This window comes from Choristoneura fumiferana, chromosome 29 (assembly GCF_025370935.1).
Source record: "Choristoneura fumiferana chromosome 29, NRCan_CFum_1, whole genome shotgun sequence".
Taxonomy (NCBI): Eukaryota; Metazoa; Arthropoda; class Insecta; order Lepidoptera; family Tortricidae; genus Choristoneura; species Choristoneura fumiferana.
In genome coordinates this window covers 11,182,391-11,254,479 of record NC_133500.1, presented here as the reverse complement: position 1 = coordinate 11,254,479, position 72,089 = coordinate 11,182,391, and the positions used below count along the sequence as shown (strand labels likewise).

The window sequence follows — 72,089 nt, the reverse complement described above, 5'->3', positions numbered from 1 at the left end:
AATAGTTCTTACACTTTTGACCCTGTAACTCTAACAATCACTAACCATTTTCGGAAATTATTTGATGCCTTCAATGAATAAATCCTGAAAAACTTCCGGTTCCGGTAAACCAACCATGTACTGAATTATTCTGGGTTTATTTTAACACTATGAATTCCAGTTTTTTTTTTATTATGCATGAGGCATGAGCAATAAATAAAATGCCTTGACATTTCATAGTTGTCCGTCAAACAAATAATAATAATAATAATAAGATGTCAAAGAAATATAGTTTATATTTAATTGTAAGTTAATTTCAATAGATTTATTTATTAAGCTAAGTTGAGATACGAGTATATTTGTATTTAGAAATAAATACGTTGGTTAAGGTGTTTATTTTATTTTTTCCTTGTTTTCTTATTAAACGGAATTTATTGTACGACAAAAATATGTCAGTATACTTGTCTACAGATTTCGCCAAACCTGCGCAAATTATGGCTACAATAACAGTGAGAGACCATCCTCAGTGGTATCTATCCCTGTCAGACCCTTTATTTGTTTGCGGGGAAGTGGAACAGACAATGGAACACATCATCATGCGCTGCCCCTTACACTCCTACCCTGGACCCGCCGAAGACCTGGTTGCACTAACGCCTGTTGCAGTCGCGTGGCTTAGTAGTTTTAAGTGTTGTGAAACACGCAGTATAATTAAAATTGAACTGCACTTATTTTTACAAGCGTTAATTTAACTTGCCCTGTTAGTATGGATGGACCTGTGTGAAATTCCCAATCCGTACGCTGGACTCGCGTGGAAACTACAGCTCAGGCCCTCTCATTCTTATTGGAGACCTGTCTCCTTGAAGTGGGACATAAATAGGTCGAAATTATGTCAAAGAGATTAGATGAAAACTTTGAGGATGAAAATGCCGTTAGCCAAAAAATTGCATTAAAAAGAGGTGTACACATAGGGTAGTGAGTTTTATTTTAGAGCAGTTCTCCAGTTCGTCATACTATGGCCACAGCTATGGCTGTCCCGCAGAATAGAAAAAATAAGGGCTGTCCATCCAATAATAATTAGACACAATTGGAACTAATTTGACAATTACAAAGCTCAATTCGGACACATGAAACTGTGATGGGAAACAATAATGTACAACTCGGAATGTACGCGCAATAATGTACGACGTGATAATCCGAATCATTATTGCTTCCAAATACTTCCATGACGGCTATAATTTTTTGTCTCACTAGATGGCGCACTGTTGCGTGAGGTTTTTAGTATGGCTTTCAAAGTCTGTTATTACGGGCGTGAAAACAAAGTTTAGATTAAAATCATATTTAATACACCTTAAAACCGTACCGTACGAACCATAAAAATATCGAGCATGCCACAGTGTTGCATAGTCCCCGTTTTGTTCGGAAAAAAGGGAGGACAAAGGTTTCCGAAACACAAAACTGTCTCAAAACACAGACATTCATTGCCCCGGAACACATTATTTGCCATAATTAATTTCAGATATTGCAAAATATTCAGAAAATTATTCTTATTATAAATAAACCCGCGTAGCTCACCCAAAAACTATGAGATTTGACATTTCGGAGACCTCATGCTACACTAGCGCCTCTAGTGGCGAATTCATACGCGATAGCCCTCATTATCATGCCGTACATTATCATGATCGCGCATTATCAGGGCGTACAAAATATTGCGCGCGCTGTAAATGTACGACGTGCTAATCAGCAGGGCTACTCCGAAACTCGAAACTCGAAGTTCGTGTCGTGCGGTTCCCCTCGCTCTCGTATCAAACAGTGTAAGTGTCAGAGGGACCGCACGACACGAACTTCGAGTTTTGAGTTTCGGAGTAGCCCAGCTGAATCCAATTTTTTCGCCGCGGATCGAGCGAGCGCAGCGAGTGAGATCGATATGGTCGGAGCAGAACCGACCCGGCCGGGTTAGGTTGAAGGGCGAGGGCGTGCGAGCGAGGCTTAGCCTCGCTCGCCGCTCTCGCCCTTCGTTAGGTTTTTTTTATTTCAATCACGGAAATCGTAAGGCATGATTGATGCTTCGGATTATCACGTCGTACATTATTGGTTCCCTGCTAGTTCGGTACAGCAGGGCTACTCCGAAACTCGAAGTTCGTGTTGTGCGGTCCCTCTCGCTCTCGTATTAAATAGTATAAGTGTCAGAGGGACCGCACGACACGAACTTCGAGTTTCGGAGTAGCCCTGCAGTACGGGGTGATAATGCACGACTTGATAATTCTTGCACATAAGCACGGATTATCAGGCCGTGCATTAACAAGTCGTACATTAACTACACCCTTCCGAAGAGACAGCCAGCACTTCGCTGTTCGCTTCGATGACATTTAATCGCTTAATCGATATCCAAATTTCGTCTCAAGCAAAATAAACATTTCCTTTTCATGAATTAAACCACCATGAATCCGTTAATAAACCTTCATCTTAACAGAACATTAGGAGTGAGAAGAAAATGGCATCAAAATGTTATGAACTTGCTCCTCGGGAAGAGTATGTGTGGTTCATGCCTGCGTCTGGATGATGATCTTATCCAATGGGATGTGAATTTTGTGCTGCGATTGGATGGTTCAGAAGCGGAATGCACTTTGAAGAACATTATGCTATTCACTTTTGGTCCGAACGTAAGTAGATAGTTTTATAATCGTTCGATGGCGTATTTGTCATTGCTTGTTGTAAGTACTTGCGTGTTGCTAAGTATGTAATGACTGAATGCAGTATGTAAAGACTTATTCTCAATACAGCATTTTTATTTTACTTTGAGCCGTCATTTAATCTGCGTATTTTGACGGAATCTTGTTTTGTTTACTGCCTGTCAGACATAGGTACAGTCAAGTGCAAAGATATCGACACTGCTAAAGTTGCAAAAATATGTACACACGACTTTATGCACTTAACATTAAGGTTGTGTATACATATTTTTGAAACTTTGGGATTTTGAAGAAAATGCTTTTAAGTCAAACAAAACCTAGTCCAAAATTTCTACTGGGGATGTTGAGATTTGGGAGACTTGGACTGTCCGGGTTTGGTGTCCCAACTGGTGCGTCTGTTCATTCCCCCTGTGTCAAAATACGCCTTTCGGGAGCGAAAGTAGCCCTTGTTGGCGGTGCCAGCCTCGCGGACCGTGTCCCTCCGCAGATCGCCGCTGGTTTGCGCTCTGCGATGGGTGAATGCGTTTCCGGATGCATCTCCTGGTACCGATGTGCTTGCGTGTAGATGGGCGTTGGTAAGTGATGAATGTTTGAGGTTTTGCGTGAAGATGGATGAACGGCCTTCATCTGTGCATTAACGTTATTTACTAATTATTTTGTTTTTATTGTATGTATAGCTTAGACTAAAATTCAGTGCTTTAGTTTTACTGTCATACTGTGTAATTTCATTGAATAAATAAATAAAACTATTTATTATTATTTTTTAGTCTCTTTTGGATTTAAATAGTACCAACAATGTTTAAAATTTCTATCATTTTCAGTCACAATTAATACCACCGGGAATTTCAATCACAACTTAAATTGACATTATAAGCATAAACTTAATTCAGCAATGTATTCATGAATATTTTGATTTAGGAATTGGTCTGCTATTAATTATAGTTTAACATAATCCTTTAATTTCTCACTAGTCTGCTGAAACATAATATACTTTTTATTCTTTAAAAGTACAAAGTTTCCCAGGAAATATAAAATATATAAAATAATATTATGTAAGCAGAATTTTAGCCCTCCCCCTTATCAGCAAGAATAAGCATAGTAACACCTCTATGCTCATGTAAACAAATGTTTTTTTTTAATATAGTTATCCAAGTTTGTACATGCTATATAAATACCCTGTTTTTTAGCAAACTAATCTTTGTATATCCTAAGTAATCACCAAACAAATGCTGAAGCAAAGACCCTCCTTTGGTTCTTACATAATACTTGTATAACTCCAAAACCATGACAAACCTTCAGATAACATATTTCTTTGTATTTTGCCTTTAAATTAAAACACTTGTTTGTTTCGTTTTCAGATAATCAACATTGTTTCAACAGCGAAATTCTGTCAAAAATGCATTGATGTCACGCTTAAAGCTTACTTTCTAATTCACGAAATCCACCAAAATTATAAACACATACAAAAAAGATTGACAGAAATATCAGCACAAATGAAGTGGACTCAACACCTCGATGAGACTGGTTCTTTGAATGAATTTAAAATAAATGAATGTAGCAAAACCTCTGAAGCTGCTTCTGTGGAATCAAAAAAGAAAACAAACAGAATTATTTTAAACAATGAATCCCTCAAAACTAAATTGTTAAAAGATCCAGAAATGCATAAATTTTTATTCAGAAAAGAAACTGTCAAGGAACCTGTTTTGCCTGCTGGAATAACTGTGAAGAAGATGAATACAAACATAGATATGACAGACATGGCGCCACATGAATTGTTAGAGCTTAACTGGGCTGACGATACAGACTATGATTCAGTTATACCTAATACACATGTTTCTAAAAACCATCTGCATAGTAATGAGGCATTAATAATGGATCTTATGGAGAAGGCTAAAAAGCCAAATTCCAATTCAAAACTGGATGAATCTTTGACTGTTAACTTAATAGACACTCCAGAATCAATGGATGATCCTACTGATGATACAGGCCTTGTGCCTCAAGATTTACTCGAACTCAAATGGCCAGAAGAACAAGGATGTACTAAGAAGCAATTTATAAAGATCCCTGTCAAAAAACTGAAATTTGATGAAGGTCTAACAGTCAAGTTTATTTCAAAACACAAGCTATGCCAATTACAAGAAAGCATGAGTGATGTGGCACCCTATGAATTACTTGAATTGAATTGGAATGAGGAAGCAGAAAAAGCCGGGCTTGATAATAACATTACAGTAGACATAGAACAACAAAAACATAATATTGACCTTACAAAGTGGTTGGAGGACCAAGGAATGAGTACTATAAAAAGTAATAAATTTGATAATATTCATACACAAACTATACATATTCATGAAATCACGACAACTAAAAACGATATAAATACATCTATGGACAAAAAAGTAACTGACAACGAAAAGGTCGATCAAGATGATGTTAATAATACACATGTAATGGAACCAGACACTATTGTTGTGGAAGATGATAGGCAAAACAATACTGATGTTGATATCACAGCCGTAAATCAACAAAAAAATAAAATGTGTGTTTATGTGAGATGTGCACTTTGCAGTTCAATTTTTGATGATTTTACTGCATACACAAACCACTACAAAACACACAATATAATTGAATCTGCGAAATGCTTCTTATGCCCGATGCAATTCCCAGTAATAGAGTTACTATCAGAACATTTACTGTCAGTACATTTAGAAAATATAGCATATTGTAATGTGTGCTTTGCTATGTTAAGTCAAGATAAGTTAGCAGAACATATGTCCACTTACCATGCCAAGGTAGTAGAAATAATTAATTTACCTAACGATAATACTGAGACCAGTACAGTCTTAAGTTTAGCTGACTATTGCAAGAAATGCAAGCAGCCATTAAAAAATTCTTCATCAGACATTCATGTTTGTGTGGAAGCCAAATCAAGATGTAAAGACTGCAAACATGGCTGTATTCATGAAAAATACTTGGCATCATACCGTGACCAGCTGAGAGCTAAAGCTGAAATTTTCAAATGTCCTGATTGCCAATTTCTGTATAAGACTAGGCGTGAAATAATCCAGCACTCTAACAAAGCCCATTTAGAGCACAAACCACATTTATGTAAACAGTGCAACATTGGATTTTTACTAAAAACCTCATTGGCCAGACACAACAATTTATATCACGCGAGATGTGATACCTGCAGAAAAGTTTTTAAAGATACAGACGCTCTAAACAAACATAAATGTAATTCAGGAACGAAAAATGATTTTAAATGTGAACTGTGCGGACAGTCTTTTACTGAATCAAAGTACCAACAGCACAAACAAACTGCATTAGCAGCCCCTGATGAATGTGTCATCTGCCACCAAGCTATACCAGTCAAATGTAACATGTCGAGACATATGCAAGACTTGCACAACCTGAGCTTGAAGAAAACGTCCAACGCTACTATTTACGAATGCATAATATGCGAGGTTGATTTCAAGAATGTTGCAGAATTTTCTCAACATGCTTGGGTCCATACAGGAGTGCATGAGTGCCACGTTTGCGCGAAAAGATTTGGCTCCAAAGTGTTATATGATACTCACTACAAAATGCATTTAGCTATGCAGTGCGATTCAGCAAAACAGTTCAAGTGCACCATTTGCAAAGAGAAATTGGTTGACAAATATGCTTATGCACATCACATGCAAAGCCATGGTGATTATGGCAAGTGTCCGATATGCTCAAAGTTTATTAAAAATGATGAACTGAACAATCACATTGAGAATCATGAAGTTACCGATAGTAAATTTAAATGTCCACACTGTTCTTTAATCAGCAATAGTCACAGCCAATTCGAGGTACACGTGAACAGATTTCATTTGCAAAACCGTCCATATCAGTGTGACATTTGTAAAAAACGGTTTTACAGTAAACATTTGATGCGTACGCATATAAAGCGACATGTGGGAAATGAGAATTGTAGTTTATGTGATCGTAAGTTTACTAGGAAATGGCATTTGGATTTACATATGAGGGTGCATGAAAACACCGCGCTGTCTAGTTAGCTTGGAGTGGGGTCCAAGGTGGTTCACAGAAATTTTCTATCTCTGAACGCATTGTTCTTAGAAAAAGCGTTTATTGCAACTGGCTCCTTAAATGTTATAAAACAGTAGAAAACAGATGAGAAATAAAACTTCCATATGAAGTGCTCAAGCATTATACAAGTCATACTATTTCTAATTCCTACTGTTTTATATCACTAGAGCAAGTAAACTATGTTAAGTAAATTGTCGTAAAGTGGCAACAATTTTGAGTTTTGTAATCTTTATTATATTTTTAATTTGTGTGCAATAGGAGTTTATACGAACACACTTTCGCAGAAACGCTATTTATGAATGGTGCGTTCGAATAAATATTTTTCCGTAAACGCTTAGAATAACTTGAGCCTGTATTTGGGCGTTTTCAAAAAAAGTGTACCCTTTCGTTTTATTTGAAATTTTGGAAAAAAATTAGTTATTCCTACTCAGAATCAAGAGCACAATCGATTCCGATAGTTAAAAAAAAATCCCAAAAATAATGACAGTTTTGCGACGGTTTTTCATACACGCAGTATGGGCGTGACAAAGCAAAATTGACTCATAAAATTTTGTATGAAAAAATGGGGACATTTTTTTAAGATCGGAATCAATTGTGCTCTTGATCCTGTACAGGAAAAACTATATTTTATCCGAAATTTAAAAAAAAACAGAAAGGGTACAGTTTTTTTTAAAACGCCCATTTAGTGTAAGAACTTTATTCTATGTTAATTTAACGTTGTTATCACTATTTCGATAGGTATTAAGTATTTTTAAAGGCTCGTTTATATGTTAATAAATGTTTTGTCTAGTTATATTGTTTCGATTTCGCTTTTCCGTATTTATTAGTATCATCTTATAGTAGGTGTAGGTGCTAGCAGTAAAAAAGAAAAGTGCTTAGATTTCAACAGAAGTGTATCAACCATGAATATGCCGTAACAGTAAAATCGGTTTCGCTCTACAACGATCGCACCGAAAACTATAGATTGAAGCCGCACCCCTGTGGCTTTACGCGACAGAGGTGCCCTACCAAATTCGTAGTCTACCAACGACCACCGGGGAATCCGGCCAACCAACCGAAAATCTTAATGGCTTGCATACGTCTATAGTGGTGTGCTGCCATCTACAACTACCATAAGTCTTCGTGACCTTATATTTCGTTGACCAAACGTATTGCCTGTGGTATTGCTAATAAAAAACAATAGTAGATTGATAACCAAGGGTGGAAAGTGACCCATTTCACCTGAGATATTTCTGGCGCTCAAACGAAGTGAGAGCGCCAATAGTTCGAGGGGAAATGGGTAATTTCACCCGAGTTACACTCTACTTTTCATTTCGACTGTGAGGAAAGTAAATAGTACAAAAAAAAGAATATCATGAAATTGAATTTCAGTATTCAGTAAATTGAATTTACTTATATCCAACCTCCAACGGTACCTTTTGGACCTGGCCACTTGCCTCGGCCGAGTATAAAAAAAATCGAGTTGGTCACGACCAAGGAGTTTATATAGGTAGGTACCTACAAAACTGGTGGTTGAACGCCGAACGAAGAAGTTTGACCTTTATTACTTATTTATATATTCCATCTCTTTCTTTCACATTTCACGAATGACATCCATCTCTTTCTTAAATTAACTAAAGAAAGAGATGGAATATGTTCGTGACGTAATAAAGATCAAATTTCTTGTTTTTAACGGATGTTCGGCGTTCAACCTCCAGTGTTGTATATAAGCTCCTTGGTCACGACGTGCATCTAGATGGCCATGCCGAAACCTGAAAAAGTGTCATTGACGTAACTCAATTATCTTCGAATCCGTGGCTAATCGAAAAATTAAAAAAAAAAATACTTTCCACCCATGAAAATTAAACTTTCCGAACAGGAGAGATGAAAAATAAAATAATATTCAAATCCCAATTTTTATTGGTGCGTAGGTACCCCTCGTCCGTAACAAAGCTTGAGTTTTACATAATCTGTCCCCCATTTCAGCAAGTCCTGAAATTCAGGTGTAATGTAAATGTAATGTAATATGATTCGAACATTACACATAGGTATCCAAATTTCGACGGCCGCGGCTCAGCGATTCAGTTTTTATTTTCAAACGGTCTTTTTTCGCCCTAAGGGCCTCCACTCCTTCGTTGCCTTTGCCTTGAGGCTTCCAGACCAATAAATCCGGCCCTGATGTGATCTCCAGTGAAGTTCCAAGTAGCTGTGTAGGTAGGCCGAAAAGTATACACAACCGATGTCAATAAAACTACTGATTTGATAACATACATAGCTCAATAATTTATTGTTCATGATTATTATTATTATTATCTAGATTGGATTGATGTCCCATTGCTGGGCAATGCTCTTGTCCTCCATTTCTACCGATCCAAAGCAGCCTGAGGCCAGTCGTCGAGAAATAATGTCCAGGTCGTCCCGCCTACCCCGCCGTCGCCATCCGTCCAGTGGCAGTGGCACCCACTCAGTGGCATTTTTAGCCCACCGCAGTCGATGCATTCATTCAGTGACGTAGCTAGACGTGGGTGAAGAGGGCCCTCGCCCAAGGCCTCGTACTTAAAAGGGCCTCGCGAGGCCTCTTTAAATGCGATGCCACCAGACTTAAAATCTCCGTTTATTTATAAATTAAATAAAAATGTAAAATAGCATGTTTGGTAAGATAGATTTATTGGATAGATCTTGGGTACGATAGAAAAGGGGCCTCGCTGATACGACTTCGCCCACGTCTACATTAGTCCACGCTTCGCCACTGGATGCATTCGGCTGACGTGGCCGGCCCAGTCTCACTTCAATTTGGCAGTCTTTGCACCGACATCGACAAGGCGTGTTTTAAAACGCAGCACCATGTTCCGGATTCAGTCGATCCTTCCCACTCCAAGCATGCAGCGCTCCATAGCTCTTTGATAAACCTTCCGTTTGGTTTTCTGTGACTGTAAGTGACCATGATTGGGCACATTTATTATTATTATATTCTTCAACATTTTATTCATTTACTTCTTCGGTGATGATATTGCTGGCACTCTCTTCATCATCCAATCTTGGCCTCCTTCCATCTTCAAACAAATAGTAATACTCTCTGCCCAACCCCTCCACTTCTCTATGGTCAAACTTCCTGTCCTTATGCGCCCAGTGGTACTTCTTAAAATGCTGTCGCATCTCCACAGCAATGTAAAACATTCTGTTACAGAACGGGCAAGCTATAGATTTCTCTGAGTGTCTTTTAATTTTATGTGTCTTCAAAGCGCTTGCTGATATGAAGCTTTCAGCACAAACTTCACAATAATACGGTCTTTCACCTGTATGCAGTCTTAGATGCATCCGTAAGCAGATTTTGTTGGAAAACTTCTTTTGACAGATTTCGCAGTGAAGGCTTTTTGTTACATAATGAGTTTCTTGATGCCTACTGAGTTGCAGTTTACCGCAAAAGTCTTTATCACAAACGGTACAGATGTATGGCTTTACTTTTAAATGGTGACGATTGACATGAGCCTCTAGGATACTTGGATCAGAAGCGACGTATTCACATAGTTTACATTTGTATTTGCGTTTCATCTTTGCTCTCATTACTGGGTCATCTTTATACCCATGATATTTAATGTGCTTTTGCAAGCCTGCTGGTTTTATTAATTTGTTGCACTCTGGACAAGGTACGGGTTCCAAATGGCTCTGCTTGTGATATTTTAAATATACTTGGGAGGAGCAGATCTTCCCACAAATGTCACAAGAAAAAGATGGCGCTTCCCCAGACTCTACTGCGTGTCTTAACATGTGCTGCGCTAAACATACAGACTGAAGCTCTACATTACATACTTCGCACTGGACGCGCTCGCAATAAGATTTCACATGTTTTCTTCTGTGTACATGTAATTGCTTTAGAGTTTCAAATTCTATATTACAAGTTCTGCAAGGGAATGTAGCGTTTGGTCCATGAGTTTTGAGATGGCGTTTTAAGTCGCTTCTTGTATCAAATTTCTTCTCACAGATGACACAGTCAGTGAAGGACCTTCTGTTTCTGTTTTGTAAGCCGCTATGGACCTTGACTGTATGCTCTTTCAGTTTACCATCACTCAAAAACGTTTTAGTACACAAATTGCAAGGATAAATATCCTGTATATGTTTTCTCTTTCTGTGGTTGGTAAGAAATTTTAAGCTATCAAAAGATGCTGGACATTCATCACATTCAAATTCTCTTCTAACTTCAGCATTACATGATTTCTTGTGGTTTTCTAGCCCTGTGCTACCTTTGAACTCTTGATCACAATAGTCACAAGTGTACCTTTCCGTATGGAACTGATAAATGTGTCCTCGGAGGCCTACTTTGGAGTAAAAGCGTTGGCCACAAATGTCACAAGCAAAAGGAATATGATCTAAATGTTCCCGATTTGCGTGGCCAACTAAAAACTCTTTCTTGTGGCAGACATAATCACAATCAATGCATTTTATCTTAGAAGCCCTGGCTCTAACTTGGTCTCTGTAAGATAACAAGTACTTGTGATGGATACAGGGTGTTTCTGAGCATTCTGTACAGCCGAATTTGCATTTATGCTCTGTTAGTTGATTTCCTGTGAATCGTCTCAAGCACATTATGCATTGAGAATTGTTTTCTTCAGAACCCTCCTCATCAGGATGGCTTATTTTTAGGTGTGAATTCATTTCACTATTAGTGTAAAAGGAGAGGTTGCATATATGGCAAATTTGCTTTTCATCTTCATGATTCAACTTAAAATGTTCAGTTAAGTCTTCTTCAGGGACCAGCAATTGACAAATCTTACATTTCATCATGGCATGTGTCTTGTAATGTGTTTTAAGGCTTTGCTCACTACTTAGAACTTTGTTACAGATCTGACATTGGATTTGAGGTTTCTCATGAAAATCTCTCTCGTGCTGTTTCCACTCTTTAAATGTTTGTACTATAATGTTGCATTCAACGCAACGGTAACCAGCATGCTTTTTGTATGTTTTTACTCGTGATTTCTTCTTTTTCACAGTTACCATATCTTTTGTTACTTTAGTTTCTTTGATAACATGCTGAGGATAGTAAGTATCATTATTTTCTAATATTATAACAACCTCTGAGTTGTCATAGTTTTCTGTTGCCTGCAATTGTTCAATAGCATTGACAGTTTTGTAATTTAACTCATTTATGCAGTTGTTGATGATTTTGGATGTCTCTCTTGTGTTGAAGATAAAGATGTATGATTCTAAAACATGATCAATACACGAGTTGCACAAGTAGGCACTTGCCAAGATATCATGGACCTGAAAAATATAATTTTTAGTTAATTTTTTATTTAGTTGTTAGTGTTTTAATGAATTCATTTATGTACTTAGTAGGTAGGTGCTTTAGTGAGATGATCTATCTTTTACAGCTTAGAAGATACCTACCTACAGTAGGGTGGAGCGATTTTTTTTTAGGATTTTGAATGCTGAATAGTGCTAAAAAGTTGCGATTTGTTCAAAGGTTTATGAGAAAAATAAAAATATTCAAACCTACAGCCCTCTACTGTCATTCAGATTGAAAAAAAAAACTGTTATGTTAAATTCCGTAAAATATTGTGTTTTTACCTAAAAATATGTCATCTTATTCAAAATACCTATACCTTAGTTTAAGTAAAACGCCTTTGTAATGCACCAAATGTAAGTACCAAAATTATAAATGAAATAGACTGCCAAAACTATCAATACCACCAATTTTCGTTTAAGTTTATGGTGACTTGTATGTATTGATACAATTTTTGATTGAAGCTGATGTCCCGTCACTTTACAGCATAAAAAATATTTATTTATTTTTATGTGAAATTACGAAGTTTTCATACAAGAATCAAAATCTTCGAGGTAGAGGGCTAAAACATATGTCGAAAAAATAATATTAAAATATTTACATAGGAAAGTAGTTCATATGCAAGTTTTTAGAGGTATTCGAGACTGATTAAGCAACTTTTTTTTTTCTCCATACATGGACGCTCCACCCTAACCTACAGGCCTGCTATAGAAAGGCGGATAGGAAGCTTCAATAGGGTACTGTCTTGTTTGCATACTCTCTTGTTTTATATGAGTGTAAGTTTTTAAAACAAGCCATTTTTTGGATGCGCTAGACAGGAACAATATTACATTTTGTCAAGCAAACAAACTGCAGATAAAAACAAATGTGTGTGTGGTCTGAATTTTTTTCATTTAGACAGATATAATCCCAAATGCCAGATTTTGCATGGGATGAAGATTGTTACAAGACTCAGATTGTTATAAATACAAATTGTCCAGCAAGTGGTGTATAGGGCATGCACCCGGTCTTGCGAGTGCCTCAAGGAACCATAATACCCACTTTCTTTGAGGTATTTGTATGTATTCGTGGAACCGGGTGCAAGCCCTAGTGGTGTATAATAATACTTACTTGATTATTGAAGATATAACCAACAATGTCCTTCAAAGCTTTGACAACAGTGTTTCGATAAGTAACCACTTCAAATTCAACATCTATATCAAATAAATCTTCATTCCCTTTCAAACATATCCCACAGAACTGAGGCAAGTATAACACATGCTTCAGATTCTCTCTTATGTAATCGAAATCATCGTATTCCTTAAAAGTTATGGTTATTTCTGTTTCTTCTGCTATTTCTGGAACCTCCATGGTAAATTATCTCAACTGGAAATCAGATTTTTTTTGTAGGTAAGTATACGTGCATGATGAATTTACAATTATACAAATCAATATATTGTTGAGCATTATTAAAAGTTGCAAAATAGCAAAAAAAGTAAACACTTGCATTGCAGGTCTTCTATTTATTTTCGAAGTGATTTCTTATAAACAACTGACAATGAAACATCAGACCTTAACATTACAAATACCTAGTGGTCAATAATTTTTCTATTTGACCATATTTTACAATTTAACTGAAATTGCGCGCTAAAGTTGAAAAAAAAGTTGTTTTGTTTTACATTACACATTGCATTTGCATTACATTACAAAAAATAATGACAAATAAAAATTCATGTTGGTGCCAAGCGGACAAAATGGCGATCTAATAGTGCTAGGTCTTTTGCTTATCATTTCTGTAGTAAGTATCTAACGTACAATTAAAGTTATTTGCTTATGGATAAGTTATCTTTACTTACCATGTAATCAAAGGGAAAGTAATTAACATTATTATGATTATAATTCAATTGGTCTCGAAAATTTCCACAAAATAAAAACAATTAACGCAAAATGGCACTACGTAATCAAAGCGGGAACAGGTAAGTAAACAATAAACAAGATAACAAAATTGTCTCGCTTTCAAAACTAACAATACCAAAGCAAGAGTAGCAACCTAACTTGTATCTTGTAAGGTTGGTAAAGCGCATTTAGCTTAGAAACCCAGCAGAGCAAAACAATCTATATACAATATAAAAGCCTAATATTAAATTTTTTAACATTGAATAACGTACGTACGTTCTTACACTATTTATTTTCTCTATTATTTTATTTTTAATAAAAATTAACTTGACATTTTGACCCTAGCTTTTGCAATTTATTTCAGAAGTGTAGATTAAAAAAAACGTACCCGCTGTCATGTGTGTCAATAACGTCAAAAACGTCAATGTCAATCGGTCATCGGTGTTTTGTATGCTTTCGGTTCGGTTTTTGCTTTAATGAAATTTAAAAAAGACTGAATAGGGAATTTTATAATAAATCCACCACCACATAATAATAATACTTGAATACTGACACTATCTAGCACGATGTATACCAACCTATTGAATTTAATAATAAACCCGAGTGTTACAATACACACTTGCTTCTTATGTTTCAAACAGCATGAACAACTGCAAGATATTAATTTAGACATGGTTATTGTTGGCAGAGAGCTAGAATTTACCGTTTCTGTGCACAAAATGATGGCTGACTTATTCCCATATTATGTAAGTATGGTTAGGTACTGTAGGTAAATTAATTAAATTATCATAGTATCGATGGAGTAGGTACTTTCAAGAATTGAATTGAATTACTGTAGTTACATTAAACTGGACCCCATATTTTGCAACTATATCTTGCTTTGCCCTTTCGTAAAACTTTTCACATTATCTGACCCAGTATTGGTGCAAGTAAAATAAAAAAAAAAGGATATTAGATTAAACAGTGAAAGGCATTCCTTTATCACCTTTATTTTCGATGTAATAGTTTTGTCTTTTAATTCCTTGTATGCTATTATAAGGTGTAAATTGTATAGAAAGTATTAAATAAATCTATTTTATTTCGCTTTATGAATGATATCAAAGTTTATTTTGACTTGAAAGTCAATGTGACAGTAATTTTCGTAATTTTCTTTTGATAATAATAAAATATCAGCACATACTTGGTCGACTACAGTAGGGGCTCAAATTTTTTAAATCCCCCGTTTACAACTTGCAATTTTTTGTGGCAGCCAAGTCAACTTTCTACGCTCATCCTACTCCATTTGACTGAAAACAGTGGTGAAAATGACCATGATTCCGTATACATCAGACAAAAAGGCCTCAGGCCCCTTAGATGCTGATGTGACAAAGCGCAGTAGACACCTAAATGCCTTCATGTTACTGGGTACTAAATTTAATTTTCTGTATTGTTTGTTTCAGGAAACTCTATTGCAACAAGTTTGTGATGAATGCTCCAATATGATCATTAATATTTATATCCTTATACAAAGACATAATTTAAAAAAACAAGAATTAATGAAAATAGTTACAAGCTTAGGAAAAGAAATTTTAAATATAAAATCATATGACCGAAAATGTTATCTCAGATGTATTACAGATACTGACCAAATAGATACAGAAAATTCAAGTCCAAATTTGGATTATGATTGCCCAAAATGTTATATGAAATTTAAATCCGAAATCCTTCTTCAAGAGCACAATGGAATTGTGCATAAAAATAGAGATAATGCCTTATTATGTCACACATGCGGTAAAGTTTGTAAGACTCCACAGGCTTTGAAAGACCATCTCAATTGTCACAGAGAAAAACAATGTCCGTATTGCTCGAAAATGTTAAAAACATATTCTTATTACAAAAAGCATGTGCAGAATCACAATTCCAAAATAAAACAAAAAAGGGCACCTTCCTACAAATGCAATGAATGCAGTTTTGTCAGTTTTAATAAATCAAGCTTAGAAGCGCATATAAACAAAGCCCATCTTCGTATTAGACCACATGTCTGTCCAGTATGTCTCAAAGGATTTTTCAAAAAAAGCAATTTAACAGATCATGTTCGCATCCATGAAAAGGTCATAACTGAAACATGTGAAGTCTGTGGTGACAATTTTTCGTGTAAAAAGAGCTTGATGTGGCACTTGAGGTTGCACAACAATGAAACACCGTATGAATGTAATATTTGCTCTAAAAAGTTTGTTACGTCTGGCCGTAGACATGACCATGTCAAACGGAAGCACATGGAAAAGACTGAATGTTGTTTGTTTTGTAATAAAATGTTTAGTTTGAAACGGGAATTGAATAGGCATGTTAAGAGATATCACTCGGAAAAGGAAGTGGATAGTAATGCAAAATATGTTGCTTGTTGAGATTTGTATCTACCATATAGAAGATGATGTATTCCTAGATTATCCTAGATTAGTAGTAGATATTTCTTCTAGAGACCCTATGCATCTCCTGATCAAGTCAATGGTACCAGTTGTGCATGTTCTGGATTTGCTATGCTATCAATTTTTATTTTCATCACTTGCTTGTAAGTGACCACATGTCAAAAAAAAACATCAACAAGCATCATTATTGTTGTTGTCACTAAACTTATTGTTGTTACTGAGGGAGATTAATTTGAAATGAAAAGTCAATTTATTTATTTTATTTTATTTTGTATAAAAATAAGGTACAAAAGGTCTTTATTTCTAACAACTTACCAATGTGTTTATTTTACATTAAAAATAAATATAACTAAGAAACGGCAGTTTTAATGAGTATTATGAATACACAATTTGAACAGACACAAGTTTGCTTTGAAACAAACTAACGTGAATTGAAGAATGAGATAACATTTATCCAATAGTGGTAACTGGTAACTATCATATATTCTATCTATTTTACAAACTAGAAATGGTAACTTTTTTCAATGAGATTTTGGCGCGAAACGCAGCCATTGACAATCGAACTTTTTTTACTTGCAGAACAAAAGGCATAGGTAACTACATACCCATTGTATAAAACAATTCCTCATCATTTACTGATTTAATGCAGTCTGCTATAAATTGAGTTTCAAACAGCTTATTTCGATCTTTACAACAACGCAAACAATATCTTGTAGTAAAGATTTAAATTAACCGCAACTTACTTTCTCAACATCGTATAACGGCATCGCAATGTTTTTAAATTAACCTTATACCATGCACACAGTGTTTCTTTTGGAATTTCACAATTTGAGCCATACGAGGTTGAGAACGTAGATGTTCGAAATATTGCCAGACTTTTAAGGCGAGGTGCACATTATCACATTTGCGTCAAGTTTAGTATTGGTATCCACCGCCCTGGCTCGGGGGTACGTACTGCTGTCCGGGACCAGAGGCTGGGCCTGATTGGTAGCCACCGGCTGGCTGGTCGGGGTACCGGGCCTCGCCTTCGTAGCTCACCTGGGAACAAAAAAAAGTTTAAACTGTTGAGCGCGTGTGATGTAAGTAGTGTGAGGGAGAGGCTACAGTACAGTAGAAAGATCGCTTTTTATACCTGGAGAGCGAAGTCCAAATGAAGAGCGTTACAAGTTGTATATTTGCTCACTAGATGGCGTTAGGAGTCGCTACAGTTAAGTTGTATAATGAACTACTATAGTATAGTTTCACCAGGCCTTTCTTTTTTTTCTTCCATTCTATGGCTTGACAACATTAGACACAGCTGTATGGATAACATTTCCTTTACCTATCCCAAATTAATAAAAAAAAGTGACGACATATTTCTTTTTTTTTTCTTACCTCGGCATTGAACCCATTCTTCCAGTCAGCAGTATACTTGACGATCTGTGTGCGACCATCAGGCAGCGCGACTCTGTATTCGCCGCGTGTGACGTCACCGTCGGAGATCGCGTTGTGACTGTAATCATTGCCATCTTCGTTGACAGAGTAGGCGAAGTCGAAGGGCATGCCGGGCTCGTGGTGGTGGTGCTCGTCGTGGGAATGCTGCGGGGAGATACTTAGTTAAAATAACTGACGATTGGGAATACTCAAAGCTCTGGGCAGGGGGCGACACTAGCACAAAACGTAAACAAACCGCCATTACAACGTCAGTTCTCTTTTTTTACAAGCGTTTATTTCGTTTCACCTGTCCCGTTGTCTGTCTGTCTGTAATCAAATCTTGCAAGTTTAATTCGACCCACTTCCAGTAGTTGGATTTACTTGAAATTTGGTATACTTATTTAAAGTGCGTGACAGACTATACAATTATCTGGTAGTGACATCCTGGTAGTCCGGCCAGGATCGTTTCTACAGGATGGAACTCTTAAACGGTCAATGGCATCGACTTGAAATTTGGTATGCAAATGTAGCTTGGGTGACAGACAATACAAGTACAGTCAAGAAAAAGTACAGTCAGCAAAAAAAAATCTTGTATTAAAAATTAAATTTTTATTAAGGAATCTTGATTCTATTAAGAAAATTTGACTTGAGTCTCTACTGGTCAACCTTTGAGTGGATAAGAGGATGTTTCCCTTTGCCGACAAACTTGACTGTAAATTTCAAATGTAATTTCACACATAAAACTCCCAAAAACTCAAGAGTTGCGAACATTGGCGTATTTTTCAGGGGGGGGAGGCCTGGCCTGGATTTTTGTGTGAAATATATCAGTATTATAGAGTTTTGAATCAGTAGCTCAACATCCTGGGGTGGGCACTAGGCCATACTGGGGTGGACACGGCCCACCCGGCCCTCCCTCAATATACGCCTATGGATGCGAATCCAGATTTGAATCCACGATCCTCTGCTTAAGAGTTCATAAGTCAAACCACTAGGTCACCACGGCTTAAAAAAGGTGGTTTGAAAAGGATATTTGATAGTAGAGTAACCTTTTTAAGGAAGTCGTCCTAATAAATGTTTTTAGAACAAAACCAGCATATAAGTTCTATATCAGCCATGCCATTACGCCTTACACTTTTACGATGAAACATAAAAATGTAAAATAAAGTTTCATGTGATCGTTAAAATTTCGCAATGATTCATATTTGTGGGAGCGAAATGGGTCGTCGGAGTAGTACCTACTGTTTTCAAATTTTCAGTTATATTTTAGTAAGTATTAAATTTAAGTGTACAGTATTTAATTATGTATTGATGTATAAGATTATTATTATTTATTTAAAGAAAGACAATATAAAGCAGGATAATTATGAGTTTACATACATAAAAAAGAACTAACCTAAGATAGCTTAACTAACTGTAACAATGAAAATTATAAAAAGAATACCCCGTCTAAAAGATCTGCCTGTGGCAGGGTTCCCATGACGCTGGCCGCATTACCCCTTTGGATCGCAAGTGAGATCCGCTGGGATAAGTACGCGCCAGCTCTTGGGTCCCCAGAAGCGTCGACCAACCGGGACGACAGGGCCTTTATAAAAAACTTCATGTCGGCTGACCAGGGCCCTAAGGTCTCAACAGCAAGCGCCGCAAACTCGTAATCCTTTAATAAGGAGGAGTACTTGCGACGCTTGAGTATTTGAGCCTGATCAGCCGCAGCGCCGGCTTGTGAGCTAGTTGCCTGGATGTGGGACAGAGCGAAAGTATCAACGCATGTCGCGTCCCACACCAGGGCCCTACCGAGCTTCCATGGCACCAGGGTGACCCCGTCTGGACGCTTGCCATCGTCCCTTGCCATGCCGGCTGGCTCTAAAGCCGAAGGTACTGAAGCAGTGGCAAGCGACCGACGTACTAAGTCATTAAGTGTACAGTCAACAAATTGAATCACTACCCAGGGTGGAACCTTTGTGCTGCTAATGTCATGTTGACATCTCATACTTTTGTCAAGGATATCGTAGTGAAATTGATTATTAAAGGGTTCTACCCTGGGTCACGATTCAATTTGATCGACTGTACCGGGGAACCTTTGTGCTACAATGTCCTGTTGGCATCCCGTACTTTTGTCCAGGAAATCATAGTGAAATCCTACTAATATTAGCATAGCGGGATTATTAGGGCCAGTGACGTCACGCTGTGCCACACTTTTTAGCACTACTGCGCGCACCTCTACAGCTATATCAATGTGCACAAGTAAACCTCGTACGTACACGTTGTCTTAGTCTTAGTGTGCGTGACTGACGGTACGCTTACGACTGAGGACACGTTCGAGCTACGCACACATAGACTTGTACGGATACGTTTACAACTGCAATTATAAAATTTGGAGGGTCGTGCCTTCGTGAGTGAACAGATCTGCACTTTTACTGGCCTTATTTGTATAATTTTTTTGTTTAATTAACAAAAGAAAAAAACGAACAAGATACGTAGGTACTATACAAAATAATAATAGTATTATTTATTTTCAGGTATCAATAGTGTTCACGAATGGACAATATGACTCGTTAAATTTAGGTAAGGCGCAATATAACGGCATAGAATCTGTATGGTTTCTCTAGACACAGAAATTACACAATTTTAAGTTGACTTCCGTACTAAAATTATTTGCCGGTAGGTAATTAATCTAAAATAGACGTCGACAACCCTAAGCGTCCGCGCCGGAGTAGTCAGTTAGTCTCCTATAGGGTCGGAGTGGACCTACTTGTTCTCTTTTACTATGGCCGTGTGGCACTAACTTAGCACTAACTGGATTTTTGTATAAAACTTAATGCAACAGAAATTACGCAAAAGAAAATAAGCGACTCATGATTCAAATAATTACGCTTGTCTGGCTTCATCACCCTTATCCGCTATCTGTATGTTTGTCACCGGACTGTATCTAAAAAAACCGTAGTATGTATACCGTAGGCGACAGGCTAGCAACCTGTCACTATTGTACAGTTTTTGTCAAACTTAAAACCTAAAATTGCTAAAAGTGGCTCCGAAGCGGTAACGTTCCGTGTGCTCTGCCTACCCCATTTGGGCATACAGGCGTGATGTTTGTGTGTGTGTGTATGTATGTAAACTTCTGATTGTACAAAATAAATAAACAAACACAACTGGCAATCAAAAAGTGATTGAGTGCGTTGCGTAGTACTTAGGGGGTGACTTGAATTTTTTCAGAGAGTAGAAAGATTTACTATGGCCGAATGACAAATATACCTAATGAGGGTTATAAGAATCTTATTTTTTTTCGTTACGGTATGATGGAACCTCCGGTGGCAAAAACTGTCCAAGTTGGTCCGTTTTGGCCTATATTTATGCCCTCCTTTGCTAATAATAATAAGACTCTTCGTAACCAAAACCATGTGAGGTTTTTATTGCAACATAATTATATTTACGACCTTTGAAAAAAAGGAGCAACACGACCTATAGACACCCGTAACAGTAGGGGATAGCTGGTGCGTTGCCACCATACCAGTGCTAGGTATAGAATTATGTACCTCTTGTGCTGGTAGTAGTATTAAAAATTGAATTTTAATACAAAAATATTTCTCTAGGCAAGAAACTCAAGACACATGAAGTCGGTGAGAAAATTTTATTTATTTGAGACAATTTTGTATTTTTTAACCCTCCGACGCAAAAAGCGGATGTTATAAGTTTGACCGCCATGTGTGTCTGTGTGTCTGTCTGTGGCACCGTAGCTCTTAAACGGGTGGACTGATTTGAATGCAGTTTTTTATTTGAAATCAGAGGCCGTATTGCCTGACGTTTCTGATGCTCACGATCGCAATCAAATGACAGTTTTTGTATGCGAAATCTGTCATTTAATTGCGATCGCGAGCGCCAACGTTAGGCAACGGCCTCAGGTTTTCTAGCGATGGTTCTTAGACATGTTTCATCGAAATTTTTTAAGTGTTTAGAAACTAGACGAGTTGTTGAGCAGCGAGAACCGAGTGCGTAGTTTTTGATAGCTTTGTTGTTGCTAAGCGAGTGTATGAAAGCGACGGGGATTGACATCTATGTACCATCAGCCAAATATGTGGTCTACCACCCTAAAGTTGATAATCGTTTGCATGTCATAAAACAATAATGCCAACAGACGTGTCTGTCAACTTGAATGTTCGACTTTAGCGACATATTCATTTGATAGGATTTAGGAACTTGTTTAAAAATTGATAGACCACTTATTTGGCTGATGGTACCTTACATAGATGTCGATGGCGACGGGCGATCCAGCACTGTAGAGTAAAGATTTCTAACACACCGTATCATACCATGACCGTTATAGGAAGGTATCAGGCACGGAATGTAGTGCGACATGGACCACAACATAACAGCATGTCATGCCTAAAAACACGAGTCATCATCCCAGCCTATATACGTCCCACTGCTGGGCACAGGCCTCCTCTCAGAACAAGAGGGCTTGGGCCGTAGTTCCCACGCGGGCCCAGTGCGGATTGGGAACTTCACACGCACCATTCAATTGCTTCGCAGGTTTGTGCAGGTTTCCTCACGATGTTTTCCTTCACCGCAAAGCTCGTGGTAAATTTCAAATGTAATTCCGCACATGAATTTCGAAAAACTCAGAGGTGCGAGCCGGGGTTTGAACCCACGAACCTCTGCTTGAGAGGCAATAGGTCAAACCACTAGGCCACCACGGCTATTAAAAAAAAAACACGAGTATTGTTCTAATTGTTCTATTCAAATATTTAGTAAGTTTACATGTAGATTTTTCGTGCCAACAGAGTATGGGACACTGCTTTCGAGTGAGTACGGACCACTTTATAAAAAATGTAAAGCATTATGAGTTTATCTGGAGGGTAAATACATTATAAACTCATGTCAGGTAATTAATTATAAGAAATTCACAAAAGGATCGTCACTGTATACAAAAAAATAAAAATAGAATTTACAATGTCAAATTAGAATAAAATTATAATAATTAAAGGTAAACACAAGACTAAATTATATAAATGTTCTAAAGTTACTAGCACTAAATATCTGACTATAATGCGTGCATGAATATCTGATACAACTCTATCTAAAGCCGGTAGGACGTGTCCGATATTTTCTACAGTTACTAGCACTAAATATCTGACTATAATGCGTGCATGAATATCTGATACAACTCTATCTAAAGCCGGTAGGACGTGTCCGATATTTTCTACAGTTACTAGCACTAAATATCTGACTATAATGCGTGCATGAATATCTGATACAACTCTATCTAAAGCCGGTAGGACGTGTCCGATATTTTCTACAGTTACTAGCACTAAATATCTGACTATAACGCGTGCATAAATATCTGATACGACTCTGTCTAAAGCCGGTAGGACGTGTCCGATATTTTTGAACGCTCCACTGTGGCCGTTATTAATGCAGGAGGCTGTACTATGTACAGTGGATGTCAAAAACATCTTTGCGTTACCTTCTACCTTCTAACAATTTTGTACGAAAATTCAAATATCAAGTGATAGAGACAAGATAGCAGAGTGTAAACATATCTTTGACATCAACTACATTATTCACATTATTTATAATTTGCAGGCATAGAGACCGGTGAGTCGCAATATCTACGGAAATATGGTAAAAGATACCTAAATACTTATCATACGTTTGGTAGAAAAATTGGTTTTTATTTCTTAAGCGTTCTTCAAAAAATACTTTAAAAAAAATAGATTCTCAAGCAAACTGTACTTTTTTATGTACATATATGTTCATCATAACTTCTGGCGTTTGTGAAATAATTTCAATAACTATTTTTATGTACAATAGACTGTGTATCAGAAAAACACACATACACACTATATAGCCAACTCGTCTAGTTTCTTGCCAATTCGTCTAGTTTCTAACTCGTTTAGTTTCTAGCTAACTCGTCTTGTTTCTAGCTAACTCGTCTTGTTTCTAGCCTATTCGTCTAGTTTCTAGCCAACTCTTTTATTTTCTGGCTGTACTCTTTAATCGTTAATATTGTCGGCGTAAATTTCAAGATGACATCCAGTAAACCAACTGTAAACAAGTTTAGTAAACAAATGCGGGCAGAGAATCCTCATCCTAAAACCAAGACTATTTTTTGTTGCAGGGCCTCGAGAGCAGCTTAGCAGCAAGAAAATACTGAAAGATTCGGGCGTTGTCATAGCTTTTGCACAATCAGACAAAGATTCAAGTGAAGCCCAGGAAGCCCCGGTTACGGAAGCTACAGACCCACTGTTTACAACCAAATGCACCACAAATAGAGCTATTGTGGGTAAGTAATTTAAATATTTTTCATTTTCATTTTTGATAGGGCTATTGTGGGTAAGTGATATTGCAAGGTAACCTTGGAGACATTTTTTTAACTAAAAGTGGTTTTGGAAAATTTTTACTTATGGCCCTTTTGTTTATAAGCAGCGATATATAAACACAAAACATATGAAACATTTGTCGCTAGTCAGATACGCTACCCGGCATGAGTCCTGTTAGTTACGTGGGTTTGATATCATCCACGTAATGGCTGCTGCAAGTTACATTTACATCAATAATGAATATGCCTAGGAATTTCATGATCTGCCTAAACTAGCCAAATCATGAAATGGCGGCGTTTCATGATATGCCTAGGAATCTCATGATCTGCCTAAACGTCACTAGGCAAATCGTTAAGCGGTGAGTTTTGAACGATGTTCGGCGGATGTTCCTCAGCCAATTCATGACATGGCGCCATTTCACGATATAACTAGGAATTTCGTGATCTGGCAGATTTTACGATCGGCCGCCGACACATTATCGATGGGTCCTACGTACAAGGGCTTAAGTGTAAAATCCTTACTTTACAGGACGGGCTTTCAAAGTCAAAAACTGTCGTAACTCAGAGATGGTGTATCCGAGACTTCTATAATTTGGCACACTAGCTAATAGTACTCACTCTGTCCTTCAACCACAACGAATAAATTTGAATGAAATATTTTTCATTAAAAGTTATTGTACATACGCGCATATACGTAAATTTCCGGGAAATAAACTTGTGTTCAAAAAGACAGTAAAAAGATCTATGTGGTACTTTGGCTCATATACGCGTTCAGCTTTAAAATCTTTGGTAAAAAAATACGTTACCCAAGATACATTTTATTAGGCATTTTAGTAGTAGTAACATAGACGGTTAGACATTTAGTACGAAATAATCCTTGGAGGACAAACTTTCATTTAATATTATTGATTGATAACGATTCCTCGAATACTTAGCTTTTGTATTCGTAAGTTTCCGTAGCTCAATATGAAAAAAACTGAACCTTTATAGGATCACTGTGTCCGTCTGTCTGTCCATCTGTCAAGTTCTTTTTTCTTTAGCACGCGTAAAAGTATCAAGCTCTGTATTATATTTTTTATATCAAATAATCAGCTCTGATACTCCTTGCAGTAAAAATCTACTTCTAAGCCAGCGCAATCAAAAGATACAGTCATTAAAAAAATTGTTTCCGTACAAATTGCCGTAACCGAAAAACCTATCATGTTTTCGTACATATAATACACGTCTAAAATAAATATAGGCAATGGGATAAACAGCCACATACAAATAAATATATAAACTAGAATAAATTTAGTTTAATATAATTTAATTACTAACCTAATTTGTTTTTGTTCCAGTGAATGAGAGCGATTTTACTAGTAAGAATATTTTATCTACTTTAATGGTTTTCTTAATGGCCTTATAAATAGGCTCAGAGTTGCTCAGCGAGCTATGGAGAGACTATGCTTAAGGTTTATCTGGGATCGAATCAGAAATGAGGAGATACGTAGAAGACCAAGGGTCACAGACATAGCCAAGCGAATTAGCTCGTTGAAGTGGCAATGGGCAGGCCATATAGCATGGAGAACAGATGGTCGTTGGGGCCGAAAGGTTCTCGAGTGAAGTCTGCGGCTCGGCAAGCGCAACGTAAGACGTCCACCAACGAGATGGACGGATGATCTGGTTCAAGCCGCGGGTTCACGGTGGATGCAAGCTGCTGCCTACCGAAGCAACTGGAGGTCTAAGCAGGCCTATGTCCAACGGTGGACGTCCTACGGCTGAGAAGATGATGAATGGTTTTTTATTTTTTTATTTTACCACTTTTTCGGCGTGACTGTTATGTATATTCATGCCAAATGAAAGCTATTGTGAGCTACGATGCTACAGATAGATATTGGTGTCAAATTTATAATTTAATTTCTTTTGGAGACGGGAGTCAAAAACAGTAGTCAAATAACATAATATATTCGATGCTAATTAGCACCGTCGGCGATCGGTAACTTGTAAAAAAAATGTATTAATTAAGGTAAACGTACGAGTGTTCGTCACTGTCCCAATAAAGAAAGAAAGAACAAATTTATTTACCTAAATTCGGCACAATAAAAATAAATAAAATTTCAGTTAAAAAACAGATAATCTTATACAATCTTAAATATATTAGGCACCAAGAGAGAACATAAAATAAACATTGTGCTGAAAGAAGTAAAAAGGGCCATACTCAGCGTATTGGTACAGCAAGCTGCAGCGCTGGTTTTCCGTATGACCCTTTAACTTAAAACTAAACTTAAAAACCGGCCAAGAGCGTGTCGGACACGCCCAAAATAGGGTTCCGTAGCCATTACGAGAAAATTAAGTAATATTCGCAATCTTCCAAGTTTAGGTATATTTACTCATAAACTACCAATAATTCTCAAGCAAACTTAGCCGTTATAGTTTTCCTTGAAAGTTTAATATACTTTACTATCATCCTGACTTTTTTCAAATTTTGAATCGCTTCGCAGGTTTGTGCAGGTTTCCTCACGATGTTTTCCTTCACCGCAAAGCTCGTGGTAAATTTCAAATGTAACGTTTACCTTACTTCCACGCAAAATTATGGTTCAATCTTCAACTCAAGTTTTAACTACAGCTAAATTATCCTCCACCTCCCGCACAAAAACCTCAAACCTAAATTGTCACCTCATTCTAAAGAAAACTTGTTAAAATTAAACACTGATCGCCATTCTACAGCTGATGATGGCTCTGACGTCACAGAAGATCCCATTGAACCCACAGAAGATCCCGTTGAACCCACCACTGAACCCACAGAAGATCCCGTTGAACCCACCACTAAACCCACGGAAGATCTCGAGGAACCAACAGATGACTCTAATGGTACTGATTCGTTTACCTTTCTCACTATCATATCGTCTACAAATCATGCAAAGATTATTTTATTTACACGATTTAGGTTTAGATATGATTTGAAGATTTAGAAGATCAATATTACACAATATTTTAGACTAGCGCGGTCATTACTAATTTTATGGATTAAATTCGGGTTTTGTTCCGCGAACCTTGATTTTAGAGCAGCTCGATCGAAAGGTCTCGTGATCAGGGCGCATACAACTGTGCCCAAATATCGAGCAGCTAAAATCAAGGTACGCGGAACCAAACCTGAATTTAATTCAATAAGATCAAGATTTGTACAAAGAAACTGAATTTATCATTATTGGGGTCTGTAACAACTTCGGTTTTTAAATTAATGTTTTAACGTACCTATGTAAATTGGGACCGATAAATTTTATAAAATTGATCGTGCTAGATGTCGTCTGGAGTTGTTTAAAATGTGTTGGCTAGGATACATTTTGTCATGTCCTCTAGAGAGATCCAAACCAACATCTGTTTCTTGTACAGAAGCTCCCTAAGAAATAGAATTCATTTGCGCCAAGCTATTCCGACAGAATCCGACATTTTCCCGGACATAAAGTAGCGCTCTTATTTCTCTGAAACCTATGTCCTAGGACTACCTACATTCATCAAAATTGTTTCAACAGTTATAACAAAACCAAAGGAGATACCTTCACATTTACCATTATTTATAAAATCTCCTTGATCTGTACATCGAAAGACTAAAATATGATAATTGTTCAAGTTTCCATCCTTTTTCAGCTGTGCGAAAAACTGAATCAACAAAAAATCTAAATGATAATCGAATATGGTTTTCTTTACGGTACAGTTTTTGGTTTCTGTCGAAGAACCGACAACCGCTGGAGTAAATGAATTCTTGAGTGGAGACCGCGTCTTGGCAAACGTAGTGTAGGACGCCCTCTTGCCAGGTGGAGTGACGATCTGCGAAAGGCTGCTGTAGAAGCTGGATGTGTCTAGCCGAGGATAGGGCACAATGGCGCTTTTTGGGGGAGGCCTATGTCCAGCAGTGGACTGATATAGGCTGATGAAGATAATGGTGTCAGTTATTGGTTTTTCGAAATAATAGAACTAACCTCACGTAAAAGTAAGACTTGCGAGGTGCCTCTAGTTTACAATAAATTAAAAATGGTTTTGTCCACAGATGTAACAAATAACGAGGTAGACCCCACAGCGACGGATGAGACGGAGCCCCCCACCACTAAAGCCTACGATGGACCGAAGAAAACACACGTGCCTGACCACTATTTGGATGATGTTTAGCTTCAGTTTTAGTTTCTGTTAAGATAAATAAATAAATAATATCGAGAAACTATGTAAAACGTTCTATGAAAAATATTATTTGAATTTGCAAAACCTGTCTTTGGATTAATCTGTCATCTCCCAGTATAACAGGATCAAAGGAATTTGGGCACAAATTTGTGCCTCTGGGAGAGGACAGGTTAATCGATGTTTATACCTATTGTTTCTTCATATTTGTGAAACTTTACAATATTACTTTTTCACAACTGCATTTATTGATCACATTCGTTGTTCTTCAGTTATTATTTTTACAATAATGTTACTTCCTATTTGTAATTCTGCACAATATTGATTGCATAAGTCTTAACCTTTACACAATCTTGACAGACGTATGTACTGTTATTGAAGAAAAGTATCTTTCGAGGACCAATGATCATCATTAAAAATGCAAAAAAACAAGTAAAATGGCTGTCGGTTTTCAATTGTCTTGGAATAATTAGAGGAAGGGAAAATTGCAAACATAATTAATAATAGTAACACCTGCAGCAGTAACATTAGTACTAACTACAGTACAAATTCAAATACAAATTGAAAGAAAGAAAGAAAGGTTTATTTTGGCTCCAAAAGTACCACCTAAAACTAAGACTAGAACTAGCACTAAAACTATGTTACTTGGTGACACGGCAGTAGCAGTAGTAACTTTCCGGATTCTTCTCAACAGAGGTTTTCCCGAACCGGTAGTAGATTTTTTTTTGACATTCATGTCCTTGATATACCCTAAATTAAATAAAGATATTTTGACTTTGACTGACTTTGAACAGTACTAGAAGCAGTAGTACATTAGTATAAGTAGTAACAGTAAATAACATTAGTGCTACTAAAGTCACTCGTTGTACTTGTAACACGGCGACTGAGTAGACGGAACTGCGCTTGAGATAGATACACACTCAAACACTGCACGATTTTCAAGGGTTGGTTTTACAATTAAAATAGTTTAATTGAAGAGATCGTGGTGGCGTAATGGTTTTAACCTATGGCCTCTCAAGCAGAGGGTCGTGGTTTCGAGTCCAGAGTCGCACCTCTGAGTTTATCCGAATTTATGCGCAAAATTACGTTCCAAATTTACCATGAACCTCACTGTGAAGACAAATATCTTGAGGAAACCTGGACACACCTGCGAATGAATGGTTATTGTACTTACGTCATCGTTCTGCGGTGGGGGTGGGGGGTTGTTGGGTCCGGGGGGAGGGGGCACGTAAGAGTTCGGGCCGCGGGTCGGAGGCGGCGGCCGGATTGGGGCTGGTTGCTGAAAAATAAAGTTAAAATAAATTAATATCGCGGAACAATTCACACCGATTAAACTGGTTAAGCTATAGAAGCCTAGAGTGAGAAAAGAAGCAGTGGTGGCCCAGTGGTTTGACCGGTATCCTGCGTTTTCAAAATTGCGTATAATGTACCTACTATTTTCATGTGTGTTTTCCTGCATTTTTTTTGTTTTCTTATGTATAGTTGTGTTAACTTTTTTTGTATATGTGTTTCTGTGTTAGTGAATAAATGTCTACTTTATTTCTTTCTTTCTTTTCTCAACTCACGATTTTCTCCAAAACAAAAAAATCTCATTGTATTTTCTTATATGTTTTTATAGAACACAGTAGGTTAGGTTAGGTTTGTTTTTTGTAAGTTCCGAAAAAATATAGTTTCAGAGAAAATCCTGAGTTGGGAAATGAAACAGTTTGGCAAATTACATTTTGGGAACTGGTTTGACCTATGGCCTCTCGAGCAGAGGACCGTGGGTTCGAACCCCGGCTCGCACCTCAGAGTTCCTTGGAATTCATGTGCAAAATTACATTTGAGATTTACCACGAGCTTTACGGTGAAGGAATGCATCGTGAGGAAACCTGCACGACCGGCGAAGAAATTCAATGGTGGCGTTCTGAGAGGAGGACTGTGCCCAGATGTGGGACGCATAGGCATATAAGTTGGTATGATGATGATGATGATGGTAAAATGTTAAGTCGAAGTTTAAGTCGAGGCTTGAGCCCAGCAGTGGGAAGTTACACAGGCCGAGATGATAACAATAAGATCTTCAGACAGTTGGTAACTTGGTAGTCGTGATTATTTCCTTTCATCCACTCAAAGGTTGACTGGTAGAGATAACTTAAAGGGACAAGTCCGTCTTTGTTTGATTATACACTTTATCGTACCGAAAGAAATACAAAAAGGTTACAAAAATAAAGTGTTAAGTACAAAGGCGGACTTATACCTGAAGGGATCTCTGCCAGTCAGCCTTTGAGTGGCAAAGAGCAATCAAAATAAGACCGAAAAATAGAGCAAAACATTTGAAGAAATATAAACGCATACATATACAATATATAAAACATTAATATGTATATCTGTAACTAAATATAAAATAAACAAATACAATACATAAATAACACAAGTATAAAGGACATGTATCTCAAAGTTTGTCAATTGTATTTAGTTCCTTTTCTTTTGTACACTAATAAAGCTTACACACATACATACCTACAACATACTCGTATATATGTTCTCCAAAACTCATGTTGACCTTAGTTGCTGCTAAAGTTAATACAATAGTTATAAAGATAAACATATGAGGCTCTATCAAAACTATCAAAGCATTATTTCGCTTTTTCACGGTCGGTTGTTTCGCATGATACTTTAAGGCCAGTTCTACTTATGTTTAAGTTTCGGTTAACCAGCGATTAGCAGTTTTGTTTGTTATGCTAGTTTCTGCCGGCGACATAGGAGATATTGAGTAGAAGAAGTATTTTTATGAAAAGGTAGTAAACGCAAAATGGGCCGACTCAGCATGTGTTGTTGTGACTAAGGCTATCATAAGTCAGGAATCGTCATACGTTAGGTTTATCCTGACATGTCAGGATTTTTAACCTTTTGCCAAAATTGTGGCCAGACTTGGTAGGTGTCAGGATTTTTAGAAATGATACAAATATAACAAAGTTACATATGAATATAGTAAAGCGTAAGTTTTCAACAAAACCAATAATATTTCTTTCAAAACACTACAGTACTTTCATTGTAGCATGGTGCGGGTGACAGCTGTCAATATCACAAGACTAGAGAGTCAAGTGTCGAAGCTTGAGTCGATAAAGCGAATAATTGCAAGGTCCGCCCGGATTGCTACCATCATCTTGCTCGCTAATCCTGCCGTAAAGCAGCAGTGCTTGCACTGTCGTGTTTCGGCGTGGAGAGTAAGACAGCCGGTGAAATAACTGGCACTTGAGGTATCCCATCTTAGGCCTCTAAGTTGGCAACGCATCTGCAGATTTTGGGCGGTGGTGATCTCTTACCATCAGGGGACCCACTTGAGAATATTAGTGGAATTCTAGGTTGGAATATTATTTGACACTTAACTAAGGCTAACGCAGTTTGCTAGAATATTCGTTACTTACCTTAATAAGTACCGATATAACTCAAGATCCATTAGGTCCCATCACTAAACGAGTCTCTGGTGTTATGTTATATGCATCTTACGTTTCTTCACTTAATTGTGCTTTGAATGTAATTATTTGATTATAAAAATATGATTGATAAATTTATTTCGTACTAGCTGTTGCCCGCGGCTTTGCCCCCATTGTCATTTTTCTTTCATAAAAACCTTCTCTTGATAATACCAAACAAAAAAAAAGAATTAGCGAAATCGGTCCAGCCGTTCCCGAGTTTTGAGGCACGCAACACATTTCACGAGTCATTTTTATTTATATAGAAGATAGATAACATAGTTACGCCAGTCATATTCAGGGTACAACTGAAATATCAAACTCACAAACTCAAACTCAAACTCAACATTTATTGACAAGAAAAATACACTACATCACAACAAAAACACAGTAAAACATAAATAGAGAAGAGAGGAAAATAAGAGACATTGTGCTGTAGTGTGATGCCAAAGGACTCGGCTCAGCATGTGCCGTAGCCCTGTAACCAGAGCTGCAGCGCTGGTTTTCAGCTGAACCCCGGTGAGTGTGCACCCACGTAACCGAACGCGTAATTATTGCGGGAAAAGAAAAAACTATATATTATATTATATATATAAATCATGACAAATATAAGAATTATAAAATACCTATAAACATATATATGCGTGGAAATTTGTACAAGAGGATTTAAAAATAAAAGAGTAGCAATAAATTCAATAACGACAATAATAATATGAAACAATAATAAGTAAGTAAAATAAAATTAGGGACGCCTCAAGTAAGTTGGCACAACTCGGCTCGGCTCTATATACTTCCATATATTTAGACTGCAGCAACTTTTTTAGAGTAAACGAAACGTGCATCAAGCCCCCGCACCACGCTAGAATGAAAGCACTGTAATAGTAAGTAAATCTATGGTTCACAGTTAAACCGGGCCTAACAATTATTCGGCGGTTCAAGGCCGCTGCATTGTTCGGCGCATGCGCGTGGGCAAGAGGTCGGCCATCTTAATTGTTGTGTGAATCATTACTGTAATGTATTTGCCCCTAAAACTTAATAGGTTTTGCCGACAAACATTGTTGTTTTGAAAAAAAGTTGTCAAGAAAGAATGTTACAAGCATGTGTGTTGTTATGTTGTTATTTGGAGTTGAAATAAAAAATACAAAAAGACTCCAAAAAACGAAGCGAAGCCGCAGGTTAACTATGAGAATATTATCTCTTTGTCTGGTAAAGGCAGAAATTTAAAGTGACAAAACTATTAAAATGTTAAATTGACAGAGGCATAGGTTCTGTCGACAAAAGTATACATATACAAATAATATATATATTATTAGATACAAGCGTTCATGAACGATGAAGGGGAAATTTCAAATGGCTGCAAAAGTCGCCGCCCTGCAGCCTTGATATGTTAATGAAAGCTTATAAAAAGAGTAATTAATACCTTGCTAGGATTGCTGATGGTGGGGAATGGTACAGAGGGAGGCTCGTAGTTGTACCCCTTGTTAGGGGGGAGGTACTCGTTGGCTGCCGTCGCCATGGCAACCAGGGAAGCCAGCACGCATGAGAGAAGCATCTGAAAAAAAAATTTAGAAATTTAATAATTTTACTAAAATACACTATGATTTTTGAAAAAAACAAAAAATCGTGATGTCGTAAATTGAGTCCGAGTTTTTAACCTCCGACGCAAAAAGAGGGGTGTTATAAGTTTGACAGTGGCCAAATATAGCTCTGGATAGGAAGATATGGAAGTGAAGAGGAGAGGTCTTTGCCCAGCAGTGGGACACAGTTATAGGCTTAATATAATAATAACAGTATAGGGCCAGCAAATTACATACAAATATCCGGCGCTCGCGCTTGTGAGATTTGTCGTCGCATGCGCAGGGAACTGCGCGCATCTACATACAATGACTGCAGGGACAGTCAGCAACGCAATGGACCTTTTTAACGTTATAAACTTTCGTGATTTTCACTTATAACTATTAGGGTACTAAGCACAGTCACCAGCACCAATATCTGACAAAACAAGCGTGCATAAATATCTGATACGACTCTATTTCTAGGGCCGGAAGGACGTGTCAGATATTTTTGTACGCTCTGCTGTGGCAGATATTAATGCTGGTGACTGTACTTGTAGTTGTCCTAGAAACCTGAAATTTGGTTTTAAGGTAGCTTAAACAATAAAAAATATTTTTTTTTACTTGTTTGTGTCTTTCTGATCTCTGGTCTCTTTTTTTTACAGTCATCCATATTTTGGTTAGTGGGTACATTTAATGCTTAAATCCTACTATGTTAGTAATTATTGATTGAAGCCCAATATATAATATGTAGGTGAGTTAGATGACTATATTTCCACTCCTGCTGGCTCGTACTGAGGCACCGACTTCAAAGTAGTAGAAAAATAGTTTCAAGGTTTTTGAAGTCGGTTCCATTTTTTACCCGACTGCGAATTATGTGTTTGACGCGTATGTATGTCTATTCCTATGTCCTCTCATAACTACTCGACAGCTGAACCGATTTTGATAAATGATACGTCATTGGATTCGGCTTGATACCGCGAGTGACACTGAGTACATGAAATTCTTGAAAAATCAAAATGGCGGACTTTTGGCGCCAATTGTAAGTCTTCTAAAAAAGTTTTTTATTCAAATCTATCGAATTGGGTATCAAATTAAAGGTAATAATTAGCCCATTCTAAATATATGGGTTATAATAGTTTTAAACTACCATTTTCACTGAACTATTAAAAAAGTGTGAAATAAAGTAATTACCTGCCTTAAAAAATACTAAAAAGAAGAAAACAAGTCTAGTGGGCTAGAACTTTGTTAGTAGCTAACTTAAAGTTCATCAGTCGGGACCCATTTAAATCGTGACGCTCAAAAATTCTTACCTAATGGGTCCCGACTGTTGAACTTTAAGTTAGCTACTTAACAAAGTTCTAGCCCACTAGACTTGTTTTCTTCTTTTTAGTATTTTTTAAGGCAGTCGGGTTTTGAATTTTTTAAATTTATTACTGTATTGTTAACAAGTTTTTTTAGTTCCTTTTTATCTCGGTGTATTCTTTATGTTTCTGCTAACGCTACAGCGTTGCAACAGTGCTATGCACCCATAGTGCAAGGACGGACCTCTCTCCGCGATCAATGTTATGCGACGCTGCAAGTGCATCCTAACTAGACCAGCCAGTAACGTGCAGTGAACATTTGCCAAGTAATTTATTGAATCAGGCGTTACTTTGCGGAGGTCCATTTCAATGTTTCTTGCGGCGCATTCTTCTTGGCAATGATGGTCTTTCCGAAAGCGCTGGTAGTTTAAAAAATGACGTGTAAAAGTGCCCATTGCGGCTTATTTACTGAATAAATCATTTTAATTTGAATTTGAATTTTGAATGGAACTAACAATAATTTATGACCTGACAATTAAAATACATAGTTACATGTTGAATTACCTACTAAGTTAATGTCCCATTAACTTTTTCCCTAAGTCAATGCGTAACGTAACTCGAGTAACCTAAAAACCCCCATGCCCCCTAAAAACAACAAACAATTACTATACAACAACGTAATTTACAACACAACAATTAATACAACACAACAACAATTACTATTAACAATTGCTCACCCGCGACTTTATTTAATTTATGCAAGAAATGTGTTAGATGACGGTCGCATGGTGAACTGTTCTGAAGATGAGCTCTGGGTGAGTTCGAAACGCGTCAGTGTAGTGTGGTGGTGGTGATAGAGAAAGCGAGTTGCCCTGCGGCGCTTCTTAGCTATATTTAATTAAACTCGATTTCGACTTGAAATTTGGCACGGAAATGTAGTTTAGATGACAATGCAAGTACAGTCAACCAAAAAATTGCATTAGTTGTTATAAATAGAAAACGAGCCATTTTCCCCAAGACGTTCATATAGCCAAGCAAAGCTAAGAGTGTAAAACTCGAGCATTAAACCCATTTTCCCCTCGACGTATCTATCCACCCTCGCCGTACCGGCTCGGGTGAATATATGAACGTCTTGGTTAAAATGGCTCGTTTTATGCTCTTGTTGTACAATCTACTATTTGACAAAAACATGAACTTTTCCAAGTTAGGTTAAGTTATCGCCTCAAAGGCTTGTTAAATAGCTTTGACATAATTGAAAATCATTGTTTGACTTTACCGTTCTAATCATGACGTTTAAAGATCTCAGTAATGGATCTGATAATTGCTTGGCATTTCGTCCCGCGCGTTTTCAATGTCTTAAACCTTCAAGTTTGTAACTTATAAAGTTTAACGCGTTTTAAGTTTATACTAACAACTGTAAGCACTTCTTCGCACACGTAAATCATTAGGTCCAGCAGCTGAATTGAAATTTCGGGATTTTTGAAATTCCTGTGGGAATTCCTGAGAATTAAATCGTGGTTTTCACGTTGCTATTACGATCATGGTAACGATACGGTGTAATGGGTAGAGTCCTTTAGACAACACGACCACAGCACTTACGAGTTTAAATAAATAATAGTACATTGTGTCTTAAGGGCGGTAAATAAGGAATTACGAACGAGAGTCTATTAGAAGCTCGAAGTCGAAGACTGAGGGCTTTAATGAGTTGACACATCACATTATTAATATTAATATTTTTCAAAAATTGCCGATATCGCTGACTGCGCTCTTGGCAGCGGCAGGTCCCCCGGCCCCCCGCAGCATGTGCCCGTCGTTCTGTAGGCGCTGCAGCACGCCATGCAGTAACAAACACGTTTACCGACCTTGGGCTTCATGACAAGAAAATTAGTACGGGCAATGACTCATTTACCGACCACGGGTTTCATGACAAGCACATTAAGGTTGAGGGTTTGATTTGGGGGGTTGCAACCAAGGTAGCCTGCATGTTACGACACTGTTTACGAGCAAGTGTGATGAAAATAAATAAATATCATATCATGGGACACTTGACACCAATTGACCTAGTCCCAAACTAAGCAAAGCTTGTACTATGGATACTAGGCAACGGCAACGGATAAACATACTTATATAGATAGATACCTACTTAAATACATATTTAACATCCAAGACCCGAGAACAAACTCCACCATCTTGCTGGCTAATCCTGCCATGAAGTGCAGTGCTTGCACTGTTGTGTTTCGGCGTGGAGAGCAAGACAGCCGGAGAAATTACTGGCACTTGAGGTATCCCATCTTAGGCCTCTAGGTTGGCAACGCATCTGCAATCCCCCGGTGTCTATGGGCGGTGGTGATCATCTCTTACCAAAAGGAGACCCACTTGCTCGTTTACCATACAGTCGAATAAAAAAAAACATTGGTATTATTCATACAAATATCTGCCCCGGCCGGGTAACCCGGGACCTGAAGCTTCGTAGTCAGGTGTCTAACCACTGGGCCAGCCGGTCGTCCAAATTTAAATATTGATTCGCTGATTAGTATTAATGTCAATTACTTTTCCAATGTCCTGCTCACGTTCAGTCTGTCTGTGTGCCAGGCGATAACACTTATCATCCACGAATTTGGCCTAAGCGTGGAACGTGGTTGCACTTTACTTCATCTGCGAGTAGGGTTACCATCTCAAAATTTAAAAAAATACAGTGGTATAATCCCTACTTATTTAAAATTATAAATGTGAAAGTCTCTGTCTGTCTGTCTGTTACCTTTTCACGCTTCACGCGCTGAGCCGATTTAGACAAAATTCGGTATACAGATAGTTTGAGTCCCGCCGAAGAACATAGGATAGTTTTTATCCCGGAAAATTGCATAGTTCCCGCGGGATAACGATAACTGAATTCTACGCGGACAGAGTCGAGGGTAACCGCTAGTTAACTATAAACAACTAGGATTTTCCCGCGGCTTCGTCTGCGTGGAAATCGGTTATCGCGCGCTGTTCCCTCGGGATAAAAATTAGCCTATGTCACTCCCTGGCCCATAAACTATTTCTATGCCAAAAATCACTTCGATCCGTCGCTCCGTTTCGACGTGAAGACGGACAAACATACAAACACACACACTTTTGCATTTATAATATTATATAGTATATGGATTACTTTGCTCACCCGTGACCTAACGATAAGTAACTATGCAACAAATATGTTTTGATGCAGCTGGATCGCAGGTGGTAGGACCTTGTGCAAGGTCCGCCCGGATTGCTACCACCATCTTGCTCGCTAATCCTGCCGTGAAGCAGCAGTGCTTGCACTGTTGTGTTTCGGCGTGGAGAGTAAGACAGCCGGTGAAATTACTGGCACTTGAGGTATCCCATCTTAGGCCTCTAGGTTGGCAACGCATCTGCAATTCCCCTGGTTTGCAGATGTTTATGGGCGGTGGTGATCTCTTACCATCAGGAGACCCACTTGCTCGTTTGCCATCCAGTCGTATAAAAAAAAAAAAGCTCCTCCGCCTCCACGCTGTCTTATATCTGGTCGCATGGTGAAATGATGTTGCTCTGATGACGAACTCTAGTTGAGTTCGATACGCGTCAGCGTGGTGGTGATAGTTGAGTTTGTGTGATGTGTGTGTTCTTACAGAGTGGAGGTGGAGGAACTGCAAGAACACGCATTTGTGGCATAGAAATAGCTATCTAACGATAGCTCACGGTCACGGGTGAGCAAAGTAAGTTTATAGTACATCAATATGGACGTGGTCCATAATCCTACAAATATTATAAACGCTAAAGTTTCTGAGTATGTGTGTGTGTATGTTTGTTACTCCTTCACGCTACAACGGCTGGACAGATTTGGATGAAAGTTGGTATGTAGATAGCTGGACATCTGGAATAATACATAGGCTACTTTTTATCTTGAAATCCACACTAATATTATAAATGCGAAAGTAACTCTGTCTGTCTGTCTGTCTATCTGTTACGCTTTCACGCCTAAACCGCTGAACCGATTTTGATGAAATTTGGTACAGAGATAGAATAGACCTTGGGAAAGAACATAGGCTATCTTTTATCGCGAAAAAGAGGCTTTAAAGGGGTAGAAATAGGGGATGAAAGTTTATATGGTGGAAGTTCGTCGCTGTCGACGATAAAACCATGAAACTTGGCATTAAGGCACTTAATAAGAAATAAGTCGATATTTGGTTGAGCTTTTTTGAAAATTCTATGTGCTATTATTGGCAGAATAGGTATCCTAAATAAATTAAATACTTCCCAAAGGTACTATTCCACGCGGACGAAGTCGCGGGCAAAAGCTAGTAGTAAATAAAAATAAAATCTTAAAATCTCATCCGCTTGGTATAGAGTCATGGTACGGGCCAGGTTGCTTATAATGCAACGTCAATTAAAGACCACAATTTAATTTTCGAGGAACCCACGAGAAATAACTATAGTGTACAAGTGCTGATACAGTTCGGACAAGACCGAAAATCCGAATAAATCTTTACTAATGGTGACCCTAACTCCGACACTAAATGCTACGGTTCCACGGTTTGTTTAACCTTCAGATTCAGATCATTTAGCCGACTGCGTGTACATTGCGCGCTGCAAAAGCGAAGGGCTATGTTTGTACCATTCAAACCGCTCAATGTAATCCCTGGTTTGTATAAAATACTAAGTTATAGGTGCTTAAACCTTTAGGAATAGATTCAGGCTAGGCGTGGTTAGGTCGCGGGGTTAGGCGGTTAAGAGCATTCAATGCATGATTGTTGCCTTTGCTAATTGAATAATTGACGACCGGATAGCAAAGTGAGTTTGAACCCCGGCCGGGCCAGATATTTGTATGAAGCCGTGGTGGCCTAGTGGTTTGACCTATCGCCTCTCAAGCAGAGGGTCGTGGGTTCAAACCCCGGCTCGCACCTCTGAGTTTTTCGAAATTCATGTGCGGAATTACATTTGAAGTTTACCACGAGCTTTGCGGTGAAGGAAAACATCGTGAGGAAACCTGCACAAACCTGCGAAGCAATTCAATGGTGCGTGTGAAGTTCCCAATCCGCACTGGGCCCGCGTGGGAACTATGGCCCAAGCCCTCTTGTTCTGAGAGGAGGCGGTATAGGCTGAGATGATGAATACGAATGTTTGATCTCGGGACTTGGACGTTTAAAGTACATGTTTAAGACTGAGAACGACAGCGTTTGATAGCTAATTTAGAAATCCGAATTAAGATCATTATCTAAGAAAAGTTATTGTGAAGCGAGAGTTAACGTAACGTCATAATTGAATTGTACAGGTTATGCGAATGACCTGGAATAGCGGACACGACTGTATTTTATTGTCAGTAATTATGCGTCCGATTATGATTGTGGATGAATTAGATAGCGATTGTTATCGATGGTTAACGAGCTTTTTAAATTGCGAATGAATTATTGTTATAGTTTTTTTTTTATATGGCTCTGTCAGATGACAATGTTGCCAGTGTCTATTTTATAATGAGAGGGAGGAATGAGCACGCGGGTCGTCTGATGGTAAATGATCACCACCGTATGCGTACCAACTACTCAAGGAGAGTTATTGTTCCGTCTACGTCTAGTGGTTTTGCCGTTGTACGGTAAAAGATTCTAGAAAACGAAATATTATTTTAAATGGTTTTTTAGCTAAACATATTTTAATGCACAGTCGTCTCCTGCATTAATATCTACCATAACGGGACGTGCAAAAATATCAGACACCCTACCGGCCCTAGAAATAGAGGCGAATCAGATATTTATGCACGCTTTTTTATGACAGATATTGGTGCTGGTGACAGTACCATTAGCCAAATATGTGGTCTACCACCCTAAAGTTGATATTCGATTGCATGGCATGAAACAATAATGCCAAAAGACTTGTCTGTCAACTTGAAAGTTTGACTGGCAAATGCAAATTTTAGTTTTTCAACAACAATAAGTCCGCCTTTGTACAAGTATCTCAAAGTTTGTCAATTGTGTTTTCTTTATTTTCTTTTGTACAATAAAGAGTTTACATACATACATACATACAATACTGTGTGATTTAAAACTTATAATGTAATTTTAGTAACATAATACAAATTATAAAATAAATATTTTCTAAATCAAATCAGTCGACCTAATAAAACCAATGTGCCAACATAACAAATTTTTACACAATCGAATCGTGGCGCGCGCCGCCCTAGGTTGCACTAGCTACCTTCGTAAACGTGACTTAGCGCTCTTCGCAAACTCATCGTGACGATATTTCGAAATTCAATAAACGAATTAGAGACATGAAAGTGCAAGTTAAAGTCCAAGTTATACGAAAATTAAATAGTTTTTCAACTGAGTTGAATTCCGCCATAAGTATAAGGGCCAATCAACTATTTTACCCACACTTTGGGCGCCTGCGTCTCCTGCGTTACCAAAATTGTCTCTGGCGTTACCAAAAAATCGTACTTCCAACAAGATATTTCACGGTTTAATAGGTTAAACTTACGTAGGATGGCATGTATTCATGTATTACAGAAAAAAACATGTTTACTTACAAAAATCTGCAATTGTTTGAAAAATGTCGCGGACAGATTAGTGTGGGTAAAAAAGTTGATTTGGCCCATAAAACGTTGAAGAAAGTGTCTTCTTTATTTAGTTTCTAATTTCTATAATTTATTGTATTCTTTAAGCAACAACAAAACGGAATTTTGCAAAATAACAGCCCAAATATTACGACCACAGATATTAAACGTTATGACACATTGTGGTGTTACCATTTCCCATCCCACATTAAAAAAACAATGGCCAGTGTAATTGGGACATTGTTGCATTATTTTGCAATGTTAGCGCCGTTGCGTTGCCATGATTGTTTTTTGATTAAACGATGTTCTATTGTGCTGGCTGATCAGAGAAAGCTTTGGTCTAAAGTCCTATTTATTAATTATTAGACTTTCCCGCGCTTTGATAAACGTCGGATGAAATATGGTGGATATTTTTTTAAAGAGAAATGTAGGCCTACGCGGAGTTATTGACAGGGATTTTGTGAGTAAAAAAAATTCAGGCAACTTTTCAAATTGAAAAGTAACATAATATTCGTCAAGCTTGAAGAAAAACTTGCGGTTTTTTATGTGAAACTAACAAATAACAAGAGAACCTGAGATATATAAAGGCGACCTTATACCTCGAAAGGATCTCTTTCAATTAACCTGCGAACTATTGCCAGAATATACGTGTGTTTTGTGTACCGACACAAAACAGAAACCACAGCATCTTAAATATATCATTATGTATTAGTAGTACAAGTCTTTTTAGAAATATAATACAATGTTTACATGCCAGTGCATCTGGTGGTCTGGTAACAATATTTATAAGGCCAATTTCACCACGCCTAAAGCAAAATAAACTGCCTAATACATTACCTACATTTCAAGCAATCTACATTTTAACCTTCAAAACACAATAAACTCATTTGTGTTTTTATACCTGTTTCTTTTGTTATTTATTCATTTCATGTATTTTATGTACAATACAAAGTTATAAATTGTATGCAGCGTGTATTTTTGATACTAATCTTTGATTTAAGTGCTGTGAACCGATATCAAAACAAAATTGTTAATTTAAAATTAACTACCAGAGCGTAATTAATTTTTGAAATATTTCCGAGCAGCAATGTAATGCGTACAATAATTTGATACGAGAGAGAAGCGTTCTGTGACAGCTGTCACGTCAACAAGTGCGACGTTTTGAATAAAAACAAAGCAGTATCACGTAGTGATACATTGCGTGCTAATTAATTTTGTAAGGAAAATAATAAGTCATTTTTTTTTACTAAAACACAATAAAATGAGATTATTAGAGCCTTCACTAACTACCCTTAAAATTTGAGGTAGTATCAAAAATACACGCTGTATACGTACTATCACAAGATCTAAAAGTTATCTCATGTGGCCTCCAAATGCCATTTAAATGGCTATCAGAATCTGAGCCATACAAGGCATCATACACGCCGAACTAATTCCGTATGTAACGCTTGTAATAAAATGTTACGCGAACTTACACAATAGCCTAACGATATTTGACTTTGATGTTAGTACGGTTAACAGAAAAAAAAAACGGGAACGAATCAGAATATCGAATGTTAAAATATCGAATATATTAAAATATCGGTTAGGCTTAGGTTAGGTTAGATTTATAACAATCTAAAAAAAATACAATAAGACAAAAATAGAATAGTTTTTATCCCGGAAAGTCGTATAGTTCTCGCGGGATATTAGTTCCCAAACAACTTTTCGCAGAATTTCATTTCGCCGAATGATCGCTCGCCAACTTATTAAAATGTTTAGTTTTATAAGTGATTTCTTCGCAAACGGAATCGCAAGCAAAAGTTAGAATTTAAATATTGATGTTTTTGTCTGAAAAGACTGGAAGAGATCGCATGTCTTTTGCAATGTCAATATAAAGTCATATTGTATTGTATTGTAGTATTATTTTTCTGTTGACCGTACATTTAGTTAAAAATTTGCTTAACAGCTAATAAATCACTTTGCTTGACTGTACCCATCGTATATTTTGACAACAAAATTGTACACATCCGCACTTTGCAATGTAATTGGTTAATTCCAATTTGATATTTGAATATTATTGTTGACATGCAACCAATGAAGATACTTTCACTAGCGAAAAAACTTGTTGCTCACGTTTTGAATAAAAGGCGCGAGTTTTTAGAGTTTAGTCGAACGTATCATCATCATCGTATGAGCCATAGGACGTCCACTGTTGGACATAGGCCTCGACATAGACCTCCAGTTGCTTCGGTTGGAACCGGCCTGCATCCACCGTGAGCCTGCGGCTTTAACCAGGTCCATCTCGTTGGTGGACGTCCTACGCTGCGCTTGCGGTCTTCATTCGAGAACTTTTCGGCCTCAACGGCCATCTGTTCTCCGTCTCGCTTAGCACTTGTAATTCGCTAAGCATAACAGGGTTCGATTCCCGACGGGGGCAGATTTTTGTATGAACTACACGAATGTGTTCTCGGGTCTTGGATGTTTAATATGTGTTTAAGTATGTATTTATCTATAAAAGTATGTTTATCCGTTGCCTAGTATCCATAATACAAGCTTTGCTTAGTTTGGGACTAGGTCAATTGGTGTCAATATTTATTTTATAACACAGTAGATGTTTTAACACACTTTACATCAGACGAGATACCTAAGGGTCAATCACGGGTCAGTTTAAAAAAATATTACTTATTAATAACTTTAAAAAAATATTTTGTTTTACTCTTGGGAACAATTAATAACATGGCCGGTAATAAAATGAAGAAATACTCTTTATAACAATATGTCTTCATTTGACGTACACGCATGGCGGAGTCACGCCAATTAGCCAATCATTAATGCCGTTAATGTTTTGTTTAAGTTTTTTAAAGAGTTACCACATGCGAGTAAGTTCGCTCACTTGCGGGAACGTCGTCATCCGATTTATTTATTTATTGTGGTGCGAGCCAGTGATATTTTATTTTTTATTTTTAGCCCGTTAATGTCCCACAGCTGGGCAAAGGCCCCTTTTGTCAGCCATTCGTCCCCGTCAATAGCCCCTACCACTCTACTTGAGATGCGGCCAAGTCGTCCCTCCATCTCCTCTTCGATCTGCCTCAGCTGGACTACTACTTCGTATCGTACCGTCTCTCTCACTCTCGTATTAAATAATATAAGTGTCGGCGTGGTACCTTACGAACTTCGATTCTCAAATTTAGTAGTAGCCCTGCTGGCTCTACATTTTTTTTTGTATGTGCAAAATTCGAACTTCCGTACCTTGCCGTCACGCTGACGCTAATTTTATTTAATACGAGAGTGAAAGGGACGGTACGATTTGTACTTCGATTTTCGAATTTCGTAGTAGCCATTCCACGGAGTCCAAAACCCATTTTACTGTTGTGTAATTTTTTTCATAGCACAACCGTAACTCGAAATTATCTTGTCCTTTAGGTACAAAAGCATTACACGCCCTGTCAAAGAGTCTCAAATGTTTATATAACTGGCCATATTCGATACAGTTGTCATTTCATTGTGAATGTGTTATTTAACATTTATTGTAAACTTGCTGATTAGCTTTATAGAAAGTGTACAGCCGTATTAGGATTTAAGAAAGTTAGGGTCAACTGGTAAAAAAAGTTTTTTTTTGTGGTTGTACTGCGTGACCAGATATCTAATAGCTTTGACTAAGATTGGAAATAGATAAAACAGATTTGTATCAAAATCTTTGACTTTGACGCTATGTTACCGATTTTTTTTTCTGCACTTTGTTTTCAATGTCTTTAGTAAAAGCTTTGAACATGATATTATTATTTTGGTGATGTTTCTGATTAAGAACTGGCCAAGTAAAAATAAATAAAAATAAAATTGATAGCGTTGAATTAGAAGTTTGAATTTTATTCACTCTTCCAAGGGATATGTTAAGTATAAACTTCATTGTATTTTGATTTGTGAGGCCAGTAGGCAATGCTGCTCCCATAAACTGTCATTATAATCCGGCCCAGAGGGGCTACTGGAAATTCGAAAATCGAAGCAAAAGCAAACCGTACCATCCCTCTCACACTAGTATTAAATAATATGAAGCATCAGCGGGGCGGCGAGATACAAAGTCGGAATTTTGCACTTCGTCACGAATGGTATGAATAGAGAAATCAAACCAGTGCTACCAACATGACGCGCCAATGCCGCCCCTTGACCCGTCTGGCAGCCGCTTTAGCGGTTTCGGTAATGGAAGATGCACGCATTAGATTTGAATTAAGAGCTTTGTGAATGAGACGAGAGCCCTTCGGAAACCAAAACGAGGAATGTGCTTTTTTGCAGATGTATATTATCTGTCGTAATAGCCGTAGTGGCCTAGGGTTTGATCTATGGCCTCTGGAGCAGAGGATTTTGGGTTCAAACCCCGGCTCGCACCTCTGAGTTTTTGTAATTCATATGTAAAGTTACCTTTGAAATTTCTTCGTCATCGAGATACTTATCCTTTGTATTTAGCACTTTTTTAGGGTTCCGTGCCTCAAAAGGAAAAACAGAACCCTTATAGGATCACTTTGTTGTCGGTCCTGAAATTCACATCAAATACTCAGGTCTACTGTCCCTTGGAGCTGTGAAACAATCAAACTTATAAGCCAACGCAATCAAAAGATACAACCGTTTATGCTGCAAATTTTCGACACTCGCAAGGGAATCAAAACCTACAGGGGTACTTCCCGTGAACTCAGAATCTTGAAATTTGGTACGAAGCACAGATAAAGGAAAAATTGCGAAAAGCATAAATTTTTAGTTACATCATATAATAAAAATATTTGTACGGAACCCTCGGTGCGCGAGTCCGACTCGCACTTGGCCGGTTTTTTTTTCTAACATTTTTGTATTTCCTTTTTGTACAATAAAGAGTATAAACAAACAAACATCGTGAGGAAAACTGCATCATTCGAAGCAATTCAATGGAGCGTGTGAAGTTCCCAATCCGCACTGGGCCCGCGTGGGAACTACGGCACAAGCCCTCTCATTGTGAAAGGAGGCCTGTGCTCAGCAGTGGGACGTATATAGGCTATGTTGATGATGATGATGAGTTGGATTCTGTAATCTATGGCTCGACCCCAATACCACTGTGTGATCGTTTCCTGTAAGACCGATTTAACGTAATTTGCTATCAATTTGCGACCATTTACATCGCATCTGCCTATTTACGTAAACTAATGGTTATATAACGCGGGAAATGCGTTTACAACTAACTGCACGATATCCTTAAGCCGAGTTTAGACTTGGAAGAAAAATCATGCAATTTGCATTACATTGCGAGGCCGTAAAGCCAACGAGTTTGTAGTGGTCAATCGAGCGCCGCAATGTAATGCAACTTGCACGATTTTTCTTGCAAGTCTAAACTCGGCTTTAGCGTATTAACTTGAGGTTGGAGATACTGTTAGCGGAAGTTATATCAAAATGTTGAGATTGCTCCTGATGTAGGCTTTTTTAATTTTTACCCAAGTTCACGGAAGACGGCTACGTATGTATGTATAATTGTTATATACCTACATATGACTCCATGTTAACGGGCTAGAAGCGTGTTCACATATTTTGCTCACAAGTTTATGAACTTGACTGTACCTACATATATCTATTTTTAGGGTTCCGGAGCCAAAATGGCAAAAAAGGAAGCCTTGTAGTTTCGCCATGTCTGTCTGTCCGTCCGCGGCTTTGCTCAGGGACTATCAATGCTAGAAAGCTGTAATTTTGCACGGATATATTATGTAAACTATGCCGACAAAATGGTACAATAAAAAAAAAAATGTAGGTTACCTCCCATAGACGTAAAGTGGGAGTGTTTTTTTCTTTCATTTTTGTGTTTTTTTGTGGGGTATCGTTGGATAGGGGTTTGCATGTGCGGAATTACATTTGAAATTTACCACGAGCTTTACGGTGAAGGAAAAAATCGTGAGGAAACCTGCACAAACCTGCGAAGCAATTCAATGGTGTGTGTGGAGTTCCCAATCCGCACTGGGCCCGCGTGGGAACTACTGCCCAAGCCCTCTCATTCTGAGGGGAGGCCTGTGCCCAGCAGTGGGACGTATATAGGCTGGGATGATGAACTCCCTAAGTACCAACCTATAATTTTTCTCAAACAGAACTACCCGCAAAATGTTAATAAATTATGAACACGCATATCTTGCATAAACTTAGCTATCATAAGGTCGCGGGTGAGCAAAGAAATTCCTTTAGTTCATTGATATGGACCTCCGCAAAGTAACGCCTGATTCAATAAATTATATAAAATAATTTCGAAAAGTGTGTCATCCTGATTTAACCCTACGTCCAGGGGGCCTACCATGATCTTTTCATAAACGATCCAAACGCAGAGCAGTTCAATTTAGGCACCTAAACTGAATCGTCGAAATTGGTACCACGACGTTTATTTCTCAGAGCTGAGTCTCAATGGTTTGTAAGTGAATGAAAGACCGATATTGTCTCTGGTCCGAAACTGAAACGCTAAGTCGCGAAACGGATACCGCTATATGCAAACCAAATATTGTATACTAAAACCTCTTTATTTTGGAAACCATAACTATGTCATTCCATGTTCTTAGTAACCGTTGTGTTGATTACAAATAAAATGTTTACGCTGTCACTAATCCACGAGTCTCTTTTCTTACTGAAAAGTTAGTCACAGAGTACCTTTTTATATACAAGTTAGTTTTATGAATGAGGAGTTAAGAAGCACAATGTTATAAAACTTGAATAAAAGTTTAAAAGTTCTTGAAATTCATTAGTTGAAAACAGGCGATCCAAAAAATTTGACAGAATGAGTAACTTATACTGAATCGCTAAATTTGACACTGAAGCGATTCAATTCCCACTCAAGTTAAGCGTCATGGTACGAAAACCGATTGAAGTGAGTGAATAAAAATGTCTGTCGCTGAACCGTGCTTGAACTGAATCGCAAAAGTAACGTCGTGGTACGAAATAGCGTTGCAGTTCAGTTTAGAGCCTAAACTGAATCGTATTAAGAGAGCGTGGTAGGCCCCCAGCTAATATGTGTATTACGCAAAACAATCTAAGTTCAAACGCACAATGCTGCCACCATCACGGCCGGATGCTCAATTTACCTTTGTGCTCTATGAATACGTCATTATATGAGTATAACCGCATTAGATGTTTTTGCTAGTTTTAATGTTGATTTGCGACGGGGTTCCGTAGATTTCTAAATGATAATGGAGCAATTTCCTTGAATGCGGAAATACTCGCAGTTTGTTTACGTATTTGGGTTATTATATTAGGCATATGTATCTAATTTAAGTTTCTTTTTGTTCAAAAAATTGATTAACTTTGAGGTTTAACTTGACTGTTTATTGAAGGAAGGAAGGATCGGAATTAGAAACTAGACGGATCATTCCTGGCTTATAATAGAGAGTAATAGATATTTATTATACAACTGTACATAAAATAACATAAAACACATGAAATTAACAATTTAAAAGAAGACAAAGAGAACTAAACTAAGAAACCAAAACTAAAAAATAATTATTATAATAAGAACACCCCGTCTAAAAGTTGATAACTTGGTAATTTTTATTACTTTGGCTCAGGAGAGTTTAAGTAATATATTATTGCTTAAAGAAGGGTTATGATTTTTAAGCGTATGTATGTACGTTTATCTGTAGCCTAAACAGCAGGACGGTTTTCAACATATAAGGTCTCATTAGATTCGTCTAAACACTTGAAAAACATAATCGTCTTTCGGACAGTCGGGTAATAAACAAAATATGTGATTTAACCGTAAATAAAATAAATAAATATCATAGGACACATGACGCCAAATTGACCAAGTCCCAAACTAAGCAAAGCTTGTACTATGGATACTAGGCAACGGATAAACATATTTATATAGATAAATACATATTAAACATCCAAGACCCGAGAACAAACATTCATATTATTCATACAAATATCTGCCCTGGCCAGGAATCGAACCCAGGACCTCAGGATTCGTAGTCAGGTTCTCTAACCACTTGGCTATCCGGCCGTCAAACCGTACCGTTGTATAAGTAGACCTTAGATTAGACCTTAGGGTCATCATTGTCTTAAGCTAGGCTTGAAAATACAAACTGAAATATAGATGCACAGAAAAAACAGAAAAATAAGACCATCACTGGGAATCGAAACCAGGTCCTCGGTAATCCGTACCGCGTGCTATACCGCTACACCACTGATGGTCAACGGTACCGACACGAATTTCCCTATGCACCTCATATCTCAGCTTGTGTCTCTTACTTAGTCACTTAAGCAGCGACGCTAGCGACATCTATGCCGTAAGCCCTCAAACTTTTTCAGCATTCCTTTGGAACTAACCGCTCACCCGGACAAGAGATATCGTTTCTAAGCAATCAAATTAAGATTGGTTTTTTGGAATCTTTTTGTATTTTTATTTCAATTCCAAATTTTTACTTTTACGGTCATCCCGTAAAACCGAAATTGAAAATACAAACTGAAATATAGATGCACAGAAAAAACAGAAAAATAAGACCATCACTGGGAATCGAACCCAGGTACCTAATAAAGTAAAAATTTGGAATTGAAATAAAAATACAAAAAGATTCCAAAAAACCAATCTTAAGCTAGGCTTCTCGGTCGACATAATTATATCATGTCCGTGTAATGTTTCGCTTCACTTATATACCATGATTGATGACATGATGATTTCGATACTTAACATAATAACGAGCTGTCATGCGTTCCATCTTTCAATCGGTCTTCGCGCCTATTGTCTAAATAAACAATACTTTGTAACACACAATAAACGAAATCAGTTCCGCCATTTTTTTTGCAATCTCTCGTCATTTGTTTGGGAGCGCTAGTATTTGGTAGCATCTTTTTTAAAGGCGATTTCACTTTCATATTGTTTGTTATTAAGTATAGAATATTTAATAATACTTTGTTTATTTATAGTAACTAGCCGTTACCCGTGACTCCGTCCGCGCAGAATTCCTTTATAACTATCCCGCTTGAACTATTCATTTTTCCGGGAGGTTATATCCTTCTCCGGGACTCAAACTATCTGTACACCGAATTAAATCTAAATCGGCTCAGTGCTTTAGACGTGATGAAGTAACAAACAAATAAACAAACAAACAGACTTACAAACTTTCGCATTTATAATATTAGGGGGATATGTAGATTTTTCCTTAAATTTTTCTGATTACTACGGTGCCACAGACAGACAGACACACATAGCGGTCAAACTTATAACACCCCTCTTTTGTGTCGGGGGTTAAAAATAAAATAAAGAATGAAGATTATACGCGATAAATTAACCCAAAAAAATAATAATTTATGACGCCTTTAAAGCTTGCAAAAAAAAATTTAAAAATATTTCGCCGAAAAGACAGAGGTTTGACAAATAAACTTTTTTATTCTTATGAGTTATGTATAAAGATATATAAATATAGTATGTAATGAAATGACAGAGCGCTGGTATTATCGCGTGTTTAGTATGTAGTGTCCGTCCACAGACGAGCTTATAAAGCTTATCGAAGCTTAACTGCGTATCGACGCAGCGGGAGCTTAACGTAAATATTAAACCCTTATTACATAACTTCGCATTAATTTACTGCACGTTAACAGACACTTAACTTAATTTATTACTCATTAAACCACTAATTACTCAATAATTGAAATAGTTATTTATTTTTGTTCCTGGCAATAATTTTTCGGAGACGTTTAAAGATATAGCAAAGGTGCAGATGCTGTTTGTGCAATTAAAATTAATCAATAATCATTGTTTTCTAATTACCTCAAGATATTAGTATATGTTATGATCTCTTTGAGCAGTTGGTACTCATGGGCTGCGGTGATCATTTCCCATCAGATAACCCGCTTGCTCGTTCGCCTCCGTCTCATAAAAAAAAATTCATGGGCTTTGCATAACATTTTACTTTTTGCGGTTCTATGCCTCAGTCGGCAAGGACTAAACCCTTATCTATTCTCTTATTATTATTCTTCTTATTCTTATTTGGTTTCGGTTCTCTATTTGAACTGTTAGTACAGTCACTTGCATCAATATTTGACACAACAAAGCGTGCACTAATATCTGATGACTCTATTTCTAGGATTGGTTTTTTGGAGTCTTTTTGTATTTTTTATTTCTACTCCAAATTTGTTACTTTTACGGGTATTCCGTGAAACCATATCGAAAATACAAACTGAGACATGGATGCACAGAAAAACCAGAATGGTCCAGCAGTGGTGTAGGGGTTATAGCACGCAGCACGGAATGCTGAGGGCCTGGATTCGATTCCCAGTGCTGGTCTCTTTTTCTGGTTTTTCTGTGCATCCATGTCTCAGTTTGTGTTTACGATAAATATTTCTAGGGCCGGTAAGATTTGCTTTGACCTCATTTTTCTGTAGGTATTGCTTACTTTGTGGTGTTTAATATATGTAGAACATTTTCTACGTTGTGTTGTGTAGTCGGGTGTTTTCTTCATGTCAATAAATAATATACTATTCCATACTTTCCTGCAATATGCCATGGAAACTTCTCAACTTTCGATACAGAACGCATCAGATACTGACACTTACGCTCTACGCAATAAGACCTACATTTCGTAGCTGCAATAAATAAAATCTCGTGTACGTAAGAGTAATGATTGAAATGACGTAAAGCAACATTTGCGGGGTCATTTGAGGTCACGCGGTCGGTAAGAAACATGGCTAAAGCAAGTTTATAACAAAGTTTTTTAAACTAGGATAAGTAAGATAAATGTCCTAGTGTTCGACATGATATAGCCTAGTATATGACACTCTGCTGTCACCTATGGCTAATGACATAAAAATAAAGATGGCGACTGCTGGTGGCCAGCTCTCGGACGTCTGCCTCAGAGCTTTTAGACATCGCGTGCTCCCAGAGATAAGACCAAAATAGATCGATTTATCATCCCCGAGAACCCCTACATACTTATATACATATAAGAATTGCTCTTGTAAAGGTATTAGATAGATAGATTAGATAGATAAGTATGCCAAATTTCAAGTCAATCCGATTACTGGAAGTTGGTTGAATTTAAACATCTAAGATTTGATTATGGACAGACAGACAGACAACGGGACCGGTGAAACTAAATAAAAGCTTGTAAAATACTAACGAATTGAAAACCCCTTTTTGAAGTCGATTGAAATTACTATTTTTCGTTTGCACTTTTTTTTTTAATGGCAATATACAAGTTCGGTTAGAACAGACGATTGTGCCAATTACAAAGTTTCGTTTGCACTTCACAATACTTTTAAATTACATTGAAACAAAACCTCAATGAATTCTCAATCAAAACAATTGAAAAACTTGGTAAGTACGTTAGTTTAATCTCACAACAACAGGCTTTGTGAATTGCGCGCAGCTGTCAAATGTTTTTTGACGCCATATTGTTATCAAAGTAGCATGCAGTTTCAACAATAAAATAGTGTCTTTGACAATGCTCGTGTGAAACAAGGGTTTACTTTATTGCTTTTTAAAGGTCTTCACTCACTACACCGCAATAGGAACGTATCAGAAACGGAATGTCAAGCGCATATATGACACGTGGCGCCGACTATGCTATACTTTTCAATATTTTTCATCACACTTGCTCGTAAACAGTGTCAAAACATGCAGGCTACCTTGGTTGCAACCCCCCAAATAAAACCCTCGACCTTAATGTGCTAGTCATGTAACCCGTGGTCGGTAAATGAGTCATTGCGCGTACACTTTTTCTTGCCATGAAGCCCAAGGTCGGTAAATGAGTAAATGTCCGTACTGATGGTGCTGCGCGCGCTGCTGCAGGACCAAATGCACACGCGGCTCAGGCTCATGCTGCGGGAGGGGGAGGGCAACGCTGCCAAGAGCGCAGCCTAAGGTATCGCCAATATTTGGAACAATTATATATTTTCTTTAAGAAATATAAAATTTTACTCGCAAATGTGATGAAAAACATTGTATGTCGCACGGGCGGTACTAGAATTACGAACATCGACTCATTAAAGCCCTCAGTCTTCGACTTCGGGCTTCTAATAGACTCTCGTTCGTAATTCCTTATTTACCGCCCTTAAGACACAATGTACTATTATAAAGCGTATATTTTAGCCTGACACGTTGCTACGGTGATATTATGATGCGTTGTAATGGGAAGAGACCTTAATAGAATCGGATTACAATATATACGAATTACTTTATTGCATTTGCACTTAATAATTTATAATTGCGCATGTACTTTTTTAGGGTTGCGTACCCAAAGGGTGCCAACGGAATCCTATTACTGAAACTCCGCTGTCTGTCTGTCCGTCCGTCCGTCACAGGGCTCTATCTCTTGAGCCGTAATAGCTGGGCACTTGAAATTATCACAGATTATGTAGTACTGTGGCCGCTATAACAACAAATACTAAAAATAGAATAAAACAAATATTTAAGGGGGCTCCCATACAGCGAACGTGATTTTTTGCCGTTTTTTGCTTGATATTAATAACGGCAACCGGTAGAAATATTCACAGAGTATTTAGTTGTATAATCACTTTAAAAATAAATGATTAAAATAAAATTTAATAAATATTTAAGTGGGGCTCCCAAACTACAATTTTTTGAAATGAAATGAAATGAAAAATGAAAAGTTTTTATTGATTAGAAACAGTGTAACTTAAAATACAGTGTCAGCGGGCCCCAAACCTTTTTTGCTTATGTCTAATGTTGTATAGATTATGGTACGAAACCCTTCGTGCGCGAGTCCGACTCGCACTTGGCCAGTTTTAAAAAAAAATTGCGATGTTCATAAACGCGTAAAAATATCATATTAATTTGTTAGCAGGCGGTTGCGTCCATTTGACTGACCTTTTGTTTTTTTTTATGTAAGACGGTTCATCTGATGTTAAGTAGGTAATTACCATCATCCATAGATATCCGCAGCACCCATCACTGCAGATGCGTTGCCGGCCTTGCAAGGAATGGTACACTCGCTTTTTGAAGTTTTTTTAATGTTTTTCAGGATAGGAGGCCGCGCCAGCGTTATCGTAATTTTTTGTAAAAGCATTTATTTTTCTTACAAATAAACAATTTAACTCGCAAATGTGATCAAAACCATTGTATGTCGCACGGGCGGTACTGGTATTACGAACATCGACTCATTAAAGCCTTTAGTCTTCGACTTCGGGCTTCTAATAGACTCTCGTTCGTAATTACTCATTTACCGCCCTTAAGACACAACGTACTATTCAAGCTTGACTGTACACTTGTGTAATATTTAATTAAAACTATTGATGTAAAATAAACCACTTACCGTTCTTAATGAAGATTCCATTTCTATTCCCTTACTAAATGTACCTGCAACCAAATTGCCGTGTAATTTAATTTTACATCGTGACTGCGGTTTAGAGTAATTTGTGGTGGGTTCAAGAATAAGTGCTGTTACAATGATGTCAACTTAATTATACCATCATAGTTACACCACAGATGTTTGAGGCATTATATTTTACAGTGACGTTTAAAAGTCAGTGACACAGCTCGAAGACTACGCAAGTTGAAGTAAATAAATATCATAGGACACTTATTGACACCAATGAGGGCTATCGTTTTTTGTCTTTCTAGATGGCGCCACTGTTGCGTGCGGTTTTTAAGTGTGGCTTACAAAGTCTGTTATTACGGGCGTGAAAACAAAGTTTAGATTAATATCATATTTAATACACCTTAAAACCGTACCTACCATAAAAATATCCAGCCACCACAGTCTTGCTTAGTCCCGTTTGTTGGGAAAAAAGGGAGGACAAAAGTTTCCGAAAGACAAAACTGTCTCGAAACACAGACATTCATTGCCCCGTAACGCATAATTGCCATAATTAATTTCAGGTAATGCAAAATATTCACAAAAATTTTCTAATTATAAATAAACCCGCGTAGCTCACCCAAAAACTATGAGATTTGACATTTCGGAGACCTCACGCTACACTAGCGCCTCTAGCGGCGAATTCATTCGCGATAGCCCTCATTAGGGCTATCGTTTTTTGTCTTTCTAGATGGCGCCACTGTTGCGTGAGGTTTTTAAGTGTGGCTTACAAAGTCTGTTATTACGGGCGTGAAAACAAAGTTTAGATTAATATCATATTTAATACACCTTAAAACCGTACCATAAAAATATCGAGCAACCACAGTGGTTGTTGTCTCAACACAAACATTCATTGCCCCGTATCGCATAATTGCCATAATTAATTTCAGGTAATGCAAAATATTCACAAAACTATTCTAATTATAAATACGAGTAACCCAGAGATTTGACACTTCGGAAACCTCACGCTACACTAGCGCCTCTAGCGGCGAATTCATACGCGATAAAAAAAACATCTATTTAGATATCTATATACCGAATTCAGCCAGTACCAGTTCAGCGGTTTAGACGCAAAGAGGTTTACAAACTTTCGCATTTATAATATTAATGGGATAGATAGTTGTTTTTGAGTTTCACATTAGGTGTTATAGACCAAATTCCTTTGCAGTATAGGTTGGTACGGTAGAGCACGACATTGGCATATTATAGACACGATTCAAGATTTACTGTCGTTAAGAATATAGAGTTGAGACTGCGTTAAAGTTCAATGGCTTGTTATAATATTTTGTAAAAAAATAGAAATAAAAAAAGTCATGGGACAATTGACACCAATTGACCTAGTCCCAAACTAATCAAAGCTTACTATTGATACTAGGCAATGGATACACATACTTATATAAATAAAAACTTCAATTCAAGCTTTTTTGTTGATGTCGACAACGGGAATTAGATAAATTCGAGTTTCATGCCTGACCTATACTGACACGGAAATTAGATACAAGCTTGTGATAATAAGTTTTCTGTCAATAAATTCATTTTTAACACAATCTTTTTTCCTGCAGCACTTTTTATTCACTGCAGATTTACATAAGTATGCCAAATTTCAGCTCAATCAAATCAAATATCTTAGTCCATTAAGTATTTGAGGCGAGTTTCGCACGCCAAAGCTACCGAAAAACGGTTATTCAGTAGTGTCTTCTTCAATCTCGAGCTCGACATTAGCGGAATCATCGATAATATTGAAGGAGTTATATTATAAAAAAAAAATTGAAGATTTCTTCACGCGATTTTAGCGAAAGTATGGTAGTTAAATAAATAATTTGTTTGTTTGTCGTTTGTCATTAGGAATATACTTAATTGTGTATGAACATGTTTTATAAAGACTTCAAATATACGATAAGTAGATATTACATTTCATAACGAAATTTTATAGTAACTGCAACACTTAATAAAATATCTCCATCATCACGGAGAATTATCGCATTAAGCTATTTCAATTGTTAGTTTGCCGTTTATTTTATTGGTAACCTTTGGAAGTAACATTATTTTTTATTTGAAAATAAAATAAGCATTGGCATACTTTCGCTATTCGGTTACACAGTTAAAATTATTGTCGCTAACAATATCGTAATGTTTTGTAACAACGTATTCTTTAGTCATAATTGAATATCATACAAAAATAATTGGTATCTTAAGTTTTTCACAATGTTCGTTTCACATATTTTTTATTTTACTGTAGTTATTTCAAGAAAATTTGAAAAATATCTAACCAGAAAATAGAAGTTTTTTTTTAATTTCCTTTGATACAGAAAAAAAAATTAAAGAAGGCCGACCGCATAAGTTTATTGTTCCTAATTTTAATAGAAATAATTTCGTTAGTTGTAAATAGTGTGGCGTGTTGTAGGCGTGGTGGCCGAGTGGTTTGACCCATAGCCTCTCAAGCAGAGGATCGTGGGTTCAAACCCCGGCTCGCACCTCTGACTTATTCGGAATTCATGTGCGAAATTACATTTGAAATTTACCACGAGCTTGACGGTTAAGGAAAACATCGTGAGGCAACCTGCACAAACCTGCGAAGCAATTCAATGGTGTGTGTGAAGTTCCCAATCCGCACTGGGCCCGCGTGGTAACTACGGCCCAAGCCCTCTCATTCTGAGAGGAGGTCTGTGCCCAGCAGTGGGACGTATATAGGCTGGGATTATTTAAATAGTGTGACATAGCGCTGCTTATGTAATATTATAGCCTGGATTCTGATAGATCCCATTGAATTTCGATAATTTCATAACAATTCTGAAAAACTACAGTTTCACAAGAAAAAAATGTGTCAAATGAAAATTTTTCATTTTAGGGCAACTATTTTAGACCTATTTTTAAACCCTGACGCAAAAAGAAGTCTAACCGTTATGTGTGTCTGTGTGTCTGTGCGCTCTTAAACGGGTGAACCGATTTGAATGCGGTTTTTTTATTTGAAAGCAGGTTTTAAGGCTGACGGGTGTTCTTAGACATGTCTTATCAAAATGGGTTCAGCCGTTGTGGAGATATTGAACTTTGAAGTAACAATGTCGGGGGTTTTCCAACTTTCTGTTGGTTATGGCGTTAGCGTATGCATCGCGAAGCGTTTAGTATTAGAACAACAGCGATTATCTAATAACCCTACGTTTCGAGGTCTGTGAATAAATCCCAGCCATTTAAAATTATTAAATCTCTATTCAATACCTAACCAGATACAACTTAATTATACTAAGGATAAAGATCTCTAATTTTTCACTTGGGAAAAAATGTCTCAACGCTTATCGGAAACTCATCTAAACAGAGTTATTACATGGGAGTTTCTTTGAATAATATAACAAAGGGTGTTCTATTTTGACATATTCAACTATAAACTCTGACCCTGACCGGTATAACGACCTGTTGATGACTGAACATTTAGCCAAGTGGTTAGAGAACCTGACTATGAAGCTTGAGGTCTCGGGTTCGATCCCCGTTTGGGCAGATAAATCTGTGAATAATACGAATGTTTGCTCTCGGGTCTTGGACGTTTAATATATATTTAAAAGTATATTTATCTATGTAAGTGTGTTGATCCGTTGTCTAGTACCCATATAGTACGGTCAAGGACTTCAATTCCTGATACACCATGGAACCATTTCACATTAATTGTATTAATTAACAAGGAAAATCGTAATGTCTTTTCCTTTGACAAGGTTCCATGGTGGCTCATGGATTAAAGCCCTTGACCGTACAAGCTTTGCTTAGTTAGGGACTAGGTGAATTGATGTCAATTGTCCCACGATATTTATTTATTTTTTATTTATAATTATCTCAAATGAATGAAATTACAAGTCCTTGTTCGAATCCGCATCGACTGAACTTATTTCAGATTCTAGTGGAGACTTACAAATGTGGGTCTGCTAGTACCTTAGAATTATGATGATCGTGAGTCAGCGAGTATGTCTGTGACAAAACTGAGGAACTTTAAAATGTAATAGTTCGTAATCTACATGTTCAAATTGAATGTTATTGATTGATACTGGAGAGCTTTCGGTCGCTGTTTCAGGTAAGCTGGAATGTGGTATAAAAATTAAGTTACATTTATTACATTATTTAAAGCAGTCCCCCTTAGGTAATTAAATAGTATGTACACCATCCTACAGCCTAATTGATGTAAAGCTTAAAAGTGTTGTTTTACATAGCTTCTTTAAATAAAATTATAAAATAATAATTAAAACCGAGACCGAGAAGGAGATGGCGGGACGATTTAGACGCGTATGCAAGGGATTGGTCTGACATTGCGCTGAACCGGGAGGTGTGGAGATCAAGAGGAGAGGCCTTTGCCCAGCAGTGGGACACTATTGTAGGCTAGTACAAACAAAAAAATAATAAGACGCTGAGCTAATGTCGTTCAGTTTGGCGAGTACGATCAATTTATTTATTTTACAGGGGGGGGGGGGGGGGGGTCATTCTTTGCTCCCTTTAAGAGCTCACCCGGCATACGTTTTGTGAATTTCCATGGGAACGTTTAGTAAAACTAAATCACGGAATTAATTCGACTGCAGGGCAAAAGCTAGTTGATAATGATTGTTCTGTAGTATTAGTAACCAACAAAACTGTGACCCTGGCATAATTATGGGTTAACCCACACAACGGTACAACGTATCATTGTAAGTCGGTGAGTCTATAAATAAACCCATAAGGATTTAAACCTACGTACTAAAGTGGCCTGAAAATACAAACATAACTTACTATGCTTTGCTTTAATTGCGAAACTCGATGCCTTTTGTATTATCTTTTTTTTCACTAATGTAATGCCTTTCGGTATAAGAGTACTTGGACTATAGTTCCCACGCGAGCCCAGCGTGGATCGGGAACTTCACGCATACCATTGAGCGCTTCGCAGGGGAGGTTTCACCGAATACGAATACATAGCTCATAGTAAATAAGTGTAATTTTGCTCATAAATTCTCAAGAACTCAGAGGCCAAAGGTCAAAGTAATAGGATACCAAGACATTAAAACATATTGTATTATATGTTAATTAACGACCAATTAATTATTAAACCATAAAATACCCATAAAAGTCATATAAAATCGTTGTAAGAGACGATTGATTAATTATACAACCGACCATAAATCACTAAGGAAAGATGCAGACAGGTTGACATAATGTGTCATTGGCTATCAATTTTGCTTTGTTATGTGGTGTCAAGTTTAATATATAATGAATGCATTATAAATCTAATTATAATAAAATCTACATCAAGTAATGCACGAAATAAAATATTAGAAAACGGATAAAAAGGAGCAAATTTAAGATAAGAAATTAATTTGGCATAATTCAAGTATTTTAAATGAAATTGTGATAGTTACGGAGATAGATACGCGCATCTTAATTTATACCTAGGCTTGGCTATCTTATGTGCTTTTACAATTGGTAATTAATATCTAGATATTTCAATATTTTTCTATTTCGTTCGAAGTTATTGATTTATTGAAATGTGTTAAATACTTAGCAATTACTTTAATAGTTAAAGTTTATGTTGCTTTACAATACAATACTATACAAAAACTCTTTATTGTACACCAGAAATAGTATAAGCGGTACAGAAAAACAGGTACATAGAGAAAATTACAAGGTAAGCAATAGGGGGCCTTATCGCTTAAGAGCGATCTCTTCCAGGCAACCTTTAATTTAATTTCAGTTTAAAAGTAAATTTTAACGCGGATTCCAAATTTAACGATTTTAGCTAAAAAGTCGCGTAATAAATTTGTGTTTTCAGAAGACTGTAAATTTTAAGCGTTAAAATTATTTTTGGATGGCGGTTTTATTCAAATACTTAGTTTATCAAAAAAATAATATTTTAAAACTTAGAAATAAAAACTGTAATGAAAAATAAAATTAGACTTTGATACTGAATAAATTCTTTTTTTTTTTACCGAAATATCTTACTTCCTGATAATTCTTACTTCCATGTTTGTCTGTTACCTCTTCACGTTTAAACTGCTGAATCGTTTTAGACAACATTTGGCACGAAGATAGTTTGAGACTCTAAAACGGACATAGGATATTTTTTATCCTGGAAAATTGCATGGTTTCAATTCAACACGAACAGCCGAAGTCGCGGGCAAAAGCTAGTTTCATGTAATTTTATATATATGCAGGGACCCTAGTCATTCTCACTCGCCTGTCCTTTCCGCCCCGCATTAGTGACACGGTAATCACATTGACTGCGCACAGGCAAATTACGTTGTCGATTTAGCAGTAAAAAAGCGACACGGTAATGAGGGCTATCGCGAATGAATTCGCCGCTAGAGGCGCTAGTGTAGCGTGAGGTCTCCGAAATGTCAAATCTCATAGTTTTTGGGTGAGCTACGCGGGTTTATTTATAATTAGAATAATTTTATGAATATTTTGCAATATCTGAAATTAATTATGGCAAATATGCGTTCCGGGGCAATGAATGTCTGTGTTTTTGAGACAGTTTTGTCTTTCGGAAACCTTTGTCCTCCTTTTTCCGCACAAAACAGGGACTATGCAACACTGTGGCATGCTCGATATTTATATGGTACGGTTTTAAGGTGTATTAAATATGATTTTAATCTAAACTTTGTTTTCACGCCCGTAATATCAGACTTTCAAAACCATACTTAAAAACCTCACGCAACAGTGCGCCATCTAGTGAGACAAAAACGATAGCCCTCATTAGATTGGTGCACATGTAAATGATAATGACCGGCCTAAATCTGATTAAAAGTGCATTCATGTAATACACATATCAAAAAATCTTGGGACACTTATTATTTAGCCTCCTGAGTCCTTACTTTTTTTTAAAGACGTAGTGCTTACGACCCAGACGTGGTTCACCTGCTTTGTTATTTTGGATATTATTTCAAAATGTGAAATAGTTTATAAGTTATGATGGGGCCAAATGTGGCTGCAAATGGTTCGGGCAAAATTATACACGGTGCCGCTCGCCAGTTCTGTTAGCTTGAACTTGGCTTGACACACTACCGCGTGTTTAGATCCCTAGAAAGCAACTTTTGATGAGCTTTACGCAACTTCGCAATTTTTTACTATTATATAGTAAAAACGGATTCATTTCATGACAGCATATTTTTCAACATAATTTTCGTGAGTGTTGCGGGAAACCGGTGGATGCAAGTGGCGAGTTGTCGTTCATTGTGGCGTTCCAAGGGGGAGGCCTTTGTCCAGCAGTGGACGTCGACTGATGATGATAATTTTCTGATACTGAAGTATATAATATATACCTATTAGAAGAAAAACTTCAGTACCAGAAAATTATGTAAAAAATACTCTAGTCATGAAATTAATCCGTATTACAGCAGACGGTTGGCCAAGTTGACTGAACTTGTAAGTCTTCAGGATCCTCTGCTAGAGAGACCTTCTATTCAAAATTCCAAAACCATCACAACCTCGATTCACTTTAATAACTAAAATAACACATAAAAACTTCTGCAAAAAAATATTTAAAATTATCCGTACCGTAACACAAATCCAATCTCACTACACACACAAACGCGGCGCGCGCACTGAGTTAACTGCGCGCTGCACTCCTGCGCATCTTATATACATGCTCTTGTTTCTATGCGGAGAGTGGGGTTTCCGGGTTCAGTAGAATTTGAGCATTTTGAAAGGCAAGATGCGTCAAGATCACCGGGATCCTTTAAAAAAAACCGGCCAAAAGCGTGTCGTACACGTCCACGATATTTTATTTTACCACTTTGTCGGCGGGACTGATATGCCAAATTACAGCTTTCTAGTACTAACGGTCTCTGAGCTTAGCGGCGGACAGACAGATAGACAGACGCACAGACATGGCGAAACTATAAGGGTTCCTAGTTGACTATGGAACCCTTAAAAGGCTCAATCGACGAAATGAGTATGCCCGGGTATAGCTACGGTTTTTAACCCCGACGCAAAAAGAGGGTGTTATAAGTTTGCCCGCTATGTGTGTCTGTCTGTGGCATCGTAGCTCGTAAACAGGTGGACCGATTTGAATGCGGTTTTTATTTGAAATCAGGTTTTCTAGCGACGGTTCTTAGACATGTTTTATCATAATTGATTCAGCCGTTTTTGAGATATTGAACTTTGAAGTGAAAAAGTCTGGGTTTTTCCAACTTTTTGTTGGTTATGATAGGTTATATTCTTATGGTTCAAGCTTAGCCTAGTTCGACCTATGGTCTCTCAAGCAGAGGATCACGTGTTCAAACCCGGGCTCGCACATCTGAGTGTTTTTCAGGTTTCATAAGCGAAATTATATTTTGATATTTAGATACTGCGAGCTTTGCGATAGACATAGTTTCCATCCATCCATCGTTTTTTTGTTATACTTCGGTCCCCAAGCATTCATCATCCCAGCTTATAATTATATCCCACTGCTCGCTGAACTCGCGCTGCTAGGCAGACTTGACTCCCCACACTTCAGTCTACTCTTGACCACGGCAACTGTAACGTTGCCGCAACGTCGAGGTAAATATTACTTGTGTAAAAATAGCGTATATGGTATTTTGACTATGAGTGAGAATCACGAAAGTTTAAAACGTTATATGCAATTCCTTCATCCATGTAATTTTTTCACTTGACTGTACATCAAGTTTTTCGTGATAATATGCAGGTTTTAAGAGCCCAAGCCTTTCATAGCATATTTTCCCTCCGATGAAAAGCTTCCCTAAAAATTGTTCGCCTCTTGCATTGTATTCGAATGGGATAGAAATAATTACCCAGCCATTTAGACATACAAGCACTTTCTCATTTATTATTATTGTATTAGATAAATTACCTAGAAATTCTTCGCGAACATAAAGATTCTTGCTGGCATATGAAGACAGGCATAATACTCTTAATGACAACGCGGGAATTGTGCTCCGAAGTAATTATTGAGTATTTTATGTTCGATTTGTGGTTTAGATGCTTGCAGCTGTTAAACATCCTAAAAGGGTCTAATTTGAATGGGAACCCTGTATTCATTTTACACACACACAGACACGCAACAAAAAAAAATATGATAAAAGTTTTTTTTTTTTATTTTGGAGGGATAATAAATAATTAAAAATACGTATCGTGGATACAAAATAATCTATTTGATTTGGTTTTCTAAAATGTCAGGATCCATATCGGCTAAGAAAATTAGACCAGGTTGACTGTACAATTTCTCTAAAATAGTGATCTGAAAATATACTTCATTTTCGCCGGCGCGGCGGAAACCCATACTATTACAGCGGGCGAATATAGTAGCTATTCTGTATTTACCACCTTATCTTTTATATCCACTGTGGCGACTGTACGAGTATTTCCTTTTCCGTTACCATTCAAAATGCTCGTTGTGACATATATGCGGGTACAGACGTTCGCCATCCAACTGTCTTCTGACTGACACATTTGTTCTATAAAAAAATATCTTTTAGTTTATTGTATTTTCTATCGTTTTGTATATATATTATTAAATTTTTCTGTATTTCTGTTTGTATGGTGGAAAGTGTTTAGTATTTTATTACGTACACACAATTCACTATACCATCATATCTCACTAAACCAATATTCTGTAAAATTTTGTTATTTTACGCGCAGACCGGTCTTCTATAGCCATGGGCACCTCAAAAGCTGTGAAGAGGAATCTATGAAGCAAGTGTGATATTGTGACTGGTAATTATTATATAATGAGCCCATAAAATTTTCATTTACTTTGTTCAGATTTAATAAATTTGTACACAAGGTGGGCCCTGTAACAGGAAAAATAAATTAAACCACAGCTTCCTCTCTTCATCTTGAGCTAATTTAGTTATACAACTTTTGAAAACTTGACCAATTGACAGTTGGGGTGTTATTAACACCTTGTATATCTAGTGAAGCCGTGGTGGCCTAGTGGTTTGACCTATCGCCTCTCAAGCAGAGGGTCGTGGGTTCAAACCCCGGCTCGCACCTCTGAGTTTTTCGAAATTCATGTGCGGAATTACATTTGAAATTTACCACGAGCTTTGCGGTGAAGGAAAACATCGTGAGGAAACCTGCACAAACCTGCGAAGCAATTCAATGGTGTGTGTGAAGTTCCCAATCCGCACTGGGCCCGCGTGGGAACTATGACCCAAGCCCTCTTGTTCTGAGAGGAGGCCTGTGCCCAGCTATGGGACGTATATAGGCTGGGATGATGATGATGATGATGATATCTAGTGATATTCTTTAGCTCGTATTTTTGTGGCTAATATAAAAGCATCGATGAGGTACCGTGTATATAAAATAAATATACTTAGGTAGGTACCTATAGGTAGAGTCATTCACGATGACGCGTGCCGTGGTTCTTGTCACAATGTCATTAATGTCTAATTTTGTCAAAATCACGCGTCTTCGTGGATAGCACTAGGTATTTATTATTTATCCATACTAATATTGAGAATACAAACTGAAACATAGATGCACAGAAAAACCAGAAAAATAGGAACGAACCCAGGTCCTCGGCATTCCGTGCCGCGTGCTATCCCGCTACACCACCACTGGACTGGAGTACAGACACGAATTCCTCCTATGCACCACACATCTCAGCTTGTTTGTTTCTTATTTAGTCGCAGCGACACTAGCCACACTAAAATTTGGAGTTGAAATAAATAATACAAAGACTCAAAAAACCAATCTTCATACTAATATTATAAATGCAAAAGTGTGTGTGTGTGTTTGTATGTTTGTCCGTCTTTCACGTCGAAACGGAGCGACGGATCGACGGATCAACGTGATTTTTGGCAAAGAGATAGTTTATGGGCCAGAGAGTGACATAGGCTACTTTTTATCCCGAAAAAATGCACAGGGGGCCTACCATGATCTTTTCATAAACAGTCCAAACGCAGAGCAGTTCAATTTAGGCACCTAAACTGAATCGTCGAAATTGGTACCACGACGTTTATTTCTCAGAGCTGAGTCTCAATGGTTTACAAGTGAATGAAAGACCGATATTGTTTCTGGTCCGAAACTGAAACGCTAAGTCGCGAAAGGGATGCCGCTATAATATGCAAACCAAATATTGTATTCTAAAACCTCTTTTTTTTGGAAAACCATAACTCTATGTCATTCCGTGTTCTTAGCAACCGTCGTGTTGATTACAAATAAAATATTTATGCTGTCACTAATCCACGAGTCTCTTTTCTCACTGAAAAAATAGTTTTATCAATGAGCATGAGAAGTTAAGAAGCACAATGTCGTGGGTACCTATGAAAAGTAATAAAACTTGATTAAAAGATTAAAAGTTCTTGAAATTTAAAAATATTCCAAGTAAAACACTTAAAATTCCAAAAGAATAGACAGAATGAGTAACTTATACTGAATTGCTAAATTTGACACTGAAGCGATTCAATTCCCACTCAAGTTAAGCGTCATGGTACGAAAACCGCTTGAAGTGAGTGAATGAAAATGTCTGTATCGCTGTCGCTGAACCGTGCTTGAACTGAATCGCAAAAGTAACGTCGTGATACGAAATAGCGATGCAGTTCAGTTTAGAGCCTAAACTGAATCGTATTAAGAGAGCGTGGTAGGCCCCAGATCCATGCGGGCGAAGCCGCGGGCAAAAGCTAGTATATTATAAAATTTAAAAATGAATTTAATTACAGATTAGCCACTAACGTGCTCACCTTTTTTTACCCTGCTCAGGTTTAAATGTAACTAAAGTGTTTTAACTGGTACTCGTAGTATTAAGACGTTCACGTCTCGCCAACTCCGGCGCATTGTTCCAGCATGACGTATGGCCACTTGTTCTGTTGAGCTATCGTCATGTTTGTATGTATACAGGGTGATTGGTGAAACTTTATCCGACTGGCCACAGGAAGGCTATGTATATCGAGTGTGTTTAAGTATACTGTTTATTATACAAATACTCAATACTCAATATTTTATTGCTTTTCCACAATGTATGGTTACAGATGTTACAAAGAGATTATGTGATCATCATGGACCCTGTTGGGCACAGCAATATTTATACAAGAGGGCAGCTTTTATATAATTAATAAATTTTATCTTATAGCTAAATATCACAATCACATTAAACTGACTTACTTTTATGAAATTCTTAATCAATTAATATTACATCATGTCCCTTTTATCTATTAGGGTTATTTATTAACATTATGTTAAATTTATCATCTATCATCTAGGTATTCATTTATTGAGTAGTAGCATTTTTCTATCATGAATTCTTTAAGTTTATTATATATTTTTACAGACATACTATGTGTACTATTGGAATGGATTTTTAAATTTGATGGGGGTAAAATTAGTCTGTTTTTGTGCCTTAAAGAATGTGTTACAGGTAAGTCCTGCCGTTTCTTGAACAAGTTTGGATGTTTACGGACGAATTTACATATTTCAATTAAAATCATTAATTAAGTAACTGAAAACCACAGACACACGACGAGAAAGTTAATTATCAGGTGGTTCATATCAATGAACTGAGCGTGCCGAAGTTAACGGAAAAACAAACAAAACACATGTTATATGTGGAAGACGAGGACGGCGGTGCATGTTAATATATATACAAAATAAATGCGAAAGTGTGTGTGTTTGTATGTTTGTCCGTCTTTCACGTCAAAACGGAGCGACGGATCGACGTGATTTTTGGCATAGAGATAGTTTATGGGCCAGAGAGTGACATAGGCTACTTTTTGTCCCGGAAAATGCACAGTTCCCGAGGGAACAGCGCGCGATAACCGAATTCCACGCGGGCAAAACCTAGTTGATTATGAAGAGGTTCCACCCTGATACGTGATTCAATTTCCTCGACTGATAAATAAAAGTTTATAAAAATGCAAGCGGGGATTCAAACCCACGTCACTTATAAGGGCGTAGGTCAAACCACTGAGCTATACGGCATATTTCATGGAATAGGCGGTAAACTAGCAAACGGATCGGCTGATGGTAAGCGATTACTGACACCCATGGACACTTGCAACACCAGAAGAGTCACAAGTGCGTTGCCTGCCTTTTAGGTACGAATTTAACTCCCTTGCTTTGCTTTAAGTTTATACTGTACGCTGAAAGCCGTGGTGGCCTTGTGGTTTGACCTATCACCTCTCAAGCAGAGGGTGGTGGGTTCAAACCCCCGGCTCGCACCTCAGTTTTTCGAAATTCATATGCGAAATTACATTTGAAATTTACGACGAGCTTAAAACGTCGTGAGGAAACCTGAACGATCCAGCAAAGTAATTCAATGGTGTGTGTGAAGTTCCCAATCCGCACTGGGCCCGCGTGGGAACTACGGCCCAAGCCCTCTCATTCTGAGAGCCCTGTGCTCAGCAGTGGGACGTATATAGGTTGGAATGATGATGATGATGATTGTGCGCTAATATAAGACAGGCACACACTTTTTGCTCAGCCTTAGAGGTCGGGGACTCGGGTCGCATGCGCTATTGGACGGCTGTATACACGAATGAACCAAGTTAAAGATATTATACTTTACTAGCTTTTACCCGCAGCTTTGTTCACGAGGATCATCGGCAGTGAAACGAAAATACGGTTATGATTGTTTTTTTGGAGTCTTTTTGTATTTTTTATTTCAACTCCAAATTTGTTACTTTTACGGGTATTCCGTGAAACCATATCGAAAATACAAACTGAGACATGGATGCACAGAAAAACTAGAATAATTTGATTGCTTAGTAGCGACATCTCTTGTCTGGGTGAGCGGTTAGTTCCGAAAGAGTGTGACGTCTGTCGACGAAACATAGATGTCGCTAGTGCTGCTGCTTAAGTAGCATAGTAGAAATAAGCAACCTGAGATATGTATGCATAGGAAAAATTCGTGTCTAGATTCCTGTCCAGCAGTAGTGGTTATAGCACGCAGCAAGCAGAGTGTAAAACTCGAGCATTAAACCCATTTTCCCCTTGACGTGTCTATCCACCCTCGCCGTACCGGCTCCGGTGGCTATAAGAACGTCTTGGGTAAAATGGCTCGTTTTATGCTCTTGTTGTACAATCTACTAATTTTCTTTCTTTCTTTCATTCATTGTCAATTTAAGCTTTACAATAACAATACAATGTATTTTTATTGTACACCACATATAAGCGATATAAATAAAATATGTATGTTAGTCTGTAAGGTATTATTGTATGGGCCAAATTGCCTGAAATAAATGATTTTATTTATTATGAAGGGAAACCTTCCGATATCGCTTAAGCGAAAACTCGTCGACATGTGTAGGATAACCCGTCCTAACCTATGGTGCACAAACTTGGTCTCTGACCGAAAACCAGAAGTCCAAGCTTAAGGTTTGCCAGAGAGCGATGGAGCGCAGCATACTAGGTGTAAAAAGGACAGCTAGAATCCGAAACACTACGCTGCGCTCAAAAAACACATATAGCCGACGTTGGGAAAGAGACTGCTAAGCTGAGGTGGGACTGGGCTGGACACGTCTGTCGCATGCACCCACAGAGGTGGGCTCACACAGTCACTTGGTGGGCACCGGAGGACGGCCGTCGACGGCGAGGCAGACCGAAAAGGAGATGGCGGGACGACTTAGACGCGTATGCAAGGGATTGGCCCGACATTGCGCTGAACCGGGAGGTGTGGAGATCAAGAGGAGAGGCCTTTGCCCAGCAGTGGGGCACTACTGTAGGCTAGTAAAAAAATAATATTATGTTACAGATTTTTTTATAATATTGGTAAGATAGTACGACGACGTTTTAACATTTTATGATTCATGCCACGTCTCGCATACCGCGCTCCCTAAACAAGTGTCATAATACTAAATTAAATATCAATTTGTCATAGTTCGTGTCATAACAGCGCCCATGCGTATGACATAACATATAACTTGTGGGAACCTGGTGAAGGACGGCCCACTCATGTCAAACCATGAAGATCCCTTTAATGGTTTCAAAATATCTATTTGGCTATTTAAATATCTATGGGCTTGTTATCTAACAAGCCTTTGTTTACGCTTTTAAAACATTTTTTCGTTGAGCAAACATTCTGCTAATAAAAAAAAAAATTCTCTTCTATATGTATAATAATCCTTAAATATACTAATATTATAAATGCGAAATTGTGTGTGTTCGTTTGTCCGTCTTCCACGATTTTTGGCATAGAGATAGTTTATGGGCCAGAGAGTGACCTAGGCTACTTTTATCCCGGAAAAATACACAGTTCCCGTGGAAACAGCGCGCCATAACCGAATTCCACGCGGGCGGAACCGCGAGCAAAAGCTAGTAATAATATAAATAAAAGTGAATCGCCGAAATGTATGTATGTACTACGCGCTAACTTCCGAACGACGGCACCGAATTTGATATTTTTTTTTGTTGTGTTCGTTATTGTCAGGACAAGGTTTGACTGGAACGGAGGCGAAGACGCGGGCAACAGCTAGTTTTGAATATTTTATTGAATCAGGCGTTGACAGTGGATTCGAGTCTTAGTAACCTTTGTCTTCAAGTTACTTTATACCGACTTAAAATAAGGAGGAGGCTCTCAATTCGTCTGTTGTTTTTTTATTCCAATGCAGAACCAATCATATTTCAACAGCAGAATGCCGATCGGGGCGGACGTAACCGTAAGCTATTTGCCGACAAATAGATGCTCAGATAATCGGCATTTAGAGCCTATAACGACCCAATCACGCTGTTACTCGACCATTAAGGTACTGTAGGTGCTGTAAACAACTTCTACTAGGTTATGGGTAATTTTGCTGAGGCATATAGAACGTAAATCATTGGTGCGGTCAAGGTCTTTAATTCACGAGCCATCATAGAACCAATTCACAGTAATCGTTATAGTGACATCGCATTAATTAACAGAAAAATCATAATGACTTTTTCATCACACTTGCTCGTAAACAGTGTCGTAACATACAGGCTACCTTGGTTGCAACCCCCCAAATAAAACCCTCGACCTTAATGTGCTTGTCATGAAACCCGTGGTCGGTAAATGAGTCATTGCCCGTACTAATTTTCTTGTCATGAAGCCCAAGGTCGGTAAATGAGTTTGATACTGCATGGCGTGCTGCTGCAGCAGCACACGCTGCACATGCACATGCTGTGGAGGAGGAAGGCGGCGGGGAGCTGGCACTGCCAAGAGCGTAGTCAGCGGTATCAGCAATTTTTGAAAAATAATAGTTTTTCTTTTACAAATATACAATTTTACTCGCAAATGTGATGAAAAACATTGTATGTCGCACGGGCGGTACTAGAATTACGAACATCGACTCATTAAAGCCCTCAGTCTTCGACTTCGGGCTTCTAATGGACTCTCGTTCGTAATTCCTTATTTACCGCCCTTAAGACACAATGTACTATTCCTTTGAAAAAGTTCCACGGTGGCTCATGAGTTGAAGTCCTTTACCGTACGTGATAGAGCTAGTCCCATTGATATTTTAAATGCGAAAGGTTGTAAGTCTACTTGTTTATTATTTCATCATGTCTAAACCGTAGAACTGATTTAGATGAAATTCGGTGTACAGATAGTTTGAGTCCCGGTGAAGGACAAAGGATAGTAAACGCGGGATAGCGATAACCGAATTCTACGCGGGCGGAGTCACGGTAACGGCTAGTACCTTTTTTTTTTTTTATTTTTTCTCAAAAAAAGGTACATAATTTTATTTAAAAAACTAATTTCGCCAAACTATGACGTTTATTGGCGAATATTGCGCTCACTTAGAACAATTGTACCCTACTTAATTAAAACTTAACTACTTAATGTTATGCTTACCGCCCACGACCGAGCTGTGCTGTCAAGCCCGCACCCTATTCCATTGCAATACGGCGCAAATTCCCACACAACCGGGCCCTGGCCCGCACACTATACAAAATATAGCCCTAATATAGGTATATATATTTTAGTAGAATTTAAGAGGTTCTGAGTTCTAAGTTAATTGTTATGTGGTAGAGCCTCACTATGCGCTATCCGACACAGAACTAAGGTCATCGACATAGCTCAGAGAATTAGCAAGTTGAAGTGGCAGTGGGCTGGTCGTATCTATCGAAGAACCGACAACCGCTGGAGTAAAAGAGCTCTTGAGTGGAGACCGCGTCTTGGCAAACGTAGTGTAGGACGCCCTCTTGCCAGGTGGAGTGACGATCTGCGAAAGGCTGCTGTAGAAGCTGGATGCGTCTAGCCGAGGACAGGGCGCAATGGCGCTCTTTGGGGGAGGCCTATGTCCAGCAGTGGACTGCTATAGGCTGATGATGATGATGATGATGAGAGCCACACTGAAACCACTTGCTGGCTGCAGTACGAATGGGCCGGCTCGACCGGGTTAGTACCACACTCCCACAGAACACCGGCGTGAAATAGTAGTTTTGCTACTGTGTTTCGTACGGTGAGTGGGAGATCCGGAGGCCCAACTCCCCTCCCCCCTTGCCCCTCTCCCCCCTCTCCCTTTCCCCTTTAGTCTGGCAACGTACCCGCAGTCCTAATAATGCTGTAGGAGTCCATCGGCGGCGGTGATCACTTACCATCAGGTGACCCGCATGCTCGTTTTCCATTTATTTAAAAAAAGATACAAGCGAATTGAGAACCTCATTTTGCATTCGGTTAAATAACTAGCTAACAATAAATTAATCGTCTACTTTAACTGCTTGGTTAAAATAGATGACAAATTGGGCAACAATGCTCTGTGAGTAATAGCAGAGCGGAGGTCACAGGTTCGTTCCCTGGTGAAGAATGTGTAGCATTCAGGCGAGGACGTGAACTTTAGCGCCTCCGAGATTGACAGCTCTTTGACAGGCTGCTGTTAAAGATGTTCCTTTGTTATAGAACATCCTATTTATATTATGAATGCGAAAGTTTGTATGTGCGTGTGCATTTGTTACTA

General features: G+C 37.8%; 4 protein-coding genes and 1 long non-coding RNA gene across 8 annotated transcripts in view; 3 read left to right on the top strand and 2 right to left on the bottom strand.

Moving 5' to 3' along the window:
- Nucleotides 1–371, top strand: part of LOC141444146 (uncharacterized) — a 10,045-nt gene extending 9,674 nt beyond the window's left edge. Inside the window, exon 3 of the mRNA XM_074109588.1 lies at nucleotides 1–371. This exon is cut by the window's left edge and continues 3,024 nt beyond it. The gene's annotated coding sequence lies outside the window, so the exon portion shown is untranslated.
- Nucleotides 372–2,287: 1,916 nt separating this feature from the next.
- Nucleotides 2,288–7,525, top strand: LOC141444215 (uncharacterized). Its single transcript, XR_012453141.1, has 2 exons — nucleotides 2,288–2,639; nucleotides 4,025–7,525. It is a non-coding gene; the product is annotated as an uncharacterized lncRNA (long non-coding RNA).
- A 1,097-nt stretch (nucleotides 7,526–8,622) lies between these two features.
- LOC141444368 (uncharacterized) lies at nucleotides 8,623–13,949 on the bottom strand. Of its 2 annotated transcripts, none has more exons than XM_074109913.1 (3): nucleotides 13,830–13,949; nucleotides 13,105–13,359; nucleotides 8,623–11,972 (listed from the first exon to the last, which is right to left on the bottom strand). In XM_074109913.1, exons 2-3 carry the CDS (start codon nucleotides 13,342–13,344, stop codon nucleotides 9,696–9,698), a joined length of 2,517 nt encoding a protein of 838 aa, XP_073966014.1. In that variant the 5' UTR covers nucleotides 13,345–13,359; nucleotides 13,830–13,949; the 3' UTR covers nucleotides 8,623–9,695. The 2 variants fall into 2 exon arrangements, with proteins under 2 accessions (XP_073966014.1, XP_073966015.1); XM_074109914.1 differs by lacking the exon at nucleotides 13,830–13,949 and adding an exon at nucleotides 13,481–13,744.
- Nucleotides 13,950–16,958: 3,009 nt separating this feature from the next.
- Cpr50Cb (Cuticular protein 50Cb) lies at nucleotides 16,959–61,854 on the bottom strand. Its single transcript, XM_074109918.1, has 6 exons — nucleotides 61,792–61,854; nucleotides 54,250–54,293; nucleotides 33,028–33,159; nucleotides 29,327–29,431; nucleotides 17,649–17,852; nucleotides 16,959–17,312 (listed from the first exon to the last, which is right to left on the bottom strand). The coding sequence occupies exons 2-6, from the start codon at nucleotides 54,268–54,270 to the stop codon at nucleotides 17,190–17,192; spliced, it is 585 nt and encodes a 194-aa protein (XP_073966019.1). The 5' UTR covers nucleotides 54,271–54,293; nucleotides 61,792–61,854; the 3' UTR covers nucleotides 16,959–17,189.
- LOC141444369 (uncharacterized) lies at nucleotides 18,827–28,224 on the top strand. 3 transcript variants are annotated; one of them, XM_074109915.1, is made up of 9 exons: nucleotides 18,827–18,953; nucleotides 20,204–20,249; nucleotides 21,275–21,301; nucleotides 22,463–22,483; nucleotides 23,265–23,303; nucleotides 23,800–23,964; nucleotides 25,338–25,358; nucleotides 26,707–26,850; nucleotides 28,028–28,224. In XM_074109915.1, the coding sequence occupies exons 1-9, from the start codon at nucleotides 18,879–18,881 to the stop codon at nucleotides 28,144–28,146; spliced, it is 657 nt and encodes a 218-aa protein (XP_073966016.1). In that variant the 5' UTR covers nucleotides 18,827–18,878; the 3' UTR covers nucleotides 28,147–28,224. The 3 variants fall into 3 exon arrangements, with proteins under 3 accessions (XP_073966016.1, XP_073966018.1, XP_073966017.1); XM_074109916.1 differs by having other exon boundaries at nucleotides 18,837–18,953; nucleotides 23,265–23,276; XM_074109917.1 differs by lacking the exons at nucleotides 22,463–22,483; nucleotides 23,265–23,303 and having other exon boundaries at nucleotides 18,828–18,953.
- Nucleotides 61,855–72,089: the final 10,235 nt, after the last annotated feature.

Excerpts from the sequence above, each read along its gene's own strand:
- LOC141444369 (XM_074109915.1), top strand. The coding sequence starts at position 18,879 with ATGATTCATATTTGTGGGAGCGAAATGGGTCGTCGGAGTAGTACCTAC. Across the intron at positions 21,302-22,462 it reads ACTCAAGACACATGAAGTCG|AGTATGGGACACTGCTTTCG; the intron begins GTGAGAAAATTT and ends TCGTGCCAACAG. Across the intron at positions 22,484-23,264 it reads GTATGGGACACTGCTTTCGA|GCATAGAGACCGGTGAGTCG; the intron begins GTGAGTACGGAC and ends TATAATTTGCAG.
- LOC141444368 (XM_074109913.1), bottom strand. The coding sequence starts at position 13,344 with ATGGAGGTTCCAGAAATAGCAGAAGAAACAGAAATAACCATAACTTTT. Across the intron at positions 11,973-13,104 it reads GTTATATCTTCAATAATCAA|GTCCATGATATCTTGGCAAG; the intron begins GTAAGTATTATT and ends TATATTTTTCAG.
- Cpr50Cb (XM_074109918.1), bottom strand. The coding sequence starts at position 54,270 with ATGGAATCTTCATTAAGAACG. Across the intron at positions 33,160-54,249 it reads TGGAATCTTCATTAAGAACG|ATGCTTCTCTCATGCGTGCT; the intron begins GTAAGTGGTTTA and ends TTTTTTTTTCAG. Across the intron at positions 17,313-17,648 it reads AGAATGGGTTCAATGCCGAG|GTGAGCTACGAAGGCGAGGC; the intron begins GTAAGAAAAAAA and ends TTTTGTTCCCAG.